The sequence below is a fragment of the Lycium barbarum genome, chromosome 7 (genome assembly GCF_019175385.1).
Source record: "Lycium barbarum isolate Lr01 chromosome 7, ASM1917538v2, whole genome shotgun sequence".
Lineage (NCBI taxonomy): Eukaryota > Viridiplantae > Streptophyta > Magnoliopsida > Solanales > Solanaceae > Lycium > Lycium barbarum.
The window spans coordinates 111,859,038-111,931,126 of record NC_083343.1 but is presented as its reverse complement, the minus strand read 5'-3'; the positions used below and the strand labels follow the sequence as shown (position 1 = coordinate 111,931,126).

The 72,089-nt window shown below is 35.3% G+C and overlaps 4 protein-coding genes and 1 long non-coding RNA gene across 7 annotated transcripts; 3 read left to right on the top strand and 2 right to left on the bottom strand.

Annotated features, from left to right (window-relative positions):
- The first annotated feature begins 4,436 nt into the window (after positions 1-4,436).
- On the top strand, positions 4,437-10,876 carry LOC132603821 (BTB/POZ domain-containing protein POB1-like). 2 transcript variants are annotated; one of them, XM_060317092.1, is made up of 6 exons: positions 4,437-4,773; positions 6,389-6,541; positions 7,349-7,473; positions 7,559-7,622; positions 9,055-9,334; positions 9,745-10,876. In XM_060317092.1, exons 1-6 carry the CDS (start codon positions 4,554-4,556, stop codon positions 10,556-10,558), a joined length of 1,656 nt encoding a protein of 551 aa, XP_060173075.1. In that variant the 5' UTR covers positions 4,437-4,553; the 3' UTR covers positions 10,559-10,876. The 2 variants fall into 2 exon arrangements, with proteins under 2 accessions (XP_060173075.1, XP_060173076.1); XM_060317093.1 differs by lacking the exon at positions 4,437-4,773 and adding an exon at positions 4,946-5,056.
- Positions 10,877-15,595: 4,719 nt separating this feature from the next.
- LOC132603820 (6-phosphogluconate dehydrogenase, decarboxylating 3, chloroplastic-like) lies at positions 15,596-18,071 on the bottom strand. Its single transcript, XM_060317091.1, has 2 exons — positions 17,561-18,071; positions 15,596-16,941 (listed from the first exon to the last, which is right to left on the bottom strand). The coding sequence occupies exons 1-2, from the start codon at positions 17,889-17,891 to the stop codon at positions 15,785-15,787; spliced, it is 1,488 nt and encodes a 495-aa protein (XP_060173074.1). The 5' UTR covers positions 17,892-18,071; the 3' UTR covers positions 15,596-15,784.
- A 4,560-nt stretch (positions 18,072-22,631) lies between these two features.
- On the bottom strand, positions 22,632-27,898 carry LOC132603819 (V-type proton ATPase subunit E-like). The gene is made up of 6 exons (XM_060317090.1): positions 27,689-27,898; positions 26,952-27,052; positions 24,910-25,072; positions 23,999-24,192; positions 23,825-23,924; positions 22,632-22,984 (listed from the first exon to the last, which is right to left on the bottom strand). The coding sequence occupies exons 1-6, from the start codon at positions 27,788-27,790 to the stop codon at positions 22,949-22,951; spliced, it is 696 nt and encodes a 231-aa protein (XP_060173073.1). The 5' UTR covers positions 27,791-27,898; the 3' UTR covers positions 22,632-22,948.
- Positions 27,899-41,576: 13,678 nt separating this feature from the next.
- LOC132603818 (uncharacterized) lies at positions 41,577-43,526 on the top strand. 2 transcript variants are annotated; one of them, XR_009568545.1, is made up of 2 exons: positions 41,577-41,770; positions 43,227-43,526. It is a non-coding gene; the product is annotated as an uncharacterized LOC132603818 (long non-coding RNA). The 2 variants fall into 2 exon arrangements; XR_009568546.1 differs by having other exon boundaries at positions 43,218-43,526.
- A 10,544-nt stretch (positions 43,527-54,070) lies between these two features.
- Positions 54,071-63,013, top strand: LOC132601747 (transcription factor bHLH162-like). Its single transcript, XM_060314812.1, has 4 exons — positions 54,071-54,269; positions 56,587-56,895; positions 62,699-62,883; positions 62,971-63,013. Exons 1-4 carry the CDS (start codon positions 54,126-54,128, stop codon positions 63,011-63,013), a joined length of 681 nt encoding a protein of 226 aa, XP_060170795.1. The 5' UTR covers positions 54,071-54,125.
- The last annotated feature ends 9,076 nt before the right edge of the window (positions 63,014-72,089 follow it).

Here is a 72,089-nt window from a genome sequence, read left to right as displayed (position 1 = left end):
CCCTCTGGTGTTCAGTTAAACTAAGTCTAAGGACTGTCTTCAGGCAGGCTCTGAGGGATGTTTAATACCTTCCCCTCGGGGTAAATAAAACCCTTATCTAGAATCTTATAGGTTTCGCGGACTAAAAATGGAGCAGACACACAAATACATATAGGTTTCCTATTTTTCCTTAAAAATTAGGTGGCGACTCTAACCCTTTTAAAACCAGTTAGAAGAACCGTGAAGTTGCAAACTATATTGAACCCGTTCAAAATAGGGCGTAACACTTCCTTGTGTATCATTTTGAGAATTTGATCATATTGTTCTGGAGTAAACATCATTCCTGCTCCTTTCATTGGACCATGATGCTGTTGTGTGACTGGTTCCTCCATTACTTGTGCCACCTCATTCTCCACCTGCTTGTGTTTGAAATTATCCTGAGCCACGTGTGCACCAGCTTGTTGTTGATGATAAGATGTCTTCTTCTTTGCAGCCTGCATTGCCAAGAGTTTGCGACAAACATCTCTAGTATGACCTCTCCAGTGGCAGAAATCGCAGTACAGATGACTGTTCTTTCCTTTGTAAGAGTTTCTCTCAGAGTTGTAATTGTTTCTCTCAGAGTTGTAGTTGTTCTTCCCATTTGGTCCTCCTCTATTATTGCTATATAGGGAAACTCCATCTGTACTCGATTGGACAGTTCTATTCAAACCTCTCTGGCTTTCTTCAGAGATTATCATAGAATAAGCCTTATTTAGGATAGGAATTGGCACCATTAACATGATCTGACTTCTCTGATTTGAATAAGTTTCATTTAGTCCTGTTAAGAACTGAAACAATCTCTGCTTCTCAAAGTGTTCTGCATAACTCTTAGACTCAGGACAAGGACAACTTAGACAAGGCATGAGTGAGTCAAATTCTACCCACATTTCTTTCAATCTAGTGAAGTAAGTAGACACTAAATTTGTTCCCTGTGTCAAAGTTGCAATTTCCCTATGAAGGTGAAACACTCTAGAACAATTCTCCTTATCAAACCTCTCTTTTAGGTCTGGCCATACTTTGCTAGCATCCAAGGCATATGCAACACAACTAATCAAATCCTTTGAAACTGAAACCATAATCTATAAAAGGACTATAACATTTACCTTTTCCTAGAGTTTATGCAAAGATGAGTCAAATTTGTCCTTAGTATGTCTACCATCAACAAATCTCATTTTACTCTTTCCTTCTAAAGCAATTCTCATCGACCTACTCCATAATGCATAGTTCTCAGTTCCAGTCAACTGAAACGAAATTAAGGTGATACCTGGTGTATCGCATGATTGTAGGTATAATGGATGATGAAGATCAATCGTTGTGTTTGATCTAGTTCCATTTGTGACCTGAGCATCACTGCTATCTTCTCCATTCGCCATGGGAGTAGTTTGAAGAACTCTAAAATTGAAATATGAAACCCTAGCAATCGAAAATTGGAATTCTAGAAATCTATATCAGTGAATCTGCAATCTATGGTGAATTACTGCTCCGTCAGTGGCCCTACGAACTCTCCTGCTCTGATACCATGATAAAATTGCTATAGCCAACCTCCATAAAAAAAAAATAAAAAAAAATGGTGATTGAGCTCTAAAGGAAGCAACTGTAAGTAGAGAGAGAGAGAGAGAGATGCGTATGAAGAACTGAATTCCATAAATGGAAAATTGTGTTACAATCATATGAAGTGAGTCTACTTATACTAGTCTAACAGCTGTCATTTAAATATCTAATCTCCTCAACTAACTTTGATATCCAACTGCCTAACTAACTCTGTCCACTTATTACAGAATTGACATTGCCAGCTAATTAACTAATTTGCTGTTTAATCCTTTAATTCTCAATAGTTACAACCACTTAATGTTCTGAATATATCTGAACAATTAAGATTTGTAACAATACCTTAATATCATTAAAATCTTATTCAAAGATTTCTACAAAAATGATAGTTCGTCAATTTCATTTATTACCGCTACCGTCATTGCCACAATCACCATCACTATCAATCACTACAATTAGTCGTCACCACTACTAACCACCATCACTATCAATCACTACAATCAGTCGTCACCACTACTAACCACCATTTGCAATCGTCACACCACAACTACCAATTATTATATTATTTATGAATCATTTTGAGTTAAATGCCAAATTTACAGAATTTGGACTTTCGTCAATAATCTACCCTTTTACCAAAAATAATCTGATTCTCCCTTCACTTATTTCTCCTTTGTTTTCTTTTTCAAGTAATTAGTTCCAGATTAAAAATTTAAACTTGTGGTCATGAGGCCAAGTTGTCAAAATACATTGATATTAAAATAAAATAAAAACATATATAGTTGGCAATTTTTTAACCTACTTGTTCTATCCTAATCGCGTGTGCTGCATTTGTGTGCAATTAATAAAGATTAAAAAAAGAGAACAGAAAAAGGAGGACCCAATCATTTTGGTTTTTGCGAATATGATAACGCCAACTAAACAATAGATTATCAGTATCTCAATCACATTTATAAGAAGACAAAAGTATTAACTAACACAAACTATAAAATCAGACATATACTGCCACCCAATTCACACCCCCTAGTTACAGGCTTACAGCTTGTTTGGATGGTTGTTACCTATTGTATAGTTATTTTAAATATAAGATTTATTTTAATTGTTATTTACATATTATTGTATCAATAGTTGGATACATCGTTATGTAATGACGAAAAGTCTCAATATGAGGCACGCTTTCAATTTCGAGAGTCAATAATTTAATTTTGACCATGAATTCGGGCATAAAAACTTTAAGTTTTTTAAAATAAATTTACATATTTAGAAGCTACTAAAAAGTAATAAGTCACAAAAATTGACAATTTAAATATTTAAAAAATATATTAAAAAAATACATTCAGAAATTATTTGAATTTTGAAATCTAAAAATGTCACATAAATTATGACGGAGAAAGTAAAATCTATCAAATATTGTATTCATCAAAATAAGTACTACTACACTACAATACGATACATATGAGACACTGTGAAATAGTATGTAAAACCATCCAAACAAGCTGTTAAAGAAACGAACGATGTACCAAAACAGAAAATATGACCCACAACTGAAAGAAGACAGTATTACAAACACAAAGTATAACTAAACAACGAAATCAAAGACATATGTGTCATCCAATTTGCACTGCCCCTTGTTTGGACGGTTATTAAGTACTGTTTCATAATGTATTTATAATATCGTATGATATGTGTACTATTTTGACAAGTATAATTATTTGGAGATATTGTATATTATCATTTTTTGTGGTTCAGACATCAACAATTTGAAGGCTAAATGTATAAGAAAAATAGAGACACGTTCACACCAAATTTGTTAGTTACATAATACTCCCTCCATCCTAATTTATGTGACACTTTTCGCTTTTCGAGAATCAATTTGACTAAACTTTGAAGCTAAATTAAATTAGATTAACTCGATATTTTAATATTAAAATTTATATATTTGAAAATTACATGAAAAGTACTATAAATTGTAACTTTTCTCATATCAATTGATGGTCAAAGTTCATACAATTTGTATCTCGAGAAGCGAAAAATGTCACATAAATTGAGACAGGGGAAGTAATTTATTATGAATTTAAAATACAATAAAGTAAAATTTAAATAAAATACAATACCACACGTAACAACCATCCAAACTAGGGCTGGACATAAATACCGAAAATCAAAAAATCGGATCGAACCGACCGAACTTCAAGAAATCGAAACCGAAAGAACCGAACCGAACTAGTTTGGTTCGGTGTTTGGTGTTCAACTTTAAAAAATCGAAACCGAAATAGCCGAACCGAACTTTGATGAAACCGAACTGAAATTTAAATCGAAATTTATACATTACCCAAAAAAATTAAAATAGTCCAGATCCATTAAATTTAAGCCCAAAAAAAACCAATTGCAATAAGCTCTTTTGCTTTTGTATTCCTAATTTTTCACTTCAGTTGAGAAAATCAAATATCCTTAATAAAAAAAGGTGACTAGGATGTGTCTATAAAATTAATGTATGTCCTTTATGTGTTTTCTTAATTATTCTTACTATATGTATATAACACGTAGTAATCCTATATTATTGTTATGGTTTTCTATTTTTGTGTATCCTGTTTGTTTTATTTTTATTTTTATTTGTTAGTTTATGTTTTATTGCTTTTGAGAATATGAATTAGTGAAAATGGAATCGCTTCTAATATCGTATCAAAAAAACCGAATTGAAAAAACCGAAATCGAACCGAACTAAACTTCAAAAAACCGAAACCGAAAGAACCAAACCGAACTAGTTTGGTTTGGTATTTGGTATCTACCTTCAAAAAACCAAAACTAAATAGTCAAATTGAAGTTTGATAAAACCGAACCGGCAGAGAAAAGGAAGAAGGTAGCAAAAACAGGAAAAATATACGTCGTGTACTCATATTTCTGAACCGACCCATAATAATATCCTCTCAAACTTTTCTTCTGTTTAATAAATTTGGATTAAAAACTTGAACAACAACCCAACTATAATGGATTCAGATTTCTCTCCTGGTTACGGGTCGGGTAACGTATCCGATTTTGGTTTCGCTTTTAACGACAGCAATTTCTCTGATCGGATTTTGATGGTTGAGATTGTTCCTGATTCTAAATCCAACGGTGAGGGATGTTGTTGTAGTAGCAGTAGTAGCAGTGTTGTTGATTGGGCCCGTAAACGCAAACGTAGAAGAGAAGAAATCAAGAAAGAAAATGGTATGCTTTTAAAAATCTTTTTTATTTTAGAAATTTGTGTTTTTGTTGATTTTAATGTGTGTATATTTTTGGTATATAGATATTCAATTTGCATCTTTTTTGGTGTTTGACTGGACGCAGAGTTTAAGAATAAAAGATTGACTTTTAAAATTTGTAGACATTTGTGTGTCAATTAAGGGTAAAATAGAAAGTTTAAAGTTAAACTGTTACTAAATATAGAAATGTGACGATGATTGGGCTCGGAAATGCAAACACAGGAGGGAAGAAATCAAGAAAGAAAATGGTATGCTTAGCTCTTTTAATTCCACTTAGGGTTTTTAATTATTTTTTTTTGGGTAGAATTTTGGGCATTTCTTGATTTTAATGTGCGTATATTTGGTACTGCCTCTATGGCTCTATTTTAATTTGTTTGTCTTAATTTTTAGTTTGTTTAAAAAAAAAATTCTCTTTCTTTTTTTAGCAACGATGTCTTGGGTACATTTGATATATCTTTAGTGTAAGATCAAAAGATTTAAAAGTCTTTTTAACTTTCTTAAACTTTGTGTCGAAGTCAAAACCAATCAAACAAATTGGCACGGAGGGTGTATTTAGATGTTGCCACGAAGTTTAAGAATAAAAGAGCTTTTGGTCTAAAACACAAGTCATATATATTTATTTGGCTGTAAATCATCTCATTAAGAGTAAAATAGAAAGTTTAAAGTTAAGCTCTTAATAAATATATAAAGGTATCATTCTTTTTTGGAGTATCACATAAATTGGGACTGAGGGAGTATTTTTTTATGGTTAATGCATGTGAAAATGGGATTTTACATATCATGCTTTACAAGGAGAAGATGCAAAATTTAGGATTTGAATTTATTTCTCTGTCTTATCTGTTTTTTGTTCTTTTTTTTTTTTTTTTTTTTTTGTTTTAGTTCGGTACTATCTAGGTGGGTCACTCGAATCCTTTTTGAATATAAGGTTTTTATTTTTTAGAATCTTTGATGAATGATAGACCCTCTTTTACAACTGGTCTTGCAAATGCAGCATAAATTACTAACTTTTGGCATCTAATAATTTGGAAATATGGTTGCTTGACTACCAAATACCTAAAAAAACAATGATCTTGTAGTAATTGTCTTGTTATTTTTCACTCAAAAGTGTGTTTCTGACAAGTTTGGCTGTAACAACATACCCAGTGTAATCCCACAAGTGGGGTCTGGGGAGGGTGGTGTATACGACTATACGCAGACCTATGTTGCTTGGACTCTCCTAAAATGTAGCCGCACCCATGTCGGATTCTCCAAAAATGCACTACTTTTGGAGAATCCCACACGCACCCGTCGACATTTCTGAAGAGTCTTATAGACCCTTGGCTGTAAATTTTACTATAATTTTCCGTGTGCCACAAACTTAAGGTTGCCAGCTGTTCAAAATCATACTTAAGTTTGTCAGCTATCAGAGCACGCATTTGAGTTTGTCCCCGTTCTTGTAACATTTCTCGTTTCTTCGCTTATCAGAAAACTAACTTAAGTTTGTTATATGCTTTACCATAATTTGTGCTTATTAATTAGTTTCTTCAAATTATTCCCTTTGTTATTCTTTCTGGTGGATGCTCATATCATAAACCTCTCAGATGTGGACGTGCTCACGCAACGTGAGGAGGAGGTTTTGAATTGTAGTATGCTGGACACAGAAGATGTTCTTGCTTGTGAGAACCAAGATGAGGAAGTTGTTGCAATGGCTGAGGAACCTCCATCCGGCATTGAGACGACTATAGATCACCCGGGTATCTATGCACTTCCCCGCCATGGACCAAATTATCTTATTTCCGTCATTGTACCGCTATTTCAAGGATTCTAACTGTTTGAACATTAGATCCTGATATATGAGAATCTAAGATATAATCTAACATGGCTATCACTCTTCTAGGCAATAGGTAGAGGCGGACCCACATGGAAGGGTGAGGGGTCACTGGACCCTGTTAACTTCCGAAAAACTTCATTATGCATATGTATACAACCTTGAAAAAGAATCATATATCACCTTAGGCACCCTAAAAAATGAAAGCTGATTAGGGGCACTGTTCCAACACGCTGCTTAAGCTCTTTGCTTGAGTGTTTTGACCTGTGTTCGGATCTCCGTTGCTGCATTCGTTGGCTTTTTTTCAAAAAAAAAAAATAGATTCAAATAATTCATATAAACGCGTAGCTAGCAAGTTTTGAACTGGCGACCTCAATATGTAAGTGAGGTTCATGACCATCGGACTAGAGAATGACCTATGTCAATTTTTGTTTCTTAATTCATATTTGTTCACTAGTACATCGGTTTTATGTGTCTTTGATAAAATTTCTCGACAAAGCGGTGTCGCATGACACGGATTCTACTAACCTCCATCCCCCCCCCCCCCCCCCACGTCGTCTTCAAATCCTGGGTCCACCTCTGAATATAGGTGACGTCTTTGTGTGCATAATCTGAAACCCCAATTTTGTTATGACGTAATGGCATGTGAAACCTAAGTTCCTTTATCATTGCATGGTTTTTTGTCTCTTTATCTGTTCTATTCCCTTTGAAACAAGCTTGCGCCATTTTAAAGGTGACGGTGAAGCTTCTAAGAGCACTGACTTGTCAACAAACATGGACTCTTCAACTGCGCTTCGACTTAGAACTATACACATCAGTTCTCCTATTTTGGCCGCAAAGAGTCCATTCTTTTATAAGGTTAGGAGTCTTTAATGCTGTGTTATAGCTTAATCAGGAACTCTTGATTGCTCTTTTTTTGACATCTTTTTTGTTTTCTTCGTAGCTATTCTCCAATGGCATGAAGGAATCAGTGCAGCAGCTTGTTACTGTACAAATCCACGCCTCGGGTAAGTATTAAGATTTTAGTTGTGGTTTTGTATGTTCTGTTTTCATTGTATTGTCCTTTTCCTTAGAAAGTTGTCCTCGTAGAGTAGTACTACTAGAAAGCTACTGAAATGCTTGTAGGCTGTATCTTGTTTATATATACTTCCTCTTCTCTTTACAGACTCCACCTCCCCCACATACTATGCACATGATTTGACATTTCAATAGGGGTGGTAGCTGCTATTAGTGTTAGAAAATTGGAATGAATGGATCAGCTTGGGCCACTTATATCTTACATTTAGTTTCTCTTTAAACAAATTTTCGGTGATCAGGATGTGCAGTTAGAGAGCAATGTGCATCAATCACTTAATGAAAATTAAGGTTTTGGGGCTCATGGGCTGTTTAACGACTAGATAACTGAGCGGCAGTGTGAAAACTGGGGAGACAAAATAGATTTGAACACGTGTGAATTCTTAGAATAGGTTTTGATGAAGGTTTTTCTTATAATACTCCCTCGCTTCAATTTATAAATGTTGTTTGATTGACTTGTAGTTTAAAAAGAAAAACTTTTGACACATGAGTTAAATACATAACATCCCTGAAGTACCAAGTATCTAGTGTTCTTGAAAGCCATGTCAATTTTTATCGGAGTATATCATTAAGGGGAAATTTACTTTATCAAACGAAATCATTAAGGGCTAAGTAGAAATGTTAAAAAGTAAAAAGTTTTCAAATATAGAAAGGTGTCAATCGTTTCCCAGCGACCCAACAATGAAAAACATATAAGATGGAAAAATATTTTCATTATCAAAGAGAGAAAAAGATGGAAAAACGTTTTTGTCGAGCGGTTGGAAACTGAAATGTAAATGTGATTATAAACTAGTAATATCATCTCTTGTAAACTATGTAAAATCATGGACAAAGGTTATTTATGTAAAGCATGCTGACTGCTACATTAGAAATATAATATTCTCGAAAAAAGCTACTCGGAGACAGTTTTCACCAAAAATGTGAAAAATCACATTTGAGCAGCCCAAATGTGCACATGATTTATGTTCGACATTTGAACTCCAAACATGATTCTCCAAAACATGTTACAATACGGGGTCTATATACCTGATAAACCATACTTCAACCAATGTGCTTGTTTGCTGTCCTTAAATGTATCCACTAATTTATCTATCTTGATGACTCATTCTATATATAGAAGAATTGGACACCAGAACAAGAATCATGTCTGATACTCCTAGAAGCATTCGTGTGAGACATTGATTATATACTAATATGTTTGCAAGGTTAATAACATTCTCCAAGAACTACTCTTCCTTTTGCTTTCTAAGCATATTTAAAGAAGAATTCTTACGTAGTTACTTTAACTAGTGAACATAGTTTCTTTAATTTGTAATCACAAATTTTCTTCTTTTCACATCTGGATTTCTTACTCTTTTTTCGCAGAAGAAGCTGCCTTCATGGACTTACTATATTTCATGTATTGCAATACTTTACCTACGATAACGCCTACTGCATTGCTTGATGTGCTTATGGCTGCTGACAAATTTGAGGTTGCATCATGCATGAGACACTGCAGCCGTTTACTGCGCAATCTTCCCATGACATGTGAATCAGCTTTGCTCTATTTGGATCTTCCTTCTAGTGTCTTAATTGCTGATGCAGTTCTGCCACTGACAGATGCTGCAAAACAGTTTCTTGCTGCACGTTTCAAGGATATAACCAAGTAAGAGCTCCTCCAAAATATAGTTTTTCTCATTACTCACTCAGTCTATTGAAATTAAAATTGATTGTTTGGAAATGGAATGTGAAGGAAAGCAAGAGGCTTGTCATCCGTCTCAACTGCACTCTGTATATTTCAGGATGAGTGTGCCTTCCGCGAACACTTCATTTGACATAGCCTACTTCTGGGGCGTTATGAACTTGCTGTTAACATTTTCCTTTTTGTTCATTACTAACTAGTGAAATAAAGGACCTCCAATCTACCTATCAATAAAGGGCTTCTTGTATCAGATTTCTGGAATGCTTTCAATTTAACCTATATATCAGGAACTTGTTCACTCCTTAGATATGGTTTTTTGATGGTTTCAGCAGAGATATTTGTCATCTGAGCTTTTATCCTAAATATCTTACCAGGTTCCAAGAAGAGGTATTGAACTTGCCTCTTGCAGGAATTGAGGCTGTCCTCTCCAATGACAATCTTCAGGTTGCTTCGGAGGATGCTGTCTATGACTTTCTGTTGAAGTGGGCTCGTATCCATTACCCAAACTTGGAGGAACGACGTGAAATATTGAGCTCACATCTTTGTCGCCTCATTCGTTTTCCACACATGACATGCAGGAAGCTGAAGAAATTTCTAACTTGCAATGATTTTGATCCTGAACTAGCTTCCAAGGTTGTCATGGATGCTTTATTTTTCAAAGCTGAAGCACCATACCGGCAGCGTTCGCTTGCTGCTGAGGAGGGAAATGCCTCACACCATCGTTTTGTGGAGCGTGCATACAAGTATAGACCAGTTAAAGTTGTTGAGTTTGAAATGCCTCGTCAGCAGTGTATCGTTTACCTAGATTTAAAACGGGAGGAGTGCAATAATCTCTTTCCTACTGGTAGAGTTTACTCGCAGGCTTTCCATTTGGGTGGACAGGGTTTTTTCCTATCAGCTCATTGTAACATGGATCAACAGAGTTCATTCCATTGCTTTGGGTTGTTCTTAGGCATGCAAGAGAAAGGGTCAGTGTCATTTGCGGTGGATTATGAGTTTGCCGCTCGGACAAAGCCAACCGAGGAATATGCGAGCAAGTATAAGGGGAACTACACATTCACCGGTGGCAAGGCCGTTGGCTACAGGAACCTGCTTGGCATGCCTTGGACTGCGTTTATGGCTGAAGATAGTTTATACTTCATCAATGGAATTCTCCATCTTCGAGCTGAGCTTACTATCCGACAGTGAATGCTTAGGTACTAACAGAAAGCCATTGCTTCTAGGAGGGTTTGGAGAAGATGAGGAATGCTAACTGTAAGATGTTGTCCAGCCAAGGTCTGTTAAAAGGTTTAAATTGTATATACAGGTTAAAGTCCAGTGCCTATGTAGAAACTGTTAAAAGGTTTAAATTGTAGTTACAGGTTAATTTAAGTTCAGTGACTCTGTAGAAATTGTCGTATGGGCTTGCATGTACTGCTGTATGTTACTGAAACTAACAGAATCAGTAGCTCATCTGTTGATATTGCACTTGACTTGTAACTTGCCGGTCCACTTTGAGCTGCGTAATTTAAGTCTCTCAGCAAATCTTTGAATTTTCTTTAGTTACTAACTTGTTTTAGTTAAAGGAATCGTGGTTCTCTTAAGGTTTATTAGCTAAAAATGATTAAACCCAAATTACTGCCAAATTTTATGTTCAGATGAAACCCATACCCCAGTACTATCGGAAAAGGGCCAAATATCGTTATACTTTGAATTCAAATATATCCCTGTTATTATACTATTGGTTCAATATATTCCTCTACAGTTAAAGTTGTCAAATGTGGACTTCTAATCATACATGTCACTAACATTTGATGATGTGGATGTCACGTGGCATGCCACATCATCACCACTAACCTTTTTTATCTCTCTTATATTTGTTCTTCCACCACTAAAATTACCTTCCCCTCCAACCTCCACCATCATTGCTACTGTTACCACTTACCACCGTAAAGTTGGAGACGAAGAAGTAAAAGTTAATTCATTATTCTTATTATGCTTAAATGTACTAATAGTTTCTGGGCAGCGGCAAATTGTCTGTAGGAACCCAACATATGGACTTTATCAAGTTCCGTTATATTTACAGTTTTAGTGGTTTATTTTGTATCATTTATATGACGGATGAAACTCAATTCGATTTTCTTTTTAATTGGCCCTAGATGCTACTGACAACTTGGACTGTCAACTAGTTGTTGATCGCAGAGGAGTTTTGCTGTCGGTGGGAACTTCAGCAGCATCTATTTGTAATGCTGGATGGGCAGCAACTAATTTGCTGACAGTAATATCTACTCCTGTCTACCTATTCTTTCTATTTTCTGTACACACATACCATCTCCAACTTTTGTGGCGGTCATGGTGGCAATAATGGTGGAGCAGAAGAAAATTTTAGGGGTGGAAGAACAAATATAAGGGAGGGATAAAATAGGTTAGTGTTGATGATGTGGCATGCCACGTGGCATCCACGTCATCAAAATGTTAGTGACATGTAGGATTAGAAGTCCACATTGGACAACTTTAACAGTGGAGGGGCATATTTGAACCAATAGTATAACGGCAGGAGTATATTGCATCCAAAGTATAACGAGGGGTGTATTTGGCCCTGTTCCGATAGTACAGGGGTATATTTGGCCCTTTTCCGTAAAAATAAATAATGAAACAACTAGATAGAGAGAAACAAAAATTATGCCGACTTAATTGTAATAGTAAGTTGTTTGAAAATTGATGATGAGTTGGCTTAACTGTGTCCTGCTACTTATCTCTTATTTGACCCAAATTATCTAAACATTCTTATAGACAGGTTGAGTCATCTCACCTAAAACCTATTTTCATGGGTCATCTCGAGCTGACACAAGTAGTGAAAAGAGCTTGGAAAAATTAGCAGTATTAATGAGAGGGAAGGCTGTGTTTTATCAATTAATAAGCCTTTAATAATGCATAGTTAACCCTTAAATGTTTTACAAACAGATGAAGTGCCGTTTCTCTTACTCTTTTTGTAATAGTCAGCGTCAAACTTGTTTAGTTCCTTATGTAAATACTAGTACTACTATTACATCTGCTCTTCCTTATTTAGTACCAATATGTATGATGACTGTTGGGTTGAACTCCCAGCCATGTAATAGCTAGTGTATTTAATATGAAGCATCTTTTTCGCCAAAAAGAAAAACCCTTTCAGGTTTTATATCAAAGTGAATGTTAGAAGGTTGACAACTGACGAGAATACATGAAAGCATTAAACAAACCGCTTATTTTATTAAGAATAATAATGTTTCAATTTCTTTTGAAAGGTTGCACCAACTGTGTAAGATCAAATAAATTGCGGCGAAACAGAAACAGCTGCACCTCAATCTTAAGTTAATAATCAAGGTCGATTATACGAATCATCATTATTCATTTCACTCCAATACCTAATTATTTAGGTTCTACAACCTAGTACTACATCTTTTACTGATGTACAAATATCCAACAAGATTAAAGACTTCTAATAAAGATTGGACCTGGATAATGTAAGCTTAAGCTTACCAACGCGACTGGCGCAAAAACAGAGTTTGAAAATTAGAGAAAAGCAGTGGATCGATTGATTGAAATCTAGCAGAATTACCAGCAGGGCTTCAGTAATGGTGCTGACGAGACTACAAAATAGTAGATATTTATAGAACCATGGGAATCTAGTAGACATGGTGCGAGATTCCTACTACAAAAGTTAAAAATGTCGCAAGCAGCTCAGCAAATTATCTGGAGTTGTGCAGTAAGAACGGATATACACAAAAGGAAGCACTTTTCATCTTTTGTAACCATAACAACTTGAAGCTCGAAGAGGGAAGATAGAAGAAAAAGGAGGACAAGCAACGACAGGGGCAGATGCAGTTTGATGTTACGTACTCATGCGGAGCATAAATTGTGTGTAAACATTCACTAAAATAATAGATATACCCATAACTTTAAGAATATAATGGGTTAAATTCCAAGAAACCTTAAAGGTTAAACCCATAAAGGTTGAATCCGGGATCCACTCCTAGACGACAAGCCAGGCATATATGCAATGGTTTCATATAAGACATCACAAGACTCCTAGGTCATTAGAAATGACAATCTGGGCATGGTACTAAGCCAATGAAGCTCTTTCTCAGCTAGATATGATCATGAAAATTTAACCTAGCAACCATGTTGTAGAAGAAAAATAGCAATCAAGGAGCAGATCAACTGATAGTAACGGCATGAAATATTACACTCTGTTAGCCACCAGTCTTAGCCCAGTGTTCTCAAAATCAGTAGTGCTCTAAAACTGGAGTCAAAAGCAAGATGCTCCAAGAAGCAGTCAAGAAGAATCTTATTAACTACAATCCTAAACTGCATGTCATTTATGTTGCATCAAAACTTCAAAACGTACAACGAAGTTGAAGATCTAGATGACACACGGACACGCAAAGAAGAGGAGACAATAGTCAAGACAGAGAGCAGCAAAGGATTGAACTAAAGTTCTTTCAGAAAAGCAGACAGAATATCTGACTTTAAACTAGAACAAACAAATTCCTAATGGAGGTTTGACAGATCTACGTAACTGTCAATGGAGGAACAATAGTATTCAGAACTTCGCTAGGGTACTTCAAAGTTCGTGACTTTTATCACCAAGGATATGGCACATGGAAAGTCTAACTGCAAGGAAAAACTTAAGCACACAAGGTAAGAGAAAAGCATCTATATTTTAAATATCCCATTCAAAAGTGAAAGCTCAAAGAGCAAGCATGATGTTGATGAAACCAATTGCAGAAGAACTTTCATGCCAATCATATAAACATGTCAAGCTGAGCAATGTGCCCATCATTTACTCCACTTTTGATAAGCGTACACTAAATAAATGACTGCATTTGGGCAGAAAAGAAAAATTAAGCACAATAATCTTGATCGTATATTATGAATTTTGAGAGACTGTATTTTGATTTATGGGATTTATGGGAAATACTCGAAAACCATCTCAAAAAGCAAATAGGAACTACAAACACATCATTATTTTACTCATAATGATAAAAAACTAGAGAATTTCAAGATTTCAATAAGTTTAGCTCCCAGTTAGGCAAAATTATAGTTATCAAAAGTTATCTCAAGAATTTTAACGCATTTATAAACTAAATGCAAAGGAGCAGTTGCCTCTGAAAATTTCAAAGATTAGTTTCAGGATTTCAATTAGTTTAGCCCCCAGTTAGGCAAAATGATAGTAATCAAAAGTTATCTCAAGAATTTTAACGCATTTATAAACTAAATGCAAAGCAGCAGTTGTCTCTGAAAATTTCAAAGATTAACCTTAGATATCTCTACAGATTTTTTATCTAAATAGTATTAACCTAGCAGATATGCAGTTCTGAGTTTTGGTCAGACATGATATGCAGTTATGCATAGGACAGGCAGGAATCATGTTCTTTGCACATATTTTAACAAGATGAAATCATCGGTATCAATTAAAACTATACAAAAATCAAAGAAAAGAAAGGAACTCTGCAAGTGGCAGTTCAGAAACACTATTGAGAAATGGTAAAACAAAAATAGCACAAAAGCAAATATCTTTGATAAGTAGAAACAGAAACAGAGAAAGGGGGTGAGGGAAGAAGAGACTCGTTAAGAAAACAAAAAAATTGAAGATACAAATCTAGAAGGCATATAAGATTTCTAAAATTTAAAAAGTTTTATACAAAATGCCTATTTGATTAATTTAAATTAAGGCACTAATGAAAAAGTAACCTATTTTCTTTTAGCATTGCCTCTTCTAATCCTTCCTTCACTTCTTCAGTCCAACGTCCAGGCCGTTGCCTGTCGCTGCCACTTCTCATATCCATCCTATTCATCCATATAGCATCAACCGGGTTAAGAGCCATAACATGCTTCCCATATTTCCACCTAACCGCATACTCATTATTGTTTGCGCTTTAAATTTTTTACATTCATCTTCTCAGCCACATTTTAATGAAGCATTGCAGCACAATCTATCCCTGGCCCCAAGGTTCATTCACCATCACAATTACAAACATAGCTCTATTTCATAAAATCATTCTTCTCTACTAAAGACAAACACAAACTACTCGTTATATCATGAAATCTTCAAATATCAGAAATAGTAGTTTGGAGAGTGGAGAAGCTGTAATAACCCCATATATAGATAAAAATGCACGTAACTTTTATGCATCAAAATGTAATGTAGGAAATGCAACTTTTTTTACTTCAATGAAAGAAGTCAATTTTGATAGCCAAGCCATGTAATGTTCAAAGGCATACAACATTATTAACTGCAGAACTAAAAGAAAAAAGCTTACCAATCTTTCTTATGCCTAGCAAATAAAAATCCTCAACAAGACACATACATAATTTCAAATGCCTGAAAAGCACAATTTAAAATCAATAGTTGACAAAAGCGCAACTAATACCAGATCTCAATCATAATCTGCATTACACTCTGGCATTCCTAGCAAGCTTCGACCACTCGGTATGGTATGCTCCTGGCATGTCAACCCTCTCATAAGTATGCGCCCCAAAATAATCCCTCTGAGCCTGCACAAGGTTAGCGGGAAGCCTAGAACGCCTATAGGTGTCGAAATACTGAAGACTTGCAGACATTCCAGGAACACTAATTCCTTTCTGGACCGCTAATCCCACCACTCTCCTCCATGCCGCTTGCCTCTGGACCATCTCCCTTGCAAACTCCGGATCAACCATCAAATTAGACAAATTAGGGTTCCTCTGATATGCCTTCTTAATCCGGTCCAAAAACACTGCCCTGATAATGCACCCGCCTTTCCAAATTCTTGCCAGCTCTCCTAAATTCAAATTCCAACCCTTTTCACCGCTCTTTGCCTTTAGCAAATTCATCCCCTGAGCATAACTACAAATTTTCGACGCGTACAATGCTTGCCTCACATCATCAATCAATCTCTTCTTATCAACAACGGCACCGTTAATATCCGAACTTATTTCCTCATTTAACCCTTCTTTCTTAAAAATCTCCGAGGCTTCTTCCCTCTCTGCCTTTAATCCACTCATATACCGACTATCTAACGAAGCAGCAATCGTCGGAGCTGCAATAGACAGCTCTGCGGCTTGCTGCACGGTCCATTTTCCCGTTCCCTTCATTCCCGTTTTATCCAAAATCTTATCAACTAACTCGCCATTTCCGGTTTTCTCATCCTTCACGTTGAATATATCAGCGGTAATTTCAACCAAAAAACTCTCTAACTCACCACGGTTCCATTCAGCGAAAATATCAGCTAATTCAGAGTTACTCAACCCGCCTGCATTCTTCAACACATCATAAGCTTCCGAAATCAACTGCATATCACCATATTCAATACCATTATGCACCATTTTCACGAAATTACCCGACCCGCCTTCACCGATATAAGTAACACACGGCCCATCCTCAACTTGTGCTGCAACCTTCTCCAAAATATCCTTAATATTCGTATACGCCTCGTGGGACCCACCGGGCATCATCGAAGGCCCATATCTAGCACCATCTTCTCCACCTGAAACACCCATACCTAAATACAGTAACCCCTTCGAATTCGCCTCGATAATCCTTCTCTCTGTGTTCTCATACCACTCATTACCTGTTGAGGATATAATTAAGTAAATAAGTATGGTCCCCATTATTAAAAAGTCACGTGAGGGGGCGTGTTGAGAATATAATCAAGGACCCATTGGCCGTGAGAATATTTCACTTTTTCCCAGAAATTTTTCACTTTATATGAAAATCAGTGTCTGGCCATAAAAATTCCAAATACAAGTTGAAGTTGTATTTGTTTTCACTTTCAGTATATTCAAACAACCAAATATTCTTTGCAAAAACTATAACCAAACACAACTTCATCTTCCACTCCAATTTCAAAATTCCAAATAAAGTGAAAAATATTTGGTTTCATGGCCAAACGCCTACCAACCTGTTTGGCCATGACAATTATTCATGTTTTTTTTAGGGAAATTTTTTCACTTTATTTGAAAATCAGTGTTTGGCTGAATACCTAAAACCCTGTTTTTCACTTTCAGCACATTCAAACAACCAAATATTTTTTGCAAAAACTGTAACAAAACACAACTCTATCTTAACCCCAACTCTAAAAATTCCAAACAAAAAAAAAAATCAGTTTCTATGGCCAAACGCCTACTAAGTAAAATAACAAATTAAACACCATTTTAGACTGCGATAATTACACAGTTAATCAACATTACCTCCATCAATAATCGTATCACCAGGTTCCATATGTTCAGATAGAGCGGCAATCGTTTGATCAACAGGCGAACCAGCTTTAACAAGAATAATAACAGATCTAGGCCGTTGAATCGAAAGCACAAAATCACGTGGATTGTACTGTCCAATCAACGGTAATTGACCTTCACGTTGAGCACGATCTAATGTTTCATCAACTTTAGAATTAGTTCTATTGTAAACTGAAATTGGGAAACCTTTTTCAGCTATGTTTAATGCTAGATTTTGGCCCATAACTGCTAAACCGGCTAACCCGATACGGGATAGAGCTTGTGCAGTTGCTGCAGATTCCATTCTTGTTTGAAATTACAGATAATAAAGGAAGTGAGGGAGATGAATATATATTAGGGGAAATGTGGGTAAAAGAGGATGCTTGGTGAGATTTTAGGTTGATATAAGGTGACTGTGACGGACTTATCGATGGAGTGAAAGGGTAATGGCTGAAACGGCTAATGAGAGGTTGGCGTTAGAGTCGATGTTTTTTGTTTTTTTTCTATTGTTAATTATAAGGGGGGTTTTGGGTACTATCATGGTCAACTTGTACAAAAATTATACTCCCGGACTTTGAAACTATAATAAATATTGAATTAAGAATGTGTAAGGATAAATTTAGAAAAAGCTTTCTTGATAGATTAAAACTTTAATTATTTTGGATTAACTTTTAGAGGCTAAATTCTCAATTATTTTGAACTGGAGGGAGTAATTCAATGGAATTTTTTAGATATAATGGTAAAAACATACCTCAAGTATCACTTTTTTGTCTTCTCGTTTTCTACCTAAAGTATCACCAATTATTTATCAAAATACACCTCGATTAGTATCTGATTGTGTGTGGTGTACAATCTTTTTTTTTTTTTAATGTTGTCAAATGGTGCTCACGCGAATAATTAAAGAAATTAATTGAAGAATTAAAAAGAAAATTAAGAGATAATGGTCAAAAATACACCTGAAGTATCACTTTTTTGCGAGCTTTCAACACCATCAGATATTAGTTGAGGTGTATTTTGATAAATAGTTGGTGATAGTTCACGTAGAAAACGCAAACACCTGATAATTCAGGCAGAAAACTCACCAAAAAGTGATACTTCAGATGTATTTTTGACAATTATCTCTATTGTTAGTTAAGGGTTTGTTTGGGTTTATGGTCAATTATAATGTGTGAATTGTTTATATAAATAAATAATCGTAACAAACGTTTATAAATTTTGTCAATCCTAATTTATTAATTTGGGGCTATATCACATTTATAATATTATTATAACGCAAATTTAAAAAATATTCCATGTAGATTAAGAAAAAAGAAAAGAAATATCATTTCCTCACATGCATTCCTAGAAAGGAAAAGAAAGTTTTAGAAAAATCATTATTTTTTTCATATATCTTTGTGAGACCTAAAATTTCTCCTTTCTTTCTAGAAACAAGCTTTAGCATGAATGAAACCATTTCTCAAAATCAAAAGGATAAATATTTTGAATTATCAAGTATTGAAATTGATAGTACTTTTTACGTAGTTTTCAAATATATAAATTTTTCAAAAGACTTAAAGATTCTATGTCTGAGTTGACTGTCAAAATTAAACTATTTGACTCTCGAAATTTAAACTGTATCACATAAATTTAGACTTAAGGAGTACTTTATTACCAGGATCTTAGGCCCGGGCTCAGCACGGGCTTCCCGGGACTAGTCTCATATAAGTTATACCAACATGATAATAAAATGTTTTAAGGATCACTTGGTTATTGGTTAGAGTTACGCAGAAATTAGTTGTGATCTAATTATGCAGGGTTTAATTATTTATTTATGCATTATTTATTTTTGTTTAATTATTTATGCATTAGTTATTTCTTCTTTTATTATGCATAAAATAGTAGTACATGAATTAATTCATAACTTATAAAGATATAGATGTTATAGTTATGTTTTTAAATGATAACCAAACATCATACTTGGTAATTGGTATATTGAATTTTATATGAAACAACCAATAGACTATCAATATGGTATTACCTACAATAGTTTTAGTATATAAATATAATTTCCTTCCTAACCAACAACCAAACGATCCCTTAGATTTTAGCTTTAAACTAAGCATAAGTTATTTCGGAGGTTAATATCACAGAAAATTTATGATTAGTAAATAATTTAATTTCATTAGTAATTGTTGGCAAACGAAACGACCTTTTATGATAATGATATTAATGAAATGATGCAAAGTCTAATATTTAGTAGTACTAATTACAAATGTTCTACAAGATTTTTCTTTATCCCTAAAGCCAAATAACCTCTTAAAGGTGTTGATTACGACGTCGTAGTAGTCACATCAGCTGTCTGCTAGTTACCAACTTGGTGCTGAGGTGGAAAGGGGTATTCATGTGGAACAAAAGGTAGGAAAGTATCTTGGTCAAAAAGGGTAACTTTTCAATGGAACTAGTAGAAAAAAGGTTTTGTTTTTTTAAAAAAAATATATACACGATTCATGAAGAATCATTCTTCATAAGAATGAAATAAATATTTTTCCATAAAACGAGTTGAGCTCCAACTTCTCGTTTTTAATCCATTGTGTAGCATTTAGTAAATCGTTTCAAAGAAAAATAATAAAAATGACATGATAATGATAGTTCTATGTGATCTAGAGGTGATTTAATTAGAAAATGAAGATGACAAATAACAATTTTTTAGTTGCAACAAATGATCCTGGAATGATAATTGAACTTCTAGTTTTTTCCTATAAAAGTCGCTAAATCATTTTTTTTATCACTATAAAAATACTCAACTCATAGATAGTTTTTTAAAAAATCAACTAATTCTCGCCGGAAAGCATGTAAGCAAAGCCAAAATACCATAGGAGGGAAGACTTAGTCTCTACATTCATCTCTATTCGTCTTAGTCCTGCTTCAGCGATTCAATCCGACTTTTCTTTTACCCCTTCATCAAATCTTTTCGTATCTAAGAGCTAATCTTGCAAAAGGACAACGGTGTGATAACAAGTGATTTATGATCAACAAAAAGTATCACCGAATTCTGTACTCAACAAATTTTGGATCCTCACCTTAGATACTTTCATTTGGTTATGAAAGAAAGGCTTTAACCTTACTGTCAAGGTCTCTATCAAGTACTCCTCTAAAATTGTCTTCAAGCGCTTTGCCATGTTCTTTTCATTGACTAAAAAGAAATACTAAAGGGCTTTCAGGTCACCAATTCTTCGCATTATTGTCTCTTTAGAAATGAAGAAAATTATTTTCTTCAATTTAAATATATTTTATCTGTAAGAAAGCATCTTTAATTTAGGAAGTAACTAGATATTGGAAAATATTTTTATAAAAGATATTAGTGCAATTGGATGTTTTTACTTGAACCAATTAAGTAGAAGCAAGCTAACGATATGTTGAGAAAGAATAAAGAATCAAGCCATTGATATGTTTCTGTCAATCGCTTATGACCTAATTGTGAGTCAATTATAGACATTACGTCCTTATGACCTAATAATTAATTATGTTTCTGTCAAAAACTAAGTGTTAATTAATCATGTAATGAAGTCGTAGATACATGCATATATCATGCAACAACGGGCAGAATTTATATTAAAAGAAAATAATGGATCAAAAGATAATCTAGACACTATTGGGATCTAACAACAAGATCAACTTGCAAATTGCAACTTAATATTGGTACCTTCGTTATGCCAAAGGACGTTATAGCAAGTGACCTCCAAAAAGACAAAGCACAGCCAGGGCACCCTTTGACTTTTGTAAAATAAAAATTTGACTCTAATTCACAATCAATTCTATTAGCCTGCTCATGTGGCAATTGCCAAAATCAATTTAGCCACCCCATACGAGCCCAAAATTTGAGGGTAATCCTATAAAAAGATTTATACTGTAATTACTGATCTCGTATATTTTATTTTATCATTCATTTGTAATATCTTATTGATCTTCTTTGAAGAATTATATAACTAAAACAATAAATGGGCGGAATACGGGCTCACCTTTTTTATGAAAATATATAAATATGTCCATTATCATGTCTTGTATGTAAATATAGAAATTTGTATAGCATAATTCAATATATAAGTTCTTATATAAATAATTGAACAATTATAATCTAAATGAGAAATATATGGAGGAGAAGCCACATATTTCTCACCAACCAAATACTAAAAGTTCAAATCTTCCCCAAAAAGCTTTAAAAAAATAGAGAAAAAAATTAACTCAATATATTGGAGGATAATTTTAAAACATTGTAAAAATAGACGGGCAACTTAGGACTTTCCCTAAAACACTTTGAAACATGGAATTTATTATTTCAAGATTTTATCTTACTTCAAAAGCGCAAAATCCATGCTGGGAGCATGGATTTCCATTTAGGTCAAGAACAAATACGAGACGATTTGCCACCGATAAAAGGTATCAATAGCCGGAGTATAGCATATGATAATTTTAAAACACTTTTACTAGGAAAGGAGTAAATTTGAATCTTTTCCCTCTTTTTTCAAAAAATATTTGTATAATTACCTCACTACCATGCAAAAAATAGGAGAACATGAGGATAATTTTTGATTTATTTCTTCTCATTTCGTTTATTTTTCATTAACTTGTCGAAACAGTAAATGCACACGCACAAGCGTGTTAACCCAATATCTAGTTAGTAAGTAGAGAGATAATCTGAAGATATGCTTGTACATAATATAGCTCGAGATATGTTCTGAAGGCGTGCATGTGAATGGTTATCCTAATAATATGCTTTCTCAAATATCTCACAATAGATTCATTCTACTATGATAGGAATACATACTTTTCACCTGAAAAATATGTTACTGACTTTTTCTTCTTCTATTTACTCGTGTTCCAATTCCATATGAAATGGTTCCAGAATATGTATGCATGCACATGTATATGCAGCAACATAAAGAGCACACAATGACACAATTGATATCTGGAAAACATCATTTTGAGTTCGCGAGAAGGTAACAACAACAAAAGCCAGTGACACATTATGGATCATGTGTGTGCAGGGGAAACCCCTCTCATAATATGAATAAATCAATTGTTAAAACTTATATTAAACAGCAGTGAACTACAGAGAGCTACCACTCGTATCGTTTTATTGTTTCAACCAAACAAACTCAGATCAACCAACATAAACTTGTCGCAGAACATTATAATGGAACAAAAGTATTAAAGCTTAATGCTAGAATATTAAGGATCATTTTAGCACCAGAAAAACTGGGCAGTACCGTCTTTTAGAAATGAAATGGTACACAAGCAAGCCTTTGATGAGTATAATTTATTAGCCGATAGCCAATCTCAGAATCTGAGACAGGTCATAAATACAGATAAAGTTTCAGCCCCTCAAGCAGCAACCTGACCAAATAGACACTTGCGGATCTGCAAGATTTAGGACAGAAATTAAGCAGGAAGAATTCTTGGGAACAATCGAAAAGCAATCATAAAATCTGCAAAATTGATGGAAGCAGCAGCACTTGTTTGATGGACACAAACACAAGGACAGAGTTTTTAGGAACCCTTCGCCACCGCCACCACCCACCCCAAAGAAGAGCAAGCAACATTAGAAAGTTCGCTCTTAATTCACTCCCACCCTTACTACAATGACTAAACACTGGATTCATATTACTGGTGAGTGGTATGTCCAGTCACTCAGTCCATCATTACTTTCATCTATTACTAAACTCGTCTTTATACATGCTTGCTGCTTAAGAATTATATTACCCCGGCCCATAGGGGAATGAATGTTGAAGTTTCCGTATGTCTAGTCTCAACAAAGACTAGAAAGCAACAGACATCCCCACTACTCCAAAAAGCCATATTGTATTAACAAAAACAATAGCAAAGGAGCTTATTGGAGATCTTTAAGCAACAAGGTTAGAAGTACAAAAAGCCATTGAAATGACATGTAAAAATTATTTTATGGCGAACAGCGTAATCAGCAACTGTAAGTATCAACAATGCCTATTCTCCTCCCCCCCCGGCCTCTCATAAAAAAAAACATGTAAAGATGTTTTTTATAGGTAATGAACATGCAAGACGCTTAACTCATCCACATGACATTTGCAAAATGACAAGGGATGCATGACATTTGAAATAGATAGCGGTAACTCGGCAAAAGGACCACAATTGTACAAACATTGGTATAAGGAAAACTAGAAAATTGGAAAGACAAGAACAAAGAATTGTGAGAAGTGTGAAGGTAAGAACAAGAGCAAGTACCTGTGGTAATTTTTTTCGGAAAACAACTTCCAACCTGGCATCAAGTGTGTTCTCACACACAATTTTCCCATCTCGAGAAGCCAGTACCACTCCTCCAGAGCTGTCGAGATAGAGATAAATGAATAACAAAGAGAAGCTACTTAGCATTTCAGAAAGATATATAAAGCAACTTACCAAGAAGGACCATGTGCATTATGATGAGATGGGGCTGGCGGAAGGTGGATGTGGTCAATTATGATCTCAGGTGCATGGACCATAGCCTTCTCTGCATACTCCTCCCTTGCTGCATCCAAAACATCTTCTACCAGCTGTACATCAACTTTTCGACAACGCAGCAGTACAGAAGGCTCTTTAAGTCTGAGTAAACTCTGCAATCAAAGAGTAGTTCCCATCTTATTCCCAAAGAAAGAAGCAACATTAGTTCTAAAAGTCAGCTAGACAGATTGACAAGTCAAGCCCATTATGGTCATAGACAACATAAAATGCAAATAATGTAGCTCTTAATCATTGTGTCGCCTTTTGGAGGTAGCACAAGAAACTAGGAACCTACAAAGGAAAGAAAGATCACAATACAATGAACAATATATGGAAAACTCAAAAACTTCGGTTTTTGAAGGATCTTACTTGAAGAGGACAGAAGAAAGTCAAATTCTTTTGTAATGCTAACCAAATGATTCCTTGGTATCCAAACTGCAACCGCATCTCCAGTAATCTTAACATTTTATCCACCACTCCGCACAACAGAATATCTTTTTCACAATTTTTAAGTTATCATTGTATTTTAAGAATGCAGGAGATAACATTTTAACCACCACTCTGGACGAAATATGAAATATCTTTTCACAATTTTTAAGTTATGATTGTATTCAAATACAGGAGATACCATCGAAACTAAATAAGAATTCATAATCTGGAATACAACAATGCAGATAATATAAATGCAACACTATCAACTGAAGATGTTGATGTTCATCTGATGAATAGCTTGACATTTGTGACTGATTTTCCAAGTTTTGGTAGTTTGTTTCAGAAAATCGAGAAGCAAAGAACAAATTCTCATGGTAATGGTTATTAGTCAGAGGTACCTGAACAATAAGACCATGCAGAAGCTTCTTATAGCTATGGTGGTTGTGGTGATGGCTAACATGTAAGATCTCCTTTGCTGCTGCTTCCTTCATGGAGATAACCAAGTCATCCTGAGCTTGAAGAACTTTGAGCCGAGAGGCATTTAGTTGCATGGAATACTCACTGCAAGAAATGCATAATAAAAGAGAGTTAAAGACTATGCTGGATGATAAAGTTGAAATTAGATAATATTTTTAAAAGAAGTTCAATGTTTCAGAAATTTTAACATGATTTGGCTAACTCCAAGACCAAACATCACAATGAAATCAAATCTCATCTAACCGTGTGGCTTATTTATAAGAAAGGGGGAAAAGGTGAAACGCACAGCAACATGTTCAAATCCGGTTTGAAATCACTTTATCCTACATGAATTGCAGTTAAACAGAAAGGTATTACTGATGAAAGCAGAAACAATGTCAGTGGCATACATTGAAGCCTAAACATTAAGTAAAATGCTAGTACTCCCTCTGTCCCAATTTATGTGGCACTTCCTGTTTTTCGAAATTCAAACTATGTAAATTTTGACCGACATTTTATAATATGTTTTTTCATCATATTGTGGGACTACACCGGGTATGCAGTATCATATTGAATGAGAAAAATTCCAACTTATAGTACTTTTCGTATAGTTTTTTAATATCTAAAATGTTAAAAACATTAAGTTAATCTAATCCAATTCATCTTTCAAAGATTATTCAAATTGGGAAATTAGTAAGTGTTGTAAGAAATTCTTTTTCTAATCGATACCAAACACAATGGACCACAGAGAATATAAAGAAACCAAACTTCACATTCGTAAAATAGTAAAGAGTGAATAGAATTTTGCATTATTTCAATGGGTTAATAAGTGGACCCAAACCCATCCTTCATGTTCTCCACTTCACGTTTTATGAGACTTAATTTATGTCTAGAAATGAATGTTTCAAGTGCAATTAAAGATCATACAATTACGAATGAATACAAGCGTTGTCATACCAGATCAAAAGGTATTTATTATAGTTAAAGTACAAAATCTTTTGAATATCTTCTATTAACCTCATTTTACAATCATTTGTTAAGCAATATGTGGATCCCAAACATTAAAAAATTTCAAGCAAAATTTCAAATTCAGACTGAGTTTTGAACTTGACTCTTCTATAAAGAGCAACATTTATAAACCAAAACTTCAAAAACTCTCAAGTTTAGTCACATTCACAAAATCAGAGAAATTAGAGAAATCACATTTTCTTACGAACTTCAACTTGTTTCTCTTTGCGTTCATATTCCTGTCTGTTATTCTTCTTCTCCGTTATTTATTATAGTTTAAGTACAACATCATTCGAATATCTTCTATTAACCTCATTTTACTATCATTTGTTAAGCAATATATTGATCCCAAACATTAATACAAAGAAAAAACTTCAAGCAAAGATTTCAAATTCAGACTCGAGTTTCGAACTTAAACTCTTCTTTAAAGAGCAACATTTTAAACAAAAGCTTTGAAAGTCTCAAATTTAATCACATTCGCAAAATCAGAGCAAATTAGAGAAATCACTTTTTCTTACGAACATCAACTTATTTCTCTTTGTGTTCTTATTCCTGTCTGATTTCAAATTCAGACCGAGTTTTGAACTTAACTCTTCTATAAAGAGCAACATTTATAAGCAAAAGCTCCGAAAATTTTCAACTTTAGGGTGTGTTTGGTATGACGGAAAATGTTTTCCTTAAGAATTTGAGGGAAAATATTTTTTGGATCAATAAAAACACACCAACGCATCTCCAACCCCCCGCCCACCTACTCCCTGCCTACCCCCACAACTAGAAGCTGCACTCCAGATTCAAAAACCTTATAGTAATTTGCTTTGAATATATGCAAATGCTCTTAAAACAACATTTTCCAACTTGCATACCAAACACAAGAAAATGAGTAGGAAAATCACATATTTTCCGAGAAAATATTTTCCGTCATACCAAACGCGCCCTTGATCACATTCACAAAATCAGAGCAAATTAGAGAAATCACATTTTCTTACGAACGTCAACTTGTTTCTCTTTGCGTTCATATTCTTGTCTAATCTTCTTCTTCTCAGCTTCCACTAGTTGTAACTTCTCAATGTTGAATTCCTAACAACAAAAAAATCACAGCCAATGTATATATTATATATGAGATAAATTCAAGTAAATTCACTTCGTAGTTCGAAATTATAGTACTCCCACCGTCCCAATTGAAGTGTCTTAGTTTAACACGTGGAAAGTTACAATTAAAGAGTTAGTCAAAAAAGGAAATAAGTATTTTTTTAAAACGGACTAAAACGGAAAGTACAATAACAATATACCTAGTGTTCTCACAAGTTATTTCCTATAGATCCCGGCTCGAGAGAACTAAAAAGTAAAGTAAGACGAACAAATTGAAATGTAATAATATGATTTTTTTATAACAAGGACTAAAAATACCTAAAATATATCAAAATATCCTTTAATCTTGTAGTTGTAGTCTTAAACATGACACATGAAAAATTGGAATTAAAGAGTTGCAAAAGAAGGGGACAGACATTCTTTTTAAAAATTAAGACAAATAAATTAAAACATAATATGATTTTTATAACAAGGGGGCTAAAGATAATGTATCAAAACGTCCTTTAATCTTCCGATCTTGAATGTGTCACGTGTAAAATTAAAATTAAAGAGTTGATAGAAAAGAAAATGGACATTATTTTAAAACGGACTTAAGACACACAAATTGAAACGGAGGATGATTACTTCTTCAGCGGAAACGGAAATCTCATTGGCTTTTTCTTCAGCTTCTTGACGAATGAATCTGACCATCTGTTCGATCTGTTTGGATACATCTGTGTCGTTCATTTTGAGATCAGGAAAGGATCCAACGGTGAATATGAAGTGATTTAAGCGAAATCTTGGTTCTCTGATTGATGAGATGTACGAGCTTTCTGGTAGAGCAAAGCCAGAAGCAGCTATAAGATAATTATATTTGTAGTATAAGAAAATAACAAAAATAGTCCCTTATGTTTGAGGGAAGATTCAAAATAGATCTTTGAGTATGCACTAAACTGTTTTGGTCCTTTAAATTTCACAAATTTAACATTTTTAGTCATTGTTAAATATTTACTTGGAATCTGTCTATTAGATTCGATAAGAGAACTATATAAATTAAAATTTTGTTGGAACTCAGATTTAGAGGTACAATATTTGTAGTTTTTGGTATTTTTTAATTTATTTTTTGAGCTTGGTATAACTTTTTAAGGTGTAATTCCTGCTATTTTTATATCTTTTTAGTGTCTAGTGTAGTTTTTTTATGTTGCATACTTTAGGATTTGATGAGACTTTCTTCGTGTTTATTATCTATAAAAAATCAATGTTTTTGTAAAATTTAGTTCGATAAATATTTGATAGAGAAAAAAAATATTAACTTTTGACAAATTAAAGGACTAAAATTGTACAATGGATAGTTAAGGGACTATTTTAAACTTTTAAGGGACTTCTTTTTTTAATCATTTTCTCTTTGTAGTGTTATGCCACTCCTCTTCAGGTATAGATCACTGTCCCCATCTTCTCCCTCGTGATTTAACAAAATTGTTGTAGCTCCCCGTGATGTTTATATAAATGTAATTTAGCATCTCAACTTCTCAAAACTAAATTACTACTTCTATTATTAGCTCCAATCTTTTTTACTAGTCCCTTATTACTAAATCTATATATATTATAAAGCTAGACATATATAAGGTGATGTGACATCTCTTTTTGACCTTCATTTTTATTTATCTTTTTCCTCATTTTTTTTGAATTATTTCCCCTTATTTGATGTCCAAAAAATCTGCATAAATAAATAATAAATTAAATACACATTCTTTATATCATTCATTATTTAACATTAAATTCCATACCCACGTTCTATACCAGATGACTTTTTCCGATTATTTTTTCAGTTTTATCTTTTTCCTATTCATTCATTTATTGTATGATACATCAATTGCACATTACTCTTTCTTAATTGTTTCTAAAGAAACTGAAAGCAGACAGTAATGAAGTTAATTGCTAATTTATTAACTTTAACAGTTGCACAGTTGCTTCTTTTTAGCACCAATGAGTATAATATCATTGTTGTTTACAAAGAATTTGTAGAATAAAAAACTCCATATGTCTAAAAGCACAGAGAAAGCAAAAGAATGGTAAGCCTATTCCCTATAATAAATGTACATTAATTTGTATAAAAAATTTAATTGCCTGAAATCAAAGCAAAAATAAGTTACCAGTTAAATGTGATCCTCAAAAATTTATGTTTTCATCTTCATATTCTCAATTTACCAGTTCTTTTCAACTTCCTCTCACTATTTAACTATAACTACATCAATTTGTGTGTATGGTGTTGTGTGCATTGTATTTTGTCTAAATCTCTTATGAATTTAAGATGATTTGGAAGATACTTTCAGCTTTGTTGGGTGATTAAAAGGTGTGTTGGGTTTGCAATTGTTGTAATTGAGAAAAGGTACTATATAGTTACGTTGAAAAGCGTTGGTGGGTCTTTAATGATTGGCAAGATAATTTGTTTCTGGACTATCTGAAAATTTGATTGCATATACTGTCTTCTTTCTGGAAAGTCTTTTAAGTTTCTTCATATATCTTTTTCCTATGTGATTACTACCTTCGTTCTAGATTTAACTTTCTTTTTGTATATCTGTGAATATTTTGTTCAAATTTCATTTTTCCTATTCAGCTATTCTGCAGATACTTGTAACTACTCCTCACATCGTTCATAATTTTATTTTACAGGTATGTTTGTGATACTTTCAAGTTTCAACCTTGAAAACTAAACCATTGACATTGCAAACTCTTCAAGCCTTGCTAACCCAATGATAATTGCATAGAAAGATTACTTTTTTCTGTACATATGATAATCTTTCTTACTTACCTTATTTCATTTAAATAACTTCATTTTGTTTGAAATTCCCATTTATTTGGTTTAACGTTTGAAAATAGCAACATATATTGTATAATAATTATAGGATATTATAGTAGATCAAACCAAAGTTGATGAGCAAATAAAAAGGATTATATATTGTATATTTATCTAAGATTATATTAGATCAAATTTATGTAGATTAAGTTATGCCCTCCTAGACAAGGAAAGAAGAGTAAATTTAATGATAGATGTATAAAGTGCGAGTTAATAAACTGAATTGTCTTTTTAGAATTTAAGATTTCAATATTATAAAATTATGTTGAATGAATTATATATAAGTTTGACATTCTTATATGAAGAGAGATTGTTTAGCCAGAAATGTTGAACTTCAAATTTGTAGAAAATATCTTTTCGTTCATTCATCCTAATATCACTAAGAATAAATTAAAACAACGCAGCTACTGAAAAGGACGATGACCAAAAAAAAAAAAAAAAAACAGAAAGTAGCTAGGAAATCAGAGCAACACAAAAACTCTTGACAAGAAGAATCACACAAATAGACAGAATATCACATTGATCGAGGAATAAAGGTTGATTTTTTTTTCAATTTTATTTAATAACCGTGCGAAGCGCGGATAGGTTTTCTAGTTAGATATTAAAATCGGATAGTTAAAATAGAAAATACTATCAGACTGTACTGTTATAATAATTATATTATACATGTTCTCCTTCGTCCAGCTGTCACTGATTGCACCCTCCAGATTACGCCACGCCACACTGCTCACTTTACTAAATCAGCTCCTTAAGCCCTAATTGATCTTATTCACTTCGTAGACTCAGACCACCTCCAATCATAACAGCCACTTCTCCCTACGATTAAATCTCCTTCACCCAGCTGTCATGATTCTGCAATCTCACCATGCCACCTTTAATGACTCAACCCTTAATCCCCAAATCAATTTCATTTCTCCTTCGTAAACTCCGATAACCTCAGATCCTAACATTTTGTGGTAGTTAGTGATTTGGTCAACTATGAAATTCAAGTGGATTCTCGAAGAGCTCAAGGATTCTCAGAAAGATCGCCTAAATCTAAGCGATGGAAGCCTCACTATCTTTGTATGCTTTCGCTGGCCTGCCTTTCTCGACTTCGGGGGAGAATCTACCGCTGCGGGCTCTTGCATTTCCATGAGCGTGATCTCTCAAGGTCTTATGGAAGGAGGGAGGAGGGAAAAGGCTTGGGCCTACCTATTCCAATAGGACCCCATAAAAGAACGGAAGAGGTTCCATATTGCCGAGACGAAGGACAACACTTCTGTACGTGATCGTAGTATGTCACGTCGTCTCGTCCCCGTTGCATCGAAGATTCCTACCTTTTGCGATGAATCTATAAAAAAATTCAGTGTCTATACCAAATTATATTAAATAGCTTCAATAAATTAGTAAATGGGGATGATTACACACACACACACTATTTTAAGCACGTGCGTTCCAAATCAATTTTGTATACATTTTCAATATAGTTTACTTAATATTAAAACATGTAACTAATAAGTAGTCGTTCTTCTAATAGTTACGATTTTATTAGATTTGTTATGCCCCTTTTGGTTGCAACTGTCCAATATTAATAATTGGTAGAATGCATCTCAGCTGTTGGTTTAAACTACATGAACTCATCAAAGCCGTCCACTCCTCCATACTATTAAATCTCCTTCGCCCAGCTGTCATGAAATGAGCGTTCTAGATTACGCCACATCATTAGGCCACCTTTACTAACTTAACCCTAAATCCCCAAATCGATTTCATTACTCTCTTGAAGGACAAACTGAAGATTAACATGATTGAAATTGCAGTTTTTACTCTTATAATTTCTTTTTAAAACAAATCTATAAATAATCAAAAGATTAACATGATTGAAATTGTGTCATCATCTGTTTAATTCTTTGTCATTTTTATCAAAGAGCTTAAATTTTAATTGTTCATATGGAAACAAGAAAATTAATAATTACAATAAAAGATGAAAAGTTAAAAAAAATAAAATCAAACCGAATCCTTTAATTTCGTAAGTAAATGATGCAAGAATTTTGCATCCTTCTTTTTTATTGGCTTCATATTTCCTTTTTCCTTGAATATGCAGTAAATTTGTACATCAGTCCCATCACATTCAAATTGTACCATATCACCCGATGTTATTATGTTTCGGATATTATTAGTGTATCCCTCATTCTTCCCTTAGTGTTTTCTTTCATGCCTCTTCTTCTTTTCCTCACACCACTATAGGTAGTATATAGGAGAGAATGATTCTAAGCACCACCATAGGCAATATATAGAAGAGAATAATTATAAGTATTTGGGCGTGGCCATATTTCTTTGTAGAGGAATTTGTTGGATTGGCTTAATCCTCACTGAATGTCATATATAGTAGCTGATGACTTTTCATTTTCTTTTTCAATTAACTCGTGACTCATTTACATTCTAAATTAATATCACATTTATTATATGTTGAATTCAATCAAACGTGTCCATTTCATCCACGTTCATTCTACATTGAATTCATTTAGCAGGTTAAAAGAAAACATATTAGGTTGGCTAATGACTTTTTGACTTTCTAATAGAAGATAAATGAGTTCTTATTTTTACAGCATAGTTAAGAAAGTTAAAGAAAGGAATTTCATTTTTTTAAAATACAGTACATTCAATATAAAATAATTAAGAGAGGAGGTCATAAAGATCATCCCTGACATCGCTACGTGGGCTAGATGCTATATTTATTTTATGAAGCTTTTAATTATTCATTTAGTTTGTAAGTTATGTAGAGAAATGAATTAAAAATTCAAAAAATTGAGAAATAGGAATAGAGACCATAAAGAGGTGCCACATCACCTTATTTATGTCTAGCTATATATATACACATATATATATACTGTTACATCTCAGAAAATTTCGCGTTACTAAGGCTGTAGACGGCTTAATGTGAGCTCAAGGAGGAGCAAATATTACAAGTATAAAGAATGAAATTCTACTGTATTAGCATGAGGATAGCATGCGTATGATATTTGGAATTCGTACAGTATGATTGGAATGATACGTTCCCATTTCCAAGTTGTTATTTCCATAGCTTGCAACAATCCTCCTGGCTTTTGATGCTCGATTTTCACTTGCTGACAATTTGGACATTAAGCTACAAACTCTGCTATATCCTTCTTCATTCCGTCCCACCAATACATTGGTTTAAGGTCGTGGTACATCTTCGTCGCTCCTGGATGAGCGGAATAACGGGAATAATGGGCTTCTTCCAGAATCTGGTGGCGTAATCCTGCAACATCTGAAACACATAACCTACTTCGATACCTGAGAATCCCATCCGCAGAAATCTCAAATGATGACTTTTCCTTCTGGGGAATTGTGTCTTTGTAATAACTCAGCTTGGGATCTTCATATTGGCGCTTTTCACCTCCACTAATAAGGATGAAACAGCTGGGTTATGAACAACTACTCCTGCATTGCTCGAGTCCATTAAGCGAACTCCTAGGCTAGCTAGCTGGTGGAGCTCACGGACTACTTCTTTCTTCTCTGGTTGAACATCCCATAGACTGCCCATGGATTTACGGCTAAGCGCATCGGCCACCACATTCGCCTTTTCGGGATGATATAAAATACTCACATCATAGTCTTTCAATAGCTCTAACTACCGCCTCTGTCATAGATTCAACTCCTTTTGCTTGAAAATATAATGGAGACTCTTGTGATATGTATAAATATCAACATGAACACCATACAAGTAATGTCTCTATATCTTTAGTGCATGAATAACCGTAGCTAATTTAAGGTCATGGGTCGGATAATTTTTCTTATGCTTCCTCAACTGCCTGGAGGCATAGGCAATAACTTTACCGTGCTGCATCAACACACAGCACAACCCGACACCGGAGGTATCACAATAAACTACATAGCCTTGTGATCCTTCTGGAAGTGTCAGGACTGGAGCTGAAGTTAATCTATCTTTCAATTCCCTGAAATTGCGCTCACAAGCATCAATCCATTGAAATTTTGCTGATTTCTGAGTTAGCTTTGTCAATGGCGCAGAAATAGAAGAAAAACCTTCTACAAATCTTTTGTAATATCCTGCCAATCCTAGAAAACAGTGGACCTCTGTAGGTGTAGTAAGCCTTGGCCAAGTCTTCAAAGCCTCAATCTTTTGAGTATCTACTCGAATACCATCAGCTGAGATAATATTACCCAGAAAAGTCATAGAATTTAACAAGAACTCACATTTTGAAAACTTGGCATATAATTCTCGAGTCCGAAGAATCCCAAGAACATTGCGTAAATGATCTATGTGCTCTGCTTTTGACCGAGAGTATACCAGAATGTCATCGATGAATACGATTACAAATAGATCTAGGAAAGGCCTAAACACATTATTCATCAAATTCATAAATATTGTCGGGGCGTTAGTCATCCCAAATGACATTACTCGAAATTCGTAATGACCATATCTGGTTCTGAAAGTCGTCTTCGGAATGTCTTCTTCCCTAACTCTCACCTGGTGATATCCTGATCTCAGATCTATCTTTGAAAACCACTTAGCACCCTGTAGCTGATCAAATAAATCGTTGATTCTCGGAAGCGGATATTTATTCTTCATTGTCACCTTGTTCAAGTGCCTATAGTCAATACACATTCGCAGGGAACTATCTTTCTTTCTTACGAACAAGATAGGTGCTCCCCATGGCAATGATTTGGGCCTAATAAATCCCTTCTCGAGCAAATCCTTGAGTTGTGCCTTTAGCTCTTTCAATGCTGCAGGAGTCATTCTGTAAGGAGGAATAGATATGGGTTCGGTGTCCGGTAGCACATCAATAGTAAAATCAATCTCCCGTTCTGGTGGAAGACCTGGAGGCTCATCTGGAAACTCATTTACAACCGTAACACATTGAAGAGTTGGCAGTTTTGCTTGGGTGTCATGAACCCGGACTAAATGATAAATATAGCCCTTAGCAATCATCTTCCTCGCTTTGAGATAGGAAATAAACCTACCTCGTGGGGATGTTGTGTTACCTTTCCATTCAAGCACTGGTTTTCCAGGAAATTGGAATCGAACCATTTTTGTTCTACAATCCACATTAGCGTAACAGAAAGCCAGCCAATCCATGCCCATAATAACATCGAAATCTAACATTTCCAGCTCGATCAAATCAGCTACAGTATGACGGTCACACACCATAACCACATAATTTTATATACTTGTCTAGCTATTACTGGGTCACTAACAGGAGTAGACACCTCAAAAGGTTTGATGGGTTCGGGTTTCACCCCGATACGGCTAGCAATATAAGGAATGATATACGACAAAGTAGAAACCGGATCAATCAATGCATAAACATCATAGGAGAGTACTGATAATATACCTGTGACAACATCAGGGGAGGACTCAAGATTCTGTCGTCCGGCTAATGCATAAATATGGGGCTCAAGGCCACTCGAACTGGATGCTCCCCTTCTACCCTGCCACGACCTGCTGGAGTCTGGGAGGTCTGCTCAGGAGGGCGCACAGACGAAGAAGAACAAATTGCTGATCCCCGGGGCTATGCCTTATCTTGGCCATTCCTCAATGGACAATCACGCATCATATGGCCAACCCGACCGCAGGCATAACGAGCACCTGAAGCTAAACAGCACTGTCCGGAACGTGGCCTACAACACTGAGTACACTGTAGTAAGGGTGGTCTTATCCGGCTAGAATCACCTCAGTACTGGGAACCTGGAACTCTCAAGCTTTGACCCGATCCAGAATAAATAGGGCGATCAAATCTCCTGCCCGTAAATCGAGGAGGTGCACTAGCCGCGGATTGGCCTGAATACTTGGAGTACTGTTGCCTTTGACCCCCTCTATATTCACTACTATCACCGGCAGATCTGGCCATCTTATTATGCCCTCTATCAATATCACGCTCACCTCTGTGCGGCTACTGCTGCTCTTCTAAATTCTGTGCTTGAGCTTGAATGCGAGAAATATACATCCCTTCCCGGAGTGAAGCTGTGAAGCAGTCTTTAATCAAGTGTGGCCCCAAGCCGCTCACAAATCGATGCACCCGGTCTCCCATATCGGCTACCATAGTCGGAGCATACCTAGCCTATGAATTAAAACGGAGAATATACTCCCGAGCACTCATATTTTCTTGCCTTAAATTCAAAAACCTGTCAGCTCGGGCCCGTCTGACTTCGGGTGGAAAATAATGGTGGATGAAAGCATCTATGAACTCCTGCCATACCGAAAAAGGCGTATTTTCCCCTCTCGAGGATATCCAATTATTGTACCAAAGAACGGCCACATCCCGTAGTCTATAAGAAGCCAACTCCACTGACTCAGTATTAGAAGCATGAATTATCCTCAACGTTCTCAACATCTCATCTCACTAGTCGCTCTTTCACCAGGACCCGTACTCTGTCACTGAACCTGGGCGGAAACTAACTGGGTTAGTAATTGAATAGTCGCGGTCATCTGCTGGCCCGAAGCACCCGGTGGAGGCATTGGAGCTGGAGTGGGGACCCCTTCATGCTCCTCTAAGTTAGGTAGAGTGTGAGAAGCATGAGATGGAGCCTCATTACGGGACTCAACCTCCTCTATATTTACCGGTGGCTCCCGTTCAGTCCGCCTTCTTGTCGCGGTCTTGCCCTTCTGGGCAGCCGTTGCTTTTTTCTTCACAGGCATTGCTGAAATCATAACGCACAATTAGGAAAAGGAGAAATCTTATATTATAGCTCTATCGCACAATCTATGAAGAAGAAGGACGGTCATTATTCCTAAATGTCCCGCAGCCTCTTGTTTATAAGTGTGGCACGCTTCACACCCATAAACAATACTGTATTGGACTGGGCTCGTAGACACACCCTAGGACGGAACTGCTCTGATACCACTTTTGTCACGACCCAACTAGAGGGCCATGACGGATACCCGGAGCTAGCTTACCGAGCATCACCTTTCCATTTATTATCTGCTTCATCCTGAATGAATACAATTCTCAAGTAACACTTAATATAGAACAACCTTCAATCACTCCTCAAAACATATATATACAAATGTATAAGCCCACGAGGCTATAAAATGATATACAAAACATACACTAAAGAGATCATAAGACATCTACTACCCACACATGTATCTACGAGCCTCTAACTGGAATGCTGAAAATCATAAGGACAAGACAGGACCCCGCCATGCCCCATTATGTACACAAAAGAATATACCAATAAACTGTAAGTCCTGTAAGTCCGCTGAACAAGCTTCTAGGAATTTGGACCGTCCCGTACCTACCTGCGAGCATGAACTCAGCGTCCATAAAAGAAAAGATGTCAGTACGAATAATGTATTGAGTATGTAAGGCATGAATAATAACATCATAAAGAAATAAAGAAATATGAGATAAAGAGATAACCTGTATTGCTAGCCTCTGAAGGCGGATATCATGCATGTTAACTTTCTTTAACATCTATCGTACATATATATATATATATATATATATATATATATATATATATATATATATATATATATATATATAACCTGTACTGCTAGCCTCTGAAGGCGGATATCATGCATGTTAACTTTCTTTAACATCCATCGTGTATATATTGAATGTATGTACGATGGATGTTAAAGAAAGTTAACATGCATGATATCCGCCTTCAGAGGCTAGCAGTACAGGTTATATATATATATTTGTATATCATTAATGCTGGGGAACGTGCAGCCCGATCCATTTATCCATATATTCATTGTATATCTATATATTGCCGTGGAACGAACGGCTCTATCCATTTATCCATGTATCCGCGTCCAGGACGATATCATAATATACCAACTGATTAGGTGGCTATGCGTATATAACGCCTCACCTTTTCCCATATCCCCTGTATACATATACATCATATACTATCTATAGTATGCATGAGAGCCCAAGCAAAAGCTATAACTTTATCGGAGTGGCGTAAGGTCGGTACCCCCGATTATATTATGGAACAATCATCGTCGCTATGTCTCGCCTTGAAGGAAATAATGTCATGAGGGGAGACTACAACAAGGAATAACATCAATGAAATCATAAAATAGGATCATCAAGCTCATAATGGCATCAGTTCATAAGCTTCAGAAACTCTAGAAATAGGATCATTATCATCATCATTGTCATAGAACACATCTTATCTCTAGCTCTTAAAAAACTCTTAATAATCTTGAACTTTCAACTTTGGGAAAGTAAGAAAATAATGGAAACATGCATAGGAAATCGTAATGTAAGAGTCATGCCTTTTGAAAGAAGGGGGACTAGCCTTAACATACCTTTGCATTTCCTTAACGACTATACGTTCTCCTTCCAAGCTCACGATTCTACATTCAAGAGAATTCATACTAAGGTTAGGTCATTAAAGACATGCTTAAATTTAAACTAAAGCGACTAAGAACTAACGGAAATTGAGTAGCATTTCCTTTGTTTTCGACAACTTTCTCCATATAATAAAGGCAGAATAGTCTGGTAGGCCCCTGTACTTAACACTTTTTGACATCCCGGTGTTTGTACTTTTATGTTTGCCAACTGAACCCCTCTACGCATCAAAACTGAGCATTTTAAACCCTTTTTTGATCTGCTCATGGTGCGTGTTGTTTAAACGCCTCCACGCTGGCTGCCACGTCAAAAAGTAACAATGTGTAGATGCCAAGTCACATGGAAAATTAAAAAATAATTAAAATCAAATAATAAAAAAAAAACCGAAAAAAAAAACTTCAACAATTAATCCCCTAATCCCCTCCCCATTGATTTATCTCCCCCCCCCCCCCCCCCCCCTTACGTTCTTCCTCCTTCCCATTTGTTTCTCTCTCTTCATGTTCTTCCTCCTCTTCCCTTCCAATTCTTCCTCTTTATATATCATAGAAATAAAATTAAAAGGACTAAAGAAACCAAATTGAGACAAAAAATTAAATATTTTTTGTCCAGATCCAAACGTTGGAGAAGAAGTTTGATGGTCCATTTCCATGGCTGAATGCGTTAGGTGGTGGAGAAGAAGTTTGGTGGTCCATTTTTGTCCAGATAGAAAAGTGGGAGAATAATCACTGTTTTTTTTTTTTTACTTATTTGGAAAAAAGTTTGCCTTGTTTGATTTTTAAAATTTGAGCCTAAATTTTCTCAAAAAACTCAAATCTTTTGGAAGTATTAATGGGTAAAAGACGCATGATTTCTATTTCAAAATCCTTTATGGGTTAATTTTGAGGTGTGGTAAATTTTGAAGATCTTTTGATTGACCCATTTTTGGTTTGTCGGTATTTGATATTTTGATGGGTTTCCTTTCTACAATGAGGTCATATAATTGAATTTCTAAAGAAGATTTGGAATATTGGCCATAGGATTCTATGTTCATGGTAAAGATTCAGATTTGAGAGAAGAAACAAACAAAGAAGATAGGTGAGGAGAGGGGAGAAAGAATTGGACAGAAAAAATTGGAGAGAGAGAGAGAGAGAGAGAGAGAAAAGCCAAGTAAAAAGTTCATTTTCATTCAACAAGGGAGGATGAACATTTGGGAAGAAGATGACACCAAAAAAATGGTTGTTGGTGCTTTTTTAATAGTCCTTACACTCCTTAAACGAGTATATCACACGCACTTCCTAAAAAAATTCCACATGGGATGAGAGGGGTTTAAAATGCTCAGTTTTGATAGGTAGAGGGGTTCAGTTAACAAACATGAAAGTACAAACACCGGGATGTCAAAAGTGTTAAGTACAGGGGTTTCCCAGACAATTCTGCATATAATAAACAACTCCCAAACATCAATAGCAACACCCATAATACCATAATCAATAGACTTTTTCAAGTTAAGCATTGTTCAATTCTCAAACTCCCTTTCAAAGTCATCCATAACCACAACTACAACACGACACCATGTTTATTTTCATATAATACTTCCTCAACGTCATTAGTATCACTCATAACAAGATTATACTCATAGAATACTAAGAATCATGATTCAAGTTAGCTTACTAATCAAAATACCATTAAACCCATATTTGAGCTTCATCTTCTACTTTCTTCCTCCATCCAAGTTATTCAACAACCAAATACTCTTAATAACATGAAATAGATGTAAAACTCACCTTTGATTATGTAAGGATGAACCTTGGATGAATATACTTCACTTGAGAGAACCCTAACTTCAATACCAAAAGGAATCTTGACTTCTACAAACCCTAGTGAGCTTCTCTACACTTGATTCTCTTGGTTCTTAGTGTTTAATCTTTGATTTCTCTTGGGTTGTGTTAATATGATGTGAGGAAATTTCTAGAGCTCTTAAGAGGTGTGGAAGAGATAGGAAATGAAAAATATGAACAAGGGTCATATATATATATATATATATATATATATATATATATATATATAAAGAGAAAAATCTAGAAAAAGTGACCCGACTTGGTTATACAGACACTTATACGGTTCGTATAACTTTATACGGTCCTTATAAGTGACCGTATAATCCCACCAGGGATTGACCTTCTCTGGAAAGGTTATACGGACCGTATAAGTGGTCGTATAACTCCTTTCTTCCGAAATTGTTCCCGTCGATTCGTTAAACCTCAAATCCTTATGGAACCTTCTTGGCACTTGTATAACACTTTATTAACCATATAAGAAGCCCTATATCTCCTCTTCAAGACATTACTAAATAATCATCAACTCAATAATTGCTAAACCTTCCCAAACACAACTTATACTTCACTTCCTTCGACGAACTTAATTTCTCCGATTCGCAATACTTCAAAAATCTTGTAGTATACACCCTTAAGCTATCAAATACCCTCCTTAAGGTCATATGGACTTCATGTTCACCTTAAGTCTTCGTTAGTCTATTCACAACACGACAACACGAAATGTCCGAGGTGTAACATTGTTGAGGAAGAAGTGAATCTAAAGAAGAAGGGGGCTAGTATTGAAAAGCCCATTACTAGTGAAGAAGTGCCGAAAAATGTTGAAGCTCCAAAAGGCAAGGAAGCGGTAGAGGAGGTGCCAAGGGCTTTACCGCCCATTCCAAAGCCTCCTCCTCCCTTTCCTCAATGATTGGCTAAAAAAGTGGATGATGGTAAGTTTCTCAAGTTTATCGAGAAATTGAAAGAACTTTCTGTTGACACCCAATTTTGACTCTCCTTTCTTCCGATTTATTTCCACGAGTTCCTAAATTAGTATAAATTAAATACCTTAGCTTTTACTATTTTTACCAGTTATTATCGTCGTTATTATTATTGTTATTATTATTGTTATTATCGTCGTTATAGTTGTTGTTGTTCTTACTCACTATCACTACTATCAATGCCATTTTTACTATTATTACCGTCGTTATTACTAGTACATTATTATTATAATTATTATCATAATTATTATTATAATTATTATCACTAATTACTTACTTACTTACTTAATATTATCACATATTGAGTGTGAAAGATAACTTATTTGATATAATTAGAAGCTCACGTAGAAATAAAGGAAGAGGTGAAAGGCCAAACTTTCAACCCAAATTACCAGCAAACCCAATCATGTGAAATTAGCTAACAAGCCCAACTTTACCACGAGCCCAAATCAGCCAACAACTCAGCCCATTTGACTGAAGCCCAAGTTTCTTTTAAAATAGCTTTTCAATAGAAAAAGCAATCTAGCCGTTAACTAATTTTGATCCTACGGCTTTCCTTGCCTTATCATTATATTCAGAACTAGGGTTTACATCCTTTTGACCATAGCAATGGCGCCCCACCTCTCCTCTTCCTTTTTGGAGAAAATTCCAACTCTCCTTCATCCCTAAATCAGTAGAGGTCTCACCATTTCGGGCAAGACCTGAAATATCTCGTGCTAAGTATGCTCTTTTGACTGAAAACTGAATTCTGATTGGTGAGTTCAAATTATAATTCTTTTATCATTTTTCTTTTCATTTTTCGTAGTACAAAGCTTTAATTGCTTTTGTCTTCTACCTTCTCTTTTCTGATTTGTGACTGGCATATCCATACAAAAAAAAAAAAAAAATCTCTAACGTTCGCATTTTGAACTGAGTTCTTGACCAAGATTTGGATCAAATCCCGCCCAAATCTCTACCCTAGCAAACCCTAAGTTTGTCCTATAAATACTAGCGTTTGGAGTCCATTTCAGGAAGGGTTCGGGCCACCACTCTTGCCTTTAAAAAGCTCTTGTTTTCTTCTCTTTTCTTACCTATGAAAATTCAACTGCTTGCTGCTATCTTTTTATATCTAAAAAATACTCGAGTTCGAGGTCGGAGTTCGTCGAATCTAAGACCCCCTACCCTAGTTAACTGCACCCGCAAAAGGTCAGTGTCGATATCCCTCTTTGATGCTGTTAATACGCGATTTGATGCGTGTTTTTACCAACATGTGAAAATAATAAGTTTGCTAGCCATGTTTCTGCTCTTAAAAATTATGTGTTAAAAATCTCTGTTTTAGTGTTGAAGTGATATTTATTAAATGATTGTTATTTGATCCTCTTTGTTTTGAGTGCTGTACAAATCACATTGTATGCTTCTAAGTGTTTAGAGAAAATAGGAAATAAAATCTGATCCTTTTCGTTACTCTTTTGGTTGAAATCAGAGTGGGTGTGTTTAAAAAATAATCGTGTTTTAAGTTGTTCTTGCCTTAGTGGTATTATAATATGTTAATGTAAATTTGATACTGGTGCGACACGATAGAATAATGTGTTTGAGGTTTTCGGCATTCAAAATGGTCTCACAGGGATTTTATGGCCAAACCATGACGCTATACGTTTTACTGCTATGTTTTTATTTCATTTTAATGCCTTCAGATCCTGTTTTGATTTCTTTTTCACCATATATGTCATACTCTTGGCTTGTAGTATATTTTTATTCATTGATAAAAGAAAGTTTCTGGGTGTTTTGTTTTAAGACTTAAAAAATGACTGCACTTCTACATTGTTCTTTGTTTCAGTAGAACTGGTACTGGAAAATATGCAATTTTAGGGGTAATATTATTTATTTTCTCCAAGACTTCCTATAGTAGATGTTAGCTTACCAGTGTTTGACCTATGGTAGTTATTTGTGACCCATGGTAATCTCCCGTTTTAATGTTAAGATACTGAATACTTAAATTTGACCAAGTGTTGTTTGAATTCTAAAGTTATACCTAGCTGTTGAGAATTTTGGTTTACTAGGCCAGTTGTAAATCCTTTGGTAATGAACTATAGTTGTGTTGGTCTTATATATTGGATTTCTATGTACTCCTAAATCTGTTTAAGTCATTTGCTCACTATGAAAAGATAAAATTGCTCTTACTAATTTTTATTTTTTTCTCTCTTTTACATGTACACTTTGGAGCAAGTGAAGTCTTAATTCGGGACTCTCTCAAAACTTGGAGTCTTAACCCAAGACTCTCCCGTTACCCGAACATGGAGTCAATTTCGCAGAGTTTCCTTTAAATGCATCGAATCTCCCAAGAGGAGGAACGAGCGACTTTCGCTTCGGGCCTCCCATGGAAATCTTTCCTCTACCAGTCGTTCTATTCTTATTATTTTTGTTGACTTGTGTTCTTATTATTTTTTGTTGACTTGTGTATGTTTGGGTTTATCCCAGTTTTGGGGTTGTAGGATAAATTTATAGTAGTTAATACAAGTTTTAGTTTTATCATTTAGACTATCCCCCTATTTACTATATTATTAAGTAGAGTAGTATTTTCATCGCTTAAAAAAGTGGTAATATTTATATAAAAACTTGAGATAACAAACTTGACAACAGTTTTTGAAGCAGTCCTATAGCCGTTGAAATATATTAGTGTACCATTTGAACTTGTGTATTTCTCAAATCTTATGTTACTCTTTGCTAAAAGACGTAGCTTTGGAGTAGGTGGATTAAAAGTGCCACTTATGGTTGTGAGAGATTTTCAAAGGATAAGAACCTATTTGAGACTTGCCTATGTTTTAAGCCAGCAACTTTTTATTTTTTAAAATCATTTTGGTTCCATAACATTTTTAAAACTGCTCAAACGTATTTTTAGAACAATGAAGGTTCATATCACTTTTCTCTCTATTTGGTCATCAGAAAAATCCCAACAACTTGTAGAGATTTTTTTTTTTCCTTAGCGAAATTTTAAATTTGACGAGTAGTATTCATGTAATAATATTTTACACTTGTTAATTATAAGTTATTTTTCTTAAATACTTAGAGTGTCTAAACGCTATTTTTATAAATATTTAGATCTTACATTAATCAACCTAAATTTGGTCGGTTAACCGTAGTTAACGGATCTTAAAGGATGTTTAATCCCTTCCCTTTAGGATAACTAAGAACCCTTACCTAGAATCACATTAGTTAAGTAGACCATTAATCAGAGTTAATTGTAAGCATTTACTTAGTTAAAATAGGTGTCTAAATTCACCTTAAAAGTAATTACGTGGTGACTCCTTAAGTTAAATAATTTGGAATCACCAATATGTTGTACTCCGCTTTGACCCGGTTAAAATGAGGTATAACACTTTCAATCAATATACCTTTGGTGGAGGCACTTGAATAAATAAAATTCATGAAAGACCTTGTAACCAAGCGGAGACATTCTAGTTTTGAAATGGTGGGGGTTACACATCATTGTAGCTCTATTGTGACAGATGCCTTGGTTCATAAGAAGGAAGATCCCGGAGCTTTCACTATTTCTTGCACTATTAGGATGTACAAATTTGCAAAGGCCTTATGTGATCTTGGAGGGAGCATTAACTTGATGCCGCTTGCTAGCTTTAACAAGTTGGGTTTGGGCACTCCCCGACCCACAACAATGAGGTTGTTGATGGCGGATAGAGCCATGAAGAAAACGGTGGGTATTCTTTATAATGTGTTTGTGAGAGTTGACCGGTTCATTTTTCCGGCTGACTTTGTGATTTTGGATTGTGAAGTTGATTTCGAGGTGCCCATAATCTTGGGACACCCTTTCTTAGCTATGGGGCTTGCTCTTGTAGATGTGGAGAGGGGTGACCTAAAAGTTAGAATGAATAATAAAGAGAACACCTTCCATATTTGCAAATCGATGAAGCAACCGGTAGACATGAGTGCGGTGTCAGTTATTGATACAATTGATGAAGCTATGGAGTCAACCATTGAGCATGAACATGTAGGTGAGATGTTTGCGGTGGTCTTGATGAACTATGATGGGGGAAATAATGAAGAATTTGAGAAAACGGTTAATGCATTGGTTGGGTTGAGGTCATACCACTAAAATCCGAGAAAGCTTGATCTTGATCTAGAAAATCGTGAAACTCCTCCCGCAAAGCCCTCTATCATTGATCCTCCCACCTTGGAACTCAAACCTCTTCTTTCACATTTGAGGTATGAATTCCTTGGACCAAACAACACTTTGCGCGTGATAATTTTTGCCCAGTTGGTGGAAGAACAAAGAGAGAGGTTATTGGCGATCTTGAAAAAGTACAAAAAGGCAATTGGGTGGTGTATGGTGGATATCCAAGGGATTCCTCCCAGAATTTGCACCCATAAAATTCAACTTGATGAAGATTGTGAGCCTATTGTTGAGCACCAAAGGAGTTTGAATCCTCCTATGCAAGAAGTTGTGAAAACATAAATCATCAAGTGGTTGGATGTTAGTGTTGTGTACCTAATAGCGGATATCCCATGGGTTAGTCTGATCCAATATGTGCCCAAAAAGGGTGGAATCACTATGCCAAGAATGAATTGATTCTAACCTGTAAGGTTACCACTCGGAGAGTGTGCATGGACCATCGGAAATTGAATCATTGGAAAAAGAAGGATCACTTCCCAATGCCTTTCATGGATCAAATGCTCTATTAGGCTTGTGGGAAGGGATTACTATTGCTTTCTAGATGGCTACTACGGGTACAATCAAATCACTATTGCCCCGGAAGATCAAGAGAAAACAGCATTCGCTTGTCCTTATGGGACTTTTGCTTTCAAGAGTGCCCTTTGGGTTATGCAATGCACCGGCAACCTTCCAACGCTGCATGATGTACATCTTTTCTGACATGGTTAAGAATTCCATTGAAATCTTCATGGATGATTTTTCCGTAGTTGGGGATTCTTTTACTGAGTGCTTGGGGACTTTAGCCCAAGTATTAAAGAGATGTGAAGAAACGAACTTGGTTCTCAATTGGAAGAAATGTCACTTTATGGTAAGAGAAGGCATAGTATTGGGGCACAAAATTTCGGAGAAGGGGCTTGAGGTTGATCAAGCCAAAACTGAAGTCATTTTTAAGCTTCCTGCTCCTATGTCTGTCAAAGGTTTCCAAAGTTTCCTTGATCATGCCGGATTTTATCGAAGGTTCATAAAGAATTTCTCAAAGGTGGCCAATCCTCTATGCAAGTTGTTGGAGAAGGAGTCAAAATTTGGGTTTGATGATGCTTGCTTAAAGGCTTTTAATTGTTTGAAAGAGAAACTCATGTCGGCACCTATCATTATTGGTCCGGATTAGTCTAAGCCTTTTGAACTCATGTGTGATGCTAGTGGGTTTACAAAGGGAGCCGTGCTTGGCCAAAAGCGTGACAAAGTCTTTCATCCAATTTACTATGCAAGCAAGACTCTCAATAGTGCCCAAATGAACTACACGATCACCGAACAAGAGTTTGTTTCCATTGTCTTTGCTTTGGAGAAATTCTTGCCTACTTGTTAGGAACCCATATGGTTGTCCACACTGATCATGCGACTCTTCGTTACCTCATGGCAAAGAAAGATACAAAGCCAAGGTTAATACGTTGGGTCCTTTTATTGCAAGAATTTGACTTCGAAGTCAAGGATAGGAAAGGTTGTGAGAATGAAGTGGTGGACCATTTGTCTAGCCTTGAAGAAGGTTGGCGTCCATCAGATGGCCTTGAAATCAATGAATCATTTTCAGATGAGCAAGTGATGGCGGGGTAACATGATATGATTCCGTGGTATGCCGACTTTGCTAACATCATGCTAGTGACATTATGCCAGAAAATTTGAATTTCTACCAAAAGAAAAAGTTCTTGAGTGATGTCCGGAAGTTCTATTAGGATGAGCCATATCTATTTCGAGTATTAGCCGACAACATCATAAGGCGGTGTATTCCTGAAGTGGAGATGATGCCTATTATTGAGGCTTGTCACTCATCACCGGTTGGTGGACAGTATAGTAGCTTAAGGACGAAGATTCTTCAAAGTGGCTTTTATTGGCCAAAAATATCTCAAGAGGCCCATGACTTTGTGAAAGCTTGTGATCAATGTAAAAGGCATGGGGGCATCTCAAGAAGGCATGAGCTGCTAATGACATCAATTCTTGAAGTTGAATTGTTCGATGTGTAGGGAATTGATTTTATGGGTCCATTTATGAGTTCCTACAATAACAAGTACATCCTTGTGGTGGTCGACTATGTGTCAAAATGGGTGGAAGCCATCACACTCCCTACTAACGAAGGAAGAAGTGTTACCGCATTCTTGAATAAGTATATCTTCTCAAGGTTTAGGACTCCAAGGACAATCATTAGTGATGAGGGCTCTCGTTTTTACAATCGATTATTCAAGACTCTTCTTGAGAAGTATGGAGTCAAGCATAGAATTACCACCTCGTACCATCCCCAAACCAGTGGACAAGTTGAAGTGTCAAATAGGGAGATAAAGAGCATACTCTCTAAAACGGTAAATGCGAATAGGACCGATTGGTCAAAGAAGTTGAATGATGCTCTATGGGCTTATCGAACGGCTTACAAGAAACCAATCGGCATGTCTCCTTATCAATTGGTGTTTGGCAAAGCTTGTCATCTTCTGGTGGAACTTGAACATAAGGCATTGTGGGCCTTGAAAAAGTTGAATCTAGAATGAAGTGATGCTTCAAACTTGAGGTTGGAACAACTTAATGAGCTGGATGAATTCTGATTTAGAGTTTATGTTAGCTCTTTACTCTACAAGACCCGCATGAAGCATTTCCATGATAAGAAGATCTTGCAAAGAGAATTTAGCCCCAGCGATCGTGTGTTATTGTTCAACTCAAGGCTCCGGTTGTCTCCCAGAAAATTAAAATCCAAATGGTCCAGTCCTTTTGAAGTAACACAAGTGTTCCCCCATGGAGCAATAGAAATTGTTGGCCCGGATGGAGAGCATTTCAAAGTGAATGGGCAGCGGGTTAAGCACTACTTGGGCTTACCTAATGAATTGACGACGATTGAGATCACCAACCTCAATGAACCATGAAAAAGGTAAAACTATCATGCCGCGACGTTAAATCAAGCGCTTCTTGGGAGCCGATTCAAGCTTTTATTTTCGCATTTTTTCTTAACTTTTGTTTGAGTGTGTAGGATACAAAGTCTTAGGAAAATGGAGTGGAAACACCTACGACTCTTGGGAAGATTGAAAAATCAGAGAAGTAAGAAAAATCCCGAAGTTGCGACTAACATGCGGCACCGTAATCCCGAAGTTGCGACTAACATGCGGCACCACATCTGTGGATGCGGTGTAGTTTGCGGCCCCAACTTTAGCCCAGTGATTAGCCAGTAACCAATGCAAAAACGTTGAGGATGCGAGCACTTTGCGGCTCCACATCTCAAATATGCGATCGCATCTCTCAGTCAAGGCCTCGTCAGGAAGGGCAACTTGCGGAGTGAATGCAGGGTCGCAAACTTCAAATGCGACCGCATTCTCACCGCAAGTTGCACGGGTATAAAAGAAACTTTGAAACTCTTATGTTTCACTTTTCCCCCTCTGAACCTCCGACTGTTACACTTCTTGACAATCTCAAAACATCGGTTTCAAGCGACATTCTCGCTCAACTGACCTTTAAAGAGCACACACTACAAGAAAGTAGAGATACAACGACATTTATTTGGTGACATTTGAAAGAAATGTCGGAAAATAAAGAATTTCTTGACATTTATGAACAAATGTCATAAAAACAATGACATTTGATGCCAAATGTCGTAAAAACAACAACATTTGGTGAAAAATGTCATAAAAACAATGACATTTGGTGTAAAACGTCGCTAAAACAATGATATTTGTTGCAAAATGTCGTTGTTTTTAACGACATTTAGCGAAAATGTCGTTAAAATAACAACATTTGATACAAATGTCGAATATGTCATGACATGTTCATAAAAATGTCGAATATATTGTGACAATTGTTTCAAATGTCATACTATTAGTCTCTAATTGTTTCAAATGTCATACTATTAGTCTCTTACCGTCATTTACATCTAATGTTGGAAACCTAGATCTTTTAAAATTAATTTGACCCTTTAAAGGGCAAAGGTCCAAAATTTGCCCTTGACTATACGATTTGAGCAAATTTATCTTCCTTTGAGAAAGTATCTCTTTTTTACCTTCATTGTTATCAAAATGACTAAATTTGGCCTTTGGGCTAATGGCAACAACATATATAAAGGGAAAATTTTGACCGTTCATAAAGTTCAAGGACCAATTCAGATAATTCACAAAGTTCAAGGCAATTTTATTTAAACCTTGCACCCTAAACAATTTATTTAAATCCAATGAAAGGTAATTAAGAAGTCACTAACTATGAATAACTTTTTAAAAAGGAAAAATACATGCCAAAGTACATCAATTTAATTAATTAAACGTATAGACTCTTTTTTCCTTTAATCCTAACTTAATTATGATTTTACGAATGATCCAGATTTGCCCTATATACCATCTTCATATGGTGGTGAGATGTTCTACATGAATCCAAGTTCTAAGGACATCATACCAAAGTTGTACAATTAGAACCTCGATGCGATTTTATTTGTTTATCGTGTCCAAGATTATGTTCTTTTTTGCTCTTTTTCGGGCTTTTTCTCTTTCCTCTTTGACATCTATGGTAGAGATTGAAGGTATTTGGCCCTCTTGAACTTACAAATGATCTAAATTTGCCCTTTATGATATTGTCGTTAGCCCGAAAGGGCAAAAGTGAGTCATTTTGGTAATAACAAAAGTAAAAAGGAGACACTTTTAACGGTGGGTAAATTTATTCTAAATCATATAGTTCGGATATATATTTGAGCGTTTGCCCCTCTTTATATTTAACTCTAGGGAAAAAAATTATTAAGTGCATAAATATAACTATAATATAGAGTCGAACCTCTCTATAACGACAACGTTTTTCCAAAAATTTCATGGCTGCTATAGTGAGATGCTGTTATGTATGTATACTAACATTTGATGTTTAGATCCCATTTATCTGTTATAAACAAAAGTACGCAAATAATTATTTTTTAGTACTTTTTACATACAAACGAAAACAATAAACTTGTTAATTTTAAAATCTCAATAGATTTTCATATCTAATTAATTAAAAATTGAAAATACTAATAAATTACTAATAGATCCATAACTAATTGTACCATACCGATAAAGAATTAAAATCTAAGGAACATATGCATTTAAAATTAATTGAGAATTTAAATATTTCAAATTTGACGTAAGAATTCTACAATTGTAGGTTGTTCGTAAATTCCAGTCTCTTATTGATAATATAACACTTGAATTGGCGAAGAATTTTGTCCAAACTTTTAGCAAAAAGGAGATAATTTTACAAAGAGTGTACTACTATAAGGCACTGCTGTCTGCTGTTATAGGTAGAATGTTGTTATAGAGAAGTTAAATATAACACGAAAAATTGGTCCCAGAAAAAATCAAGTCATAATAGTCAAATACTGTTATAACAATGACAATTATAAAGGGGTTTGACTGTATAACAAAAGAGTTTGGAACTAAAAATGTGGTTAAAATTATTTGTTTAAGTAAGTTAAAAGGTAAATTATAAAATTATAAAAACAGAACTATTGAATATTTGATTCTTCTAAAAGTAATTAGTATTAAAATTTGTGCGTTACACAAAAATTATTGAAAAATTACTAATAGATCCATAACTAATTGTACCATACTGATAAAGAATTAAAATCTAAGAAACATATGCATTTAAAATTAATTGAAAATTTAAATATTTCAAATTTGACGTACGAATTTTACAATAATAGTATTAAAGAATTTAATATTTATTAGAATTTTATATTAATATAAATTTTAAGTAAAGACAAGTTTTAAATTCAGATGTTGGAAATATAGAGTCTTAATTATTTAGTATTCAGATCTTAATATTCAAATGTTTATTCAAATTTAAACATCTAAATGTAAATGCATATTTTAATATTCAAATTATATTCAGTTTCACATCTTAATCTTAATAAAAACAAATGAAACTTTAGTTATGCTGTATAATAACCTTTTAGCCATGAGCCTTTTTCTTTTTCTTTTCAAACATTCTAATCTTGTTACAATATTTTTATGGGTACATAGATAAATTAAAGTATAAATATATTTGCAACAATGTATTGTTAACGTTGCCAAAAGATTTTTAATTATTGGTAAAGTATTTAATTTTTTCAACACCTTATTTGGTTCGTGGATTAAAAATTAGAGAATTTAAATTTCCAATTTTTCACCAAAAGCTAAGTTTTCTCTTTTTAATTACACGGAACTAAGCGGCTCTCTTCATCAATTTATCGGGTGTGTGCTTCTTCTTCTTAATAGCCTTTGCATCTTTTTCTTAATGTCTTCTTCTGTTTCGTTTATATTTCGTTTTCCCCCTCTTTTCCGTGTGTTCATTGTAGTGAAGATTTTCATAAATTGCACCAAATGTTTTCTTGTTTGATTTTATATTAATAATACACTATTGTTCAAAGATTGTTTTAGTTGTAGCGAATTTCTTAATGCATTTGCAGGTGTGGGGCTTAGGATTGGATTTCTCTGTGGATCTTCTTTATGAAATAATACACTTTTTTCTTTATTATATTATATGGCTATAATTTTTTTTTTTATGTGAACTTCTTGTGCAGCATTTTGAAGAAAGTGAGATCAATTATTGACAACGAATAGCTTGACTTGTGAAGAGGTGGTTTCACAAAGTTTTGTTGCAGAAATCATTCTGGAAGTTAAGGAAATTTATTCGAGTTAGGAGAGATCTTAACATAGTTAATATGTTAAATATATCTTTTATGATTTAGTTAGATTTGTGTTTACTTGAGAGAACAATTCATTCTATTTGTTAATTTGTGTAAAGTACTTCTATATTTGCTACTTTGTTCTTCGGTTATGATATTAAAAAAGCATTTATTTTACGTATCTTAATATGGAATCGACATTAATTGAAATATTGGAAATTTTAATACGACATTGGAAAAAATTTGTTAAAATGTCATTAATTTTTGACATTCACATAAATGTGGATAGGACATTTCATAAATGTCATAAATTTGTTTTAATAATATTGACCAAAATGTCAGATTTCAATGTGACATTTTATAAAGACCACAAGTAAATGTCGTAAAATTTTTACTAACATTAATTTAAATGTCAGAAGTTTTATGTGACATTTTATATATGTCATAAATAAATGTCACTTTGTTTCTTACCGACATTTATCTAAATGTTGGAAAAATTAAGTGACATTTTAAATATATCGTAAATAAATGTCATTTATTTCTTACCAACATTTACCTACATGTCGTTTATTTCTTACCGACATTTACCTAAATGTCAGAAAATTTCCGACACAGCAATTTACGACATTTGATTCAAATGTAAATTAAATGTCGGTAAATGAATTTGCGACATTTAAACAACGTAATACGACATTTATAAAGTGTCGTCGTATCTCCACTTTCTTGTAGTGACAACCCCTTCCAAATCTCACCATTTGTACTTCCATTGGCCCTAAATCGATTCAAGTACACACACACCCTTCACGCCTCTAATTTCTCAAGGTATGTAGACGGCTCTTTGATTTTACTATGAAATTTGTTTAAATTAAGAATATTGAGCACGTTTATCATAATCTTAGAACATTATTGGCGTGCATGAAGTTGTGATTGTTCTCTGTTTGGTATGAATGTCGTGTGTATGCGAGATTTCTTAGTAACTTGTTAAATTCTTTAGATTGTGGGTTGCTATTTTTTTATTATCATTTGGGAAGGGTGTATCCATGTTTGGGACGGAGGGAGTACCTTTGCTAGACACCACATGGCCAAGAAAGCCTCGGAGTTAAGCCAGAACTCATACTTAAATTTTGTTGCATAAAGCTTGTTCTCCTCAAGTGTCTTCAAGATTATTCTCAAGTGACCTGTATATTCCTCACGACTTTTCGAATACATCAGAATATCATTAATAAAGACAATAATGAAACGATTAAGGAAAGATTTGAACACTCGATTCATCAAGTCCATAAGTGAGTGGGCCACAAGAAGGAAGAGATAGGTGTGACATTTTGACCTATGTGCATAAGTATCATTTTTGCCGGAGCAACGTCAATCTATTATTACAAGTCCTCTTATAAGTAAATTTGACACAGGAGTCAGATGAATTTAGTATTTTACTTCAAGGACTATATCATCTATTATGTATATATTGATTTAATTACTCTTTTAACTGTATTAAGTAAGAAAATTACTTATGTTTCCGAAAAATATTTTTTACGAGAAACATTAGTTTTGAAAGCTACTTGTAAAACAAAAAGATTTTCAGCACGCACTTGAACAATAACAATCAAAAGTAGCTAGATTCCTACACTGTTCAATATAGTTGTCGGCTCTGCGCGTGATATAATTCAACAACATCCCAAAATAAACAAAAAAAAAAAAGACTAAAGACTAAAACAAAAAAGACAAAAAGAAAGACTAAAGACTAAAGACTAAAACGCATGTGTTTCAACTTTCATAATAAGTACGTCAACTCCAAGTGCAAAGGGTGAAAATCTTTTTCCACTCCAACTAGAAAAAATGCATGATTAATAAAATTAGAAATATATGTAAATATATATACTGTAGCTGTTTTTTACTAGCAAGGTGATTGGGTATCATGTCCATCTTGTGGAAATATTCCAAATCAGAGTAGTCATAGAGTGATAGCAGCTCTTAACTTTAATGGAGTATGTAATAACATAGGCCTCGGTAGCCTTTTGTGAACTCATTTATTATCTTATAGCGTTACCTTGAAGTCGTTGTTAGGAATCCATAAATTTCAAATTTTGATTTTATTGAGCAGAGAATAAGAAATATGACAACTACATGATGTTCTAATTGGTGACGTCACCAGCTTATTGTTTTAATGCATCGTGTTTTTGTTGACCTCCAAGAGAGAACGATTTGGTGGAATCTATAAAAGGAGTTACATTATTGGGAACTAAAGTACTAATGAATAGGCAAAACGTTTAAAAGAAACATCTAGAAAAAAGTTTCTGAAAATACTTAGTACTCAATAGAAAAAATGGAAAGTAGCCGGAGGTCTAAATCAGCTAAGGCAGGTCCAAAATTGGCAAGGAAGTATGTGGAGAAAAATAGAAGGATTTATATGAATTATCTCATTAACCAGCTATATTCCATGCTCCCTGCTCATGCCTCTACGTCTAAGGTTTGTTTTTTAAATTTCTTACTACTGAATTCATCGAGGTTTTGAAATTATTATGAGTTCAAAATATTATATTTATTAAAATATTAGTAGTTTTGTACGTATATATTCATGTTCTATATTGAAATACTGTAAAACCTTGAACATGTGAGTGGTCACTGTTATAGTTTTTTGGAGAAAGATGCAAACAACAAGGTAGAAAGAGGAATAAAAACTCATATAAATTTTACTAATCATAAACCTTTATATAAGCACATAAATAGAGTAGTAGACTCCTCTTACAACAAAAGTATTAGACAATTACTAAAAGTAAAAAACTGAACATTATACTAAATTAACTATTAGAGTTCTTCTACAACTAAACAACTAACTGTTCTAGAAAACTGTAGCAGTAACAGATGCAAAATCCAACACTCCTCCTTGTTTCTGTTGCTGCAATCTAGAAAAGTTGCTCCTCCTTAATTTCGACTCTAGCAATTTGTGCTTGTGAATTTCTTTTTTTGGTATTTTTGAACTTGCACACATCGATAACATGAGCCTTTCTTCTTGAACTCAATTTTCTTGCATTTTTTCATCACATGCTTCAACTATTTCTCAGTGACAATTTTTCTATTCCATGGATTGAAAGCAATTGTGTAACTTTGATTTTCAAGCGAAAGAGACTTATTCTTACACATTTTAAAATTGCTGAACTGATTCATCTTCACTGACCAAATATGAGAGTTTTCACCGGTGAAGGTTTGTGAGACATTCAAAGAGTGACTATTGCTTGTCATGGTTGAAAAAATAAGGTTAAAAGTATTATGGATTAAACTTTGTAATGGTTGAAAATAGCCCTCAGTGTTAAAAATAAGGACGAGTTAAAATGAGTTGAAAATAGCCCTGAGCGTTAAAAATAAGCACGGGTTAAAATGGGTTGAAAATAGCCCTGAGAGTTAAAAATAAGCATGTGTTAAAATAGGTTGGAAATAGCCCTAAGCATTAAAAATAAGCACGGGTTAAAATGAGTTGAAAATAGGTATGAGTTAAAAGTGATCGAAAGTATTTCTTCTTCAATGAATGCTCAGACCCATTAAGATCAATCAAGGTGCTGATACCACTGTTATGATTTTTTGGAGAAGATGCAAACAACAAGGTAGAAATATGAATAAAAACAGTCTCATATAAATTTTAGTAATCATAAGCCTTTATATAGGCACATAAATAGAGCAGTAGACTCCTCCTACAGCAAAAGTATTAGACTCTTATTAAAACTGAAAAACTGAATATTATAATACTAAATTAACTATTAGACTTCTTCTACAACTAAACAACTAATTATTCTAGAAAACTGTAGCAGTAACAGATGCAAAATCTAACATATATAAGCTATATCTGCTACTGCTTTAGAGTTCATAACCTCTAGGTTTACATCCACAAACTAAAAATTTCAGAAATTGATCTCTTTTTGACACCTAACTTTTTCTGAATTAGTGGCACATCTAGTTATATAAGAAGGTACGGTTTCAGCTGAACTAAACATCTTTTACTCACTGAAGCAATATGTGTCTGCGCGCGCGTGTGAAATCACTAAAATTTAAAGTTAGTACTAAATTCTGAATTCATAACTTTTAAAAATGTCAAAGGTTCAATGATTAAAAAAAATAAAGGTTGAACCACCTAAAATTCTGAATCCATCTTGAGATGAGATCATTGTTCCATCACCATCCAACTCTTATGAGTGAGATCATGCATGCATCCAATTATTTTCGTTTTCCCATAGGAATAACATCATTTGCATGCATGCAGACGCCAGCCTCCAGAGTGGATGCAGTTTATGGGTGCTGGGTTCATAACTTCATATGAATTCAACATTTTTAGCACAGAGTATAAATTTATATACAAAAATCTACTAAAATTGTAATAAATAATGGATATGAACCCATAACTTTAAAAGTATGTCGGGTTCAATTAGTGGTTCAAAGTATAATAATAAAGTAAGCATGCGAAGAAGCCAAGGCGATTCAACATCTACTATATATACCTAAACAATAATTAATTTTGTATATACAGTGTGATTTTTTGTCGAAAGGGGTTCGGATGAAACCACTTCCACCCACTTGGCTTCCCCCTGAGTTCAATGCTAAGAACCTTAAAAGTTGAACCCATAAAGCTTAAAAAATAGAGTATTTGTCTTAACTTTTTATTTATTTAGGACCTAGCAAGCAACTCAAAAAGAACTAGAATACATAACCCATAAACATCAAATCCTGGATCCGACGATCTACATGCATGTACTATATTTCTTATATATGCATCATTTACAATTTGAGTGCTGCAGGACAAAGTGGCAGTGCCTGATCAAGTACATGCAGCAGAGAAGTACATAGCTAGCTTAGATAAGAAATTGGAGAAGAAGAAGAAGCACTTGGAACAATTGAAAATGGGCTCAAAGACAACTAAGGCACGCCCTCAGATCGAATTCCATGAAATGGGTCCAAACATGATCGTGGTTCTGATAACTGGCCTTGATAATTTAGCCACTTTTGATAACATCATTCGATTATGCCATGAGGAAGGTGTTGAAGTTGTGTATACCAGCTTTCAACTCAATGGAAACTCTACACTGCAAATTTCTCATGAAACAAAGGTAATGATGGTATTATAAGGGTGTGTTTGGTAATAATGGAAAATATTTTTTTGGGAAACATTCTAAAAATAAGTTGGAGCTTGGACATATTGAGTCTGTTGATATTTGAAAAAAAAAGAAGAAGTAGTATTTGTAGTAAAGTTGAAAAGGGGCATATGTTTCAGAATCAATTACAAGGTAAGCTGCTATAGCTCTTGCCAACAAACCTGGTATATAAAGTTGTCTTTGTGCATGAAAATTAAGTTGAAATTTTGTGAGTGAAAACTTAAAAAACTCTTAAAACTTCATGTTGTTCAAGCTTCAAATTTCATATTTCAAATTTGAAGTTGAAATAATCAGTTAATTTGATAGACAAACACTTATTTAAAATTTTGAATAAATATTTATAGACAAATGAGTCCCTCATTTTGATGTTTTTGTTAGATTATGTAAATATTTAGTCAAAAATATTTTGTAATCTTCTACTTTAGGATAGCTATGTTAGAATCAATTAGTCAAATTAGTTCCTAATTTGTAGCCTACAATTATGTTGTAATGGATGTATATTAACCTATGGAATCAATGAGAATAATCACGGCAAATATTATCTTACATGATATCAGACTAGGTCTCTACAACCCTAGCAGCCGCCCACCTTCTTCGTCTCATCTTCTTCGTCTCATCTTCTTCGTCCCTTCCTTCTTCTCATCTCCATGGCTGACACGTCCAAGTTGCATCCTGCAACTACAATCACCAATATCAAATCGTGCATTCCTATTGTTCTTGACTATGAAGGAAGCCAATACAATAACTGGGCTACCCTCTTCAAGCTCCATTGCCGAGCAAACTTGGTAATTGATCACATATTACCTCCTGCCTCCTCCACTGTCCCATCCCCAACAACCGCAACCGAAAAAATTGCTGCAAAGGCTCTATAGGAACGGCTAGATGACATTGTACGACAATGGATATATGGTACGATATCGAATGATCTTCTCAACACCATCATTCATCAAGAGGACACCGCAGCCGAGGCTTGGAATCGCCTTGTTCATCTCTTCCAGGACAACAAATCGGCTAGGGCTCTTGCTCTTGATGCCAAATTTACAAACACCAAATTGGTGGATTTCCCGAACGTGAAAGCATACTGTACCAGGCTCAAGGTTCTTGCAGACAACCTCGCCAACGTCGGCCACAAAGTCTCCGACGAACGTCTTGTGCTCCGTCTTCTGCGTGGGTTATCGGAAGAATATAAGACTTTTCGAATAATGGTGCAGCACCATACTCCTCTCCCATCCTTTGACGTTGTGCGGTCGATGCTCGAACTTGAGGAAGATAGAAATGGCAAGGACGCCATTCACGAATCAGGTTCGAATGCTGCTCTCGTTTCCCACAATATTAATTCTCATAATTTCTCTGTTAATGGGCAGCCCAACAATTCTGAAAATACCTCCAATAATCGAGGAAATTCCCACAATCGTGGAAAGAAGAACAACCGCGGTCGTGGCGGCGGAAACCGCAACAACAACCGTGGTGGGAATGGCCAGAACAGCAGCGGGGGCAACCGGAACAACCACCAGACCAGTCTGCCCGCCGCGTCGCAGCACCAAGGAGCTCCTGCCCAGCCTTGGTTTTTCCCTCCTTGGGCTTCTTGGGGGCCACAGCTGTGGGCCACTCCACCGTGTCCCTACCCCACCACAGGGTGGCAGCAGCCTCGCGGATGGCAGCAGTCACGCCCAGCCCAGCCCAGTCGCAGCAGGGCATTCTCGGTGCTCGCCCTCCCCAATCATTCTATTCGGCAGCCCCTCCACCACAGCATGGTGGGCATGTGCCCACGGATATTGATCAGGCTATGCATACAATGTCCTTGAATCCGCCCGATGACAACAATTGGTACATGGACACCGGAGCCACATCTCACATGACCAACTCCCAAGGTACTCTCTCGTCTTCCTATCAAATGAGCAAAAACAATGGCATTGTTGTTGGTAATGGTAACATGATTTCGATTCATGGTTGTGGTCATACTTCCCTTCAAGTCAATCCCTCCCTAAACCTGAAAAATGTTTTACATGCACCTAAACTCATCAAAAACCTTATTTCCGTTCGTAAATTTACTATCGATAATATGGTTTCTGTTGAATTTGATCTTTTTGGTTTTTCTATGAAGGATTTACGGACAGGGAGCAAACTCATGAGATGTGAGAGTTCGGGTGATCTTTATCCATTCTCCAAAAATTATCGAGCCATTTCCTCTTCCGCATCATCTACTTTTACCGTCATCTCTCCTCATATTTGGCACTCCCGTTTAGGTCATTCGGGGGATGTAATTCTTAGTTCTTTACGTAGTAATAATTTTTTTTAATGTAATAAGGCTCGAAACAATGTTTGTCATTCTTGCCCTTTGAGGAAATTGATTAAAATGTCTTTTTATGACTCTCTTTCAACTACTACTATGCCCTTTGACATTGTTCACAGTGATTTATGGACTTCACTTGTTCTTAGCTCTTCCAGACACAGATATTATGTTTTATTTCTTGACAATTATACTAATTTTCTTTGGACTTTTCCCATCAAAACAAAGTCCCAAGTTTATGGTATCTTCTTGTCTTTCCGGATTTTCATTCGCACTCAATTTGAAAAAGAAATCAAAACATTTCAATGTGACAACGGGCGTGAATTTGATAATGGTCCTTTTCATAAATTTTGTGAACAAAACGGGATGCTTTTTCGATTTTCTTTTCCGCACACCTCACCCCAAAATGGTAAGGTAGAACGAAAAATTAAATCCATAAACAATATTGTTCGTACACTCCTTGCCCATGTATTTATGCCCCCCTCCTATTGGCATCACGCTTTGGCCATGGCAACGTACCTACACAATATTCTCCCTTCTAAAATCTTAGCATATAAGACACCCACTCAGATTCTTTATCAAAAGAATCCATCCTACTCTCATCTCCGAGTTTTTGGTTATCTATGCTTTCCTCTCTTCCCTTGCACACAAATTCATAAGCTACAATCTAGGTCCACTCCGTGTGTTTTCCTAGGGTATCCTTCCAATCATCGGGGGTACAAACGCTATGATTTATCGAGCCGAAAAATAATCATAGCCCGGCATGTGTGGTTTGATGAAAACTCTTTTCCATTTTCAAAAATAAATAATCCAACTCCTACCTCATATGAATTTTTGGGTGATGATAATTCCCCATTAAGAATACATTTGTTGCATGACCAGGCCAATGCTCCACAAATGCAGCCATTACGGCCCGCTCCCCCTCCTGCAACCCAACACCCGAACCTACCCATTTCCTCTCCTCCCTTGTCGCCTGTCCAGCAGGCCGCTTCCACCACCCCAGCTGCCCAACAGCTTCTTCCCTCTCCTGGCGCGGCCCCACTCTCTCCTGCCAGCAGTCCCGTCCTTGCCAGCCCCATCTCACCTACATTGCCACCAGTTACTCGCATGACTACACGTAGTCAAAATGGGATATTTAAGCCCAATTTGAAATACAAAAATCAAGCCTTAAGTGCCACCACCACCTCCATCTCTCCTATTCCTCGGAATCCAGTTGGTGCACTTAATGACCCGAATTGGAAAAATTCTATGCAGGATGAATATAATGCTCTTATTGATAGTAAGACTTGGGAGTTGGTCCCTCGTCCTTCAAATGCTAATATTATTCGATCTTTGTGGATTTTTCGGCATAAAAAGAAATCTGATGGTTCTTTTGAGAGGCATAAAGCCCGTCTTGTAGGTGATGGCAGGTCTCAGCGAGAAGGTGTTGATTGTGACGAGACTTTCAGTCTGGTTGTCAAACCGGAAACTATCTGTGTGGCTCTTACTATTGCTTTATCTCACTCTTGGCCCATTCACCAACTTGATGTAAAGAATGCTTTCTTACATGGCAACTTGAATGAGACTGTCTATATGTATCAGCCTTTGGGATTCCGGGACCCGGCTCGTCCTGATCATGTTTCTCTATTGCGTAAGTATCTTTATGGCTTGAAACAGGCACCACGGGCATGGTATTAGCGTTTTGCTGAATATGTGGCAACCAGTGGTTTCTCGCATAGCACATCTGACAACTCTCTCTTCACTTACTGTCGTGGAAAAGATACTGCTTACATTTTGTTATATGTGGATGATATTATTCTAACTGCATCTTCAGATTCTCTCAGACTCGGTATTATGTCCAAGTTAGCTACGGAATTTGCAATGAAAGATTTGGGTCCGTTGAGCTATTTTTGGGGGATTGCCATCTCCCGGGACAAAAATAGCCTATTCATGTCTCAGAGTTCTTATGCAGAGGATATTCTTGACAGGGCAGGCATGTCACAATGTAAGCCTTGCCCCACACCAGTTGATACAAAGGGAAAACTCAGCGCTACTTCGAGCGCCCCATATGAAGATCCTACGAAGTATCGTCGTCTGGCAGGTGCCTTGCAATACTTAACATTTACTGGGCCAGACATATCGTACGCGGTACAACAGGTTTGCTTGTTTATGCATGATCCCAAAGTCGAGCATATGGAAGCATTAAAACGCATTTTGCGTTACATTCGAGGTACGATTGAATTTGGTACACATTTATACAAAACCTCTCTACAGTCACTACTATCATATACAGATGCTGCTGGGGAGGATGTCCAGACACTCGACGCTCCACATCGGATTATTGTGTATATTTTAGGAACTTGATTTCTTGGTCTTCAAAGCGCCAACCTACTCTATCTAAGTCTAGTGCTAAAGCTGAGTATAGAGGGGTTGCTAATGTTGTCTCTGAATCTTGTTGGATTCGTAATCTGTTGCTTGAACTCAATTGCCCTATTCGTAAAGCAACTTTGGTCTATTGTGACAATGTGAGTGCCATTTATTTATCTGGAAATCCGGTACAACATCAGCGTACCAAGCATATTGAAATGGACATTCATTTTGTTCGCGAAAAGGTTAGACGTGGAGAGGTTCGTGTCCTACATGTTTCGTCCCGTTATCAGATTGCCGACATTTTCACCAAAGGTCTTCCGCGCATACTATTTGATGATTTTCGGGACAGTCTAACCGTTCGTAAACCTACCGCTTCGACTGCGGAGGTATGTTAGATTATGTAAATATTTAGTCAAAAATATTTTGTAATCTTCTATTTTAGGATAGCATATGTTAGAATCAATTAGTCAAATTAATTCCTAATTTGTAGCCTACAATTATGTTGTAAAGGATGTATATTAACCTATGGAATTAATGAGAATAATCACGGAAAATATTATCTTACAGTTTTGTTGCCTGAAATATTATTCACGATGATACTTTCAACCAAAAGAGAGAAAACAAATTCCGTAACCTTCGGATAGAAGTAAAATTCCTTCACTATTAACTCATATCTAGACTAAAATACTATTTTGTTTACTAAATCTAATGTTAATCTTTAATATTCCCGTCGTCCCATTTTATATGAAGATGCTACCGTTTGGGGAGTCAAATTTGAATTTTCTTTTACTATTATTTTCTCAAATGTTTTTTTAAATATTTTGAATCACTAGCAATGTTGACTTGTATTGCTTTTCATGCAGTTTTCAAATATGTAAGTTTTGTTTCTAAAAATTGAAGAATTTATAACCGAATTCAAAATCAACATTAAGTCTATATATTAACCCTCGTACTCCGAATCCCTTCACATAAATTGGGATAGAGGAAGTGCAAATTAAATAATGATTTTTCAAAAAATGACTTCCGCTGTACTAGAAAAACCATAAGTTGTCAAGTGTCAACTTCTTGCAAATCAAACTAGATTCGTTTAAACTTACATTTAATGTTTGATCTATTTAGGTGCAGATCAACAGAAGTTCAACAATAGAATTTAGAAGTACAACTCTGTGTGGTAAGATGAAGGAGTTGATTTATGGACCATCTTGCAGCAATGATATGGAATCCCAACTACATTTATGGGACTACATAATTGAATCTGGACTGAAAGAATTTGATGCACTGGAGTTATTACCAACAATAAGTCAAAATCCAAACATGCACTCTGGATTGATAGATTTTGATGCACAGGAGTTATTACCAACAAGAAATCAAAATCCAAACATGCATGGTTGCATGCAAAATGTTCAAGAAACCCCTAGCTCTTTGTGGAACTGAAACAATTTTTCATTAGACATGGAAACTGTAACAACCCGAATTTCTCAACACAAACACTAAGGATTTAGATAGTATATTGAACACAATAACTGGAAGATTACAACTGTAAAATGTAAATGAAACTACTAAACAACTGAAGAAATAAAATAGTAATCAGAAGGGGATGAGAAGACAGACTCCTAGAAAGGGGATGAGAGAACACAGAATTCTTCTTCACATTCAGCATAACCGTATTTGTCCCTCCAACCTCCTATTTATCAACCTGGATCCCAAAGATAGCCACATAACCTGGTGTTGGGCTTATTTGATAATACTGGGTCAGGCCCACTCATAACAATACTCCGTTCCTCAATAAGAACCTTGTCCTCAAGGTTCGAGTAGAGTAATACTGATATCTTAGTGGTGAACCTCATCATTGATTTCTTTCCCTTATAATTGAAGTGAAAATGTTGATGTCCACTAGTATCCTAGTCATAAGTTGGTGTAGCTTATCAGATTGAACCAAAATGAACCAGCTAGGAAGTGGCTGTCTCACTTCAATCAGAGTTGAAAATATACTAAGCAAATCTTGTGCAATCACGGTAAAAACAGAACAGTCAAGAACACTACTGAAATCATGATGCGAAACTGATGAATGCTGGAATTGTGCCACCAAAACTTCATGATTAACCTTAAAATATTCATCAATGAGTAATGTATTATCTGCTCTTGAAATGGAAGGACCTGGGAATGCATAAGAGGCACAAATAGTTAAGGATCCAACAAACAGGGTGTGATCACCTCCATTATAAGACCTTGCTCGTGGCATCGCTTGAAAATAAAAGTATGTTAAATAGCCTCCAAATGTATCTGTTGTAAACTTGAGCACACATTTTACTGGAATAGTCATGGGCATGGGCAAGTGTCGCATCAGATTAGCACCAGACAATGAAAATAGCAATATAACCAGTCCTTTTCTCCAAGGCAATATAGTTTCTCGTATTGTCAATGCCATTGAATGAGTATCTCGTTCAGCAGTAGAAAGGTAAGTAGAAGATGTAGAACTGACATAGGCCGATGCAGCAACAAATGACAAAGTAAAGGAAACAATACACCATTTCCGACCGGGATCCTACACTTTAGTCCTTTCTGGTGTGAGAAGTGCAAATTTAATGGCATAATCTGCAATGGCATTACCGGGTCCAATTTGTTGCAAGACCACTAAGCCAACTCCAACTAGCAGAGAATGTGCGTACTTCCCTTGGAAAAGTTCAAGCATCTTAGCCTTGGAGAGTATTTGTAGGATTTCTATGTAGTCTTTAACTTCAGTAATTACACCCCTCCCTCCAAAGAAAGCTGATATTTTCCCACACATTACAAACCTTATCAATGCTGCAATTTGTGTCCGTCTCTTTTTAAGAACAACATGGAGAGTAACAAGCAAGTCCTCTTCCGGTGAGAATATTCGATTGTTAAGATCATGTCTCAAGTAATTTATCCATCTCAAACTGCAATTCTTGTTGCAGCATTGCAGACCAACCAGTTTAAGGACTGAACTCCAGAATTCAATTGTTTGAAGGGCCTCCTCATCTGCAGCTAGTGCATAAGTGATCAACTCAAATAGAGTGTGCATGTGAGGCCCAAGCAACTCATAATATGTTGATGCCAACGTTTGAAAGTAAAGCTTCCCGTCTTGTTGTCCCAAGGGCTGCACCTGCAGGTGCTGCAGATAAGACTGTCCAACCACATTTTCTTGACCCTTTTTAATCATGATAGTATTGAGTGTCTTCCTTAGGAGATCCAACCAACCAACTTCCCAGAATTCAGCGGATACCTCCAAAAGAGAGCACTTCTTACGCTTAGAAGTATCCCAAAATTTCTCCACCGCTGTTTTTGAAGCCAATCGACCACCATTCCACGGAATTCGAGTAGGCACCTGAATTTTGTCAAAAAATACACAAGCCGACAGTCCAACAAACATCGTATATGCAAACTTCATGACAAACACTTTATAATAAACATCGCAAACAACACAAGAGTTCGGGCCAACGAATTGTCGGACTGTCCCTATCGATACTGCAAGCTCATCCCTACTGGAATAAACCCGCCCACTATCACTGGTGTGAAAAGCATGGACACACGGTGTTGCAAAAACTAGTTGTGGTTTGACTAACCCATGGATTATTGCAAAAGATCCACCAGTGACTTGCACTTCTGAAGGCATGGATAGAACATCAAGCTCACTCAGTTTGATAGGTTTACCAGGTTGTTCATAAACGAAGCCCCTGAATGCCATCACCGAAACAAACCCAGCTCTTTCAAATTCACAACTCAGTACATGGCTAAGAGGATTGGAGACCACAAGAAAAACTCCATAGAAATGCTTATGAAATGAAGAATAATCTACGATAATCTTACCGGGATCAAATGGAAGTTGTAAGAACCGATACCGATACAGCATTTCATCGAACACCTGGCAGGCTTTGGGCTGGCATTTGTATTTCGATTGCTGAACACAAAATTGAAGTAAATGTGAGTCCATGATATTGCTCCATGATGGATGAATAACCTGAGTTGCAACAACCGGAGCAACGAGCAAGGTAGCAAAAGGAATAGTAAACGCTTTAGGTGCCAGTTGACATAGCTCGTCGGATGTAATTCGCTGGGGACAACCATCAATCACCTGCTTCTCTTCGAAACGTCCCGCCGCATAATTCGAGGATAGAACTGAGTCTGTGAAGCTCTGCATAGGCGACTTTGCAACAGATTGTAAATCAGTTGCCGAATCTTCTATAAATACTGTCGCAGCACTCGCAGTTGCATCTTCCACGGTGGTTCCCTGCGTCACTGCTGGCGGCAAGATCGCGCGACTAGACATACGAGAAAGACACAGATGGATTTCTTGGAGTTTCTTCGACATACTCGAGTAATTTTCTTGTATTTGCAGTAGCAAACCAAGACTATGGGAATCCATAGAGTGCGAATCAATGAAAGCACCAATGTAACAACCCGAATTTCTCAACATAAACACTAAGGATTTAGATAGTATATTGAACACAATAACTGGAAGATTACAACTGTAAAATGTAAATGAAACTACTAAACAACTGAAGAAATAAAATAGTAATCAGAAGGGGATGAGAAGTCAGACTCCTAGAAAGGGGATGAGAGAACACAGAATTCTTCTTCACATTCAGCATAACCGTATTTGTCCCTCCAACCTCCTATTTATCAACCTGGATCCCAAAGATAGCCACATAACCTGGTGTTGGGCTTATTTGATAATACTGGGTCAGGCCCATTCATAACAGAAACAATTGAGATGTAAAATATCATCTCCTTGTTTAGTATCTTCATTCATGCAGATTAGTATTTGTTGTCAGTCTCAATCCTTCGATTTTCAGATTGGGATGAAGAGTACTTATCTTAGCTCTGTTTCATTTGTTGATAATTGTTATGAATGTGCTTGGTATGAAGAAAATTGTTATTCCTGAAAAATAAATGATTTTGTCACTTATATCATGTTTGGTAAGTAAACAAAAAATATCGTCCCAGGAGCAATAGTTTAGGCAAATGCTATGAAAGTGAAGATGGGTAGGTGGGGTGAGGTGAGGGGGTGTTGGGGAATGAGAAGGGGAGGGGGCAGAATGTTTGGGGCTCAGTGGCAGCCGAGGGGGTGGCGTGGGGCGGTGGCTAAGGGCAAAAGTGGGGGTGGGTGGAGTTTTGAGGATGGGAGCTTGGAAGACAATCAACATGGAATGTTATTAATATTTTTCTTCTTCTTCGTAATTAATTTTATGTCTTTTACTAACAATAATAAACTAGTTGAGGCTAGTAATCTTAACACGCAAAGAATGACAGAAATATGGAGGAAGGATGAGATAAACAAAATGCTAAAATGTAGGCGGAGAGGGGAGCACTTATTGAACGACTTGAGAAGTACCAACATCATTAGACTTAATTGAATTCATAACTCAAAAATTCTCATTATGTTTTTAGTTTATGTGGCGCATATTTTTTTTGGGTAATATATTTCAAAACAATGTTACTTTTTTTTATTTTACAAAGTAATTTAAAATAATTTATAATCACACAAATATTAATTAAGGCTCTTTAGAATTACAAGTATTAATGGATTTGATTTTGTTGACTTCGTATTCAATCAAATAATATCACATAAATTGAGACCAAAAGAATAATGATTAGGTCGTCCTGCTTTGGGCAAAATTTTCCTAGGGGACTTCCCATGTTATATGTCCTTGTCCAAAACGCTAATGTAATGTTTGTGTCTTTATTTTCCGTCAAATTCATTTGTAATAAGTCAATTGTCGTTGTTGCCAAGTAAATGAATATATGGACTTGGAGTATTTTAGGGGTAGCGTTTTCTTGAATTCTTAATAATTCAGCCGAAATTGGCACTGCTTTTCCACTGTGTGCTACTACAGAAGGAAAATAATTCTTATGTGATATCCATCCATCATTTCCTAACGGTAGGCATAGGTTTTTTCTAGGTTTTTTCATGTTAGAAGCTGCTTGTAAAACAACGGTGATTTTTAACACTGACTGAAACAATAATAATTGAAAGTAGGTTCCTAATTATTTAATATTTTCATCGCGATGGCTCTTCCAGTTAATTTAACTCGACGATATCAGTTGATTTTGTTAGTAAAAAGTTGGAACAATATTGATCATTACTCAGATTTGCTTAATCCTCCTTGTTTGGTATTGCTTGTGCTTGTTTTCAGGGCAGAGCTAAGGTATCAGAAGGGAGTTCATCGCATCCGAACCTGGCCCCTTCATCAAAAAATTACATTATATAAAAGGTTAAAATTATATTTTATGTTTATATAATGAATGTTAAATCTCATTGATTTTTCATTTATTTACTTAATTGTTTATATTTTGAGTTTTCTTAGTGAAAACTCGAGCTCCTCCATAATTGTTCTTTCATTGTCTCCCATCTTGCAACAATGATATGGATTCCCAACTATATTTATGGGACTGCATAATTGAATCTGGACTGATAGAATTTGATGCACCAGAGTTATTACCAACAAGAAGTCAAAATCCAAACATGCATGGTTACATGCAAAATGTTCAAGAAAATCCTAGCTCTTTTTGGAACTGAAACGGTTTTTCATTGAACATGGAAACAATTGAGATGTAAAATTCCATCTCCTTGTTTAGTATCGTGATTCATCATTCATGCATATGAGTATTTGTTGTCAGTCTCATTCATTTCCTGATTGGAATAAGGAGTTCTCTTAGCGTTGTTTCATTTATCAATTATTAGTAGTAGTGAATATTTACATATTGTGAATGTGTTGATACGAAGAAAAATGTTATTCCTGAAAAAAAAAAAAATCTTGTTACTTATTTATGATGTTTGGTAAATGCACAAAAAATAACGACCCATGAGCAATAGTTTAGGCAAATGCTATGAAAGTGAAGATGGGGTGGGTGGGTGGGGGGATATGGTTGGGGGTAGGGGGAGTGAGGGTCGAGGGTGTTGGGGAGTGAGGAGGGGGGTGGGTGGTGGTGGTGGAATGTTTAGGGTGGGAGGAAGACAATCCACATTTTTAAACCAACAAAAAAAAAAAATTGAGGGTAGGGGAAAGGGAAATATATGTTATTCATTTTTTTTCATAATAAATTAGTTGAGACTAATAACCGTGACACGCAGTGAATAACAGAAATATGGAGGAAGGATGAGATAAACAAAATGCTAAAATGTAGGCGGAGAGGGGAGCACTTACTGAACGACTTGAGAAGTACCAACATCATTAGACTTAATTGAATTCATAACTCAAAAATTCTCATTATGTTTTTAGGTTATGCGGCACCTTTTTTTTTTTTTTTTTTGGCTAATATATTTCAAAAACAATGTTACTTTTTTTATTTTGCAAAGTAATTTAAAATAATTTATAATCACACAAATATTAATTAAGCTCTTTAGAATTACAAGTATTAACGGATTTGATTTTGTTGACTTCGTATTCAATCAAATAATATCACATAAATTGAAATCAAAAGAATAATGATTAGGTCATCCCGCTTTGTGCAGAATTTTCCTAGGGAACTTCCCACGTTATCCTTGTCCAAAACGCAAATGTAATGTTTTTATCTTTATTTCCCATCAAATTCATTTGTAATAAGTCAATTGTCGTTGTTGCCAAGTAAATGAAAATATGGACTTGGACTATTAGGGCCTAGGGGTAGGGTTTTCTTGAATTCTTAATAATTCAGCCGAAATCGGCACTGCTTTTCCACTGTGTGCTACTACGAAAGGAATATAATTCTTATGTGATATCCATCAATCATTTTCGAACGGTAGGCATAGGTTTTTTAAGGTTCTTTCATGTTAGAATTAGCTGCTTGTAAAACAAAGTTGATTTTTGAAACTTACTAAAACAATAATAATTGAATGTAGGTTCGTACTTATTTAAAATTTTCCTCGTGATGGCTCTGGGGTTAATATAATTCTACAATAACAGCTAGCTCCTTGCCGGAAGATTAATTTGCAATCTACATTTTTTGATATTGCTTGTGCTTGTTCTCGTGGACGTAGCAACTAGCAAGGGTTATCAGAAGGGATTTTCAGTCGAACCTCCTTCATCAAAAAATTGCATTATATAAAAGGTCAAAGTATTTTTATGTATACAGTGAATCCTGAATTCCAGGCAAAAACTAAAAACCAGCCCACTCTACTTCTTACAAAATTATTGCCAAAGTATTAGTTGCTAGAATGAAGGAGGTTCTACCTATGATTATATCTCGAAATCAGTCTGCCTTCGTAGGTAATAGGCAAATTACTGATAATGTTGTGTTAGCTCATGAATTTATGCATTTGCTAAAAAATAAAAGAAGAGGAAGAGAGAAATTCATGGCTATGAAGTATGAAGCTTGATATGTCTAAAGCCTATGATAGTGTAGAATTGATTTTTGTTAAGAAAATGCTCTTAAGAATGGCTTTTGACCAAACTTTTGTTGGTTGGGTAATGGAATGTGCCACCTCTACAACCTATAGATTTAATATAAATGGCGAAATTGTAGGGTGGGTTAAACCAACTAGGGGTCTAAGACAAGGTGATCCATTGTCACCTTATTTATTTATTCTTTGTGCTGAAGGTCTTTCTACACTCCTTAAAAAGGTTGGGAATCAGGGTCAAATTCGAGAGTTAATAATATACCTCGTAATTTTGTACGTTAAGATTCGTCGTATGTTAGTTGTCCTAGCCTTGGACATCCAGACTATCTTCGAGGGGATACCATAGTAAACATGTCTATCTTTTGTATAGCAGACTATATTCGAGGGGATATGATAGTAAACATGTCTACCTTATGTCACCACCAAAAAACTGCTAAAAATCGACGGACTGCGTCGGTTTTTTGCATTTCCAATTTTTTTTAATTTTTTAATTACAAAAACCGACGGACAACGTCCCTTTTTTTGGCAGAATTTTGAAACTATATATCCGGCAATTTTTTTTTTTTTACAAAACTGACGTCCCACATCAGTTTTATTAAAATAATAATAATAATTAATAGAAAATCGACAGACAACGTCGGTTTTAGTTTTAAAAATATTTTAAATAATTTACAATTCATTTTGTTTTAAAAAAATTAATAAACGAATTTTTTTAAGGAAACCGACGGACGAGGTCGGTTTTTACTATTTTTTTTGGGTCAAATGCTGGTCAACTTTTTAAAAAAACCGACGGACAGGGTCGGTTTTGTCCGTCGGTTTTTTTTAAACAAAATACCCATACGGGTTTCACTCTTCATTTCTCCTTCTTCCCAAACAAAAAACCCCATTCCTCTAAAACCCTACCCGCCGCCCACCCCCCTCCGCCCAGCCCAGCTACCTGCGCAGCCTACCCCCACCAACCCCAGACCTGTTTTTAACTTAGTAAATTGAGGTTAGTTTCTTTTAAATTAGGGCTTTTAAAATTCTTTCAATCTTAGTTTTATTTGTAGATTTTAGGCCTAATTAATGTTAGTCTATTTAGCTTTGTTAAACATCATTTGTAATGTTATTAATGTTGAATTTGTGAAAAAATGTAAACTTTATTTGATTAGTTTACTTTTCATTTATTTTATTTTATTTTTTTTGGCTTGAGATTGTGCTATATTTTATGTTCATTGTCTATGTATTTGTGTTAGCTTAGTTATCATTGTTTGTAATATTATTGATGTTGAATATGTGCAAAAATGTATACTTTAATTATTTGACTATTTTTTTTTTGTTGGATTGTACTTTTTATTAGAATCCATAAGTTATTAGAATTGTTATTGAGCATTCAAAATTACTATTGGTTGATATTGTGCTTTTCAAAGTTAGAATTGTTAAGTTATAGTATTTCTATAACCTCAAAACTAAAATGTAGACTTTATTTCACTAGATTTACTTTTCAATTTTTAGAATTGGTTGAGATGGTGCTTTTCAAAGTTATATTAAAGTTAGAATCCATAAGTTATTAAAGTTAGAATTGTTATTGAGCATTCAAAATTACAATTGGTTGGGATTGTGCTTTTCAAGTTAGAATTATTAAGTTATAATATTTCTATAACCTCAAAACTAAAATGTAGACTTTATTTGACTAGATTTACTTTTCAATTTTTAGAATTAAAGTTAGAATCACTAGATTTACTTTTCAATTTTTAGAATTAAAGTTAGAATTGTTATTGAGAACTCAAAGTTAGAATTGGTTTGGATTGTGCTTTTCAAAGTTGTATTAAAGTTAGAATCCATAAGTTATTAAAGTTAGAATTGTTATTGAGAATTCAAAGTTAGAATTGGTAGGTATTGTACTTTCTTAAATTATTGATGTACAATTTGTGAAAAAATGTAAACTTTATTTGACTAGTTTACTTTTCATATATATATATATATATATATATATATATGAAAAGTAAATATATATTTGTTTGCGATTGTGCTATTTTTTATGTTCATTATCAATGTATTTGTATTAGCTTAGTTAGAATTGGTTGGGATTGTGCTTTTCCAAGTTATATTAAAGTTAGAATCCATAAGTTATTAAAGTTAGAATTGTTATTAAGAATTCAAAGTTAGAAGTGGTTGGGATTGTGCTTT

Bases quoted from the DNA above. Each gene is read 5' to 3' on its own strand.
- LOC132603821 (XM_060317092.1), top strand. From the start codon at position 4,554: ATGGATTCAGATTTCTCTCCTGGTTACGGGTCGGGTAACGTATCCGAT. The intron at 4,774-6,388 runs GTATGCTTTTAA...TAAACCTCTCAG, and splicing joins AGAAATCAAGAAAGAAAATG to ATGTGGACGTGCTCACGCAA. The intron at 7,474-7,558 runs GTTAGGAGTCTT...TTTTCTTCGTAG, and splicing joins AGAGTCCATTCTTTTATAAG to CTATTCTCCAATGGCATGAA.
- LOC132603820 (XM_060317091.1), bottom strand. From the start codon at position 17,891: ATGGAATCTGCAGCAACTGCACAAGCTCTATCCCGTATCGGGTTAGCC. The intron at 16,942-17,560 runs GTAATGTTGATT...TATCCTCAACAG, and splicing joins TGATACGATTATTGATGGAG to GTAATGAGTGGTATGAGAAC.
- LOC132601747 (XM_060314812.1), top strand. From the start codon at position 54,126: ATGGAAAGTAGCCGGAGGTCTAAATCAGCTAAGGCAGGTCCAAAATTG. The intron at 56,896-62,698 runs GTAATGATGGTA...TGATCTATTTAG, and splicing joins AAATTTCTCATGAAACAAAG to GTGCAGATCAACAGAAGTTC. The intron at 62,884-62,970 runs AAATCCAAACAT...CATGCATGGTTG, and splicing joins TTATTACCAACAATAAGTCA to CATGCAAAATGTTCAAGAAA.
- LOC132603819 (XM_060317090.1), bottom strand. From the start codon at position 27,790: ATGAACGACACAGATGTATCCAAACAGATCGAACAGATGGTCAGATTC. The intron at 27,053-27,688 runs GTAATCATCCTC...TTTTGTTGTTAG, and splicing joins TTTCCGTTTCCGCTGAAGAA to GAATTCAACATTGAGAAGTT. The intron at 22,985-23,824 runs GTACTTGCTCTT...TAAATCTTGCAG, and splicing joins TCCGAAAAAAATTACCACAG to ATCCGCAAGTGTCTATTTGG.